At 43.3% G+C, this 72,089-nt stretch overlaps 1 protein-coding gene across 5 annotated transcripts; it reads right to left on the bottom strand.

The window, feature by feature from the left end:
* Window positions 1–29,243: 29,243 nt before the first annotated feature.
* LOC118376190 (transcription factor GATA-3-like) lies at window positions 29,244–46,887 on the bottom strand. Of its 5 annotated transcripts, none has more exons than XM_052460287.1 (6): window positions 46,739–46,887; window positions 40,614–40,968; window positions 38,699–39,232; window positions 36,013–36,158; window positions 33,899–34,024; window positions 29,244–30,748 (listed from the first exon to the last, which is right to left on the bottom strand). In XM_052460287.1, the coding sequence occupies exons 2-6, from the start codon at window positions 40,849–40,851 to the stop codon at window positions 30,467–30,469; spliced, it is 1,326 nt and encodes a 441-aa protein (XP_052316247.1). In that variant the 5' UTR covers window positions 40,852–40,968; window positions 46,739–46,887; the 3' UTR covers window positions 29,244–30,466. The 5 variants fall into 5 exon arrangements, with proteins under 5 accessions (XP_052316247.1, XP_052316246.1, XP_052316249.1 ...); XM_052460286.1 differs by lacking the exon at window positions 46,739–46,887 and adding an exon at window positions 41,120–41,538; XM_052460289.1 differs by lacking the exons at window positions 36,013–36,158; window positions 46,739–46,887 and adding an exon at window positions 35,913–35,953 and having other exon boundaries at window positions 40,614–41,541.
* Between the last annotated feature and the right edge of the window lie 25,202 nt (window positions 46,888–72,089).

Here is a 72,089-nt window from a genome sequence, read left to right as displayed (position 1 = left end):
GATGACTTAACACACAATAGGAAACCTACAGACACACACTATAAGGAGAAAGATGACATAACACACTATGAGGAGAAAGATGACATAACACACTATGAGGAGAAAGATGACATAACACACTATGGGAAACCTACAGACACACACTATGAGGAGAAAGATTACATAACCCACTATTGGAAACCTACAGACACACACTATGAGGAGAAAGATGACTTAACACACAATGGAAAACCTACAGACACACTATGAGGAGAAAGATGACATAACACACTATGAGGAGAAAGATGAGTTAACACACAATGGGAAACCTGCAGACACACACTGTGGGGAGAAATATGACATAACCCACTATGGGAAACCTACAGACACACTATGAGGAGAAAGATGACATAACACACTATGAGGAGAAAGATGACATAACACACTATGAGGAGAAAGATGACATAACACACTATGGGAAACCTACAGACACACACTATGAGGAGAAAGATGACATAACCCACTATTGGAAACCTACAGACACACACTATGAGGAGAAAGATGACTTAACACACAATGGGAAACCTACAGACACACTATGAGGAGAAAGATGACAAAACACACTATAATAATAATATATGCCATTTAGCAGACGCTTTTATACAAAGCGACTTACAGTCATGTGTGCATACATTCTACGTATGGGTGGTCCCGGGGATTGAACCCACTACCCTGGTGTTACAAGCGCCATGCTCTACCAACTGAGCTACAGAAGGACCATGAGGAGAAAGATGAGTTAACACACAATGGGAAACCTGCAGACACACACTGTGGGGAGAAATATGACATAACCCACTATGGGAAACCTACAGACACACTATGAGGAGAAAGATGACATAACACACAATGAGGAGAAAGATGACATAACACACTATGGGAAACCGACAGACACAAACTATGAGGAGAAATATGACATAACCCACTATGGGAAACCTACAGACACACTATGAGGAGAAAGATGACATAACACACTATGGGAAACCTACAGACACACGCTGTGAGGAGAAAGATGACATAACACACTATGAGGAGAAAGATGACATAACACACTATGGGAAACCTACAGACACACACTGTGAGGAGAAAGATGACATAACCCACTATGGGAAACCTACAGACACACTATGAGGAGAAAGATGACATAACACACTATGAGGAGAAATATGACATAACACACTATGAGGAGAAATATGACATAACACACTATGGGAAACCTACAGACACACACTATGAAGAGAAAGATGACACAACACACAATGAGGAGAAAGATGACTTAACACACAATGGGAAACCTACAGACACACTATGAGAAAGATGAAAATGACACAAACTTAACACACAATGGGAAACCTAATAACTATGAGGAGAAAGATGGCATTACACACTATGAGGAGAAAGATGACATAACACACTATGAGGAGAAAGATGACATAACACACTATGGGAAACCTACAGACACACACATGAGGAGAAAGATTACATAACCCACTATTGGAAACCTACAGACACACACTATGAGGAGAAAGATGACTTAACACACAATGGAAAACCTACAGACACACTATGAGGAGAAAGATGACATAACACCTATGAGGAGAAAGATGAGTTAACACACAATGGGAAACCTGCAGACACACACTGTGGGGAGAAATATGACATAACCCACTATGGGAAACCTACAGACACACTGATGACATAACACACTATGAGGAGAAAGATGACATAACACACTATGAGGAGAAAGATGACATAACACACTATGGGAAACCTACAGACACACACTATGAGGAGAAAGATGACATAACCCACTATTGGAAACCTACAGAACACACTATGAGGAGAAAGATGACATGGGAAAACAGACACACTATGAGGAGAAAGATGACAAAACACACTATAATAATAATATATGCCATTTAGCAGATGCTTTTATCCAAAGCGACTTACAGTCATGGTGCATACACTACGTATGGGTGGTCCCGGGGATTGAAAACCCTGGTGTTACAAGCACCATGCTCTACCAACTGAGCTACAGAAGGACCATGAGGAGAAAGATGAGTTAACACACAATGGGAAACAGACACACACTGTGGGGAGAAATATGACATAACCCACTATGGGAAACCTACAAACACACTGAGGAGAAAGATGACATAACACACAATGAGGAGAAAGATGACATAACACACTATGGGAAACTGACAGACACAAACTATGAGGAGAAAGATGACAAAAACACTATGGGACACACACTGTGAGGAGAAAGATGACATAACACACTATGGGAAACCTACAGACACACGCTGTGAGGAGAAAGATGACTATGAGGAGAAAGATGAATAACACACTATGGGAAACCTACAGACACACACTATGAGGAGAAAGATGACATAACACACTATGGGAAACCTACAGACACACTATGAGGAGAAAGATGACATAACACACTATGAGGAGAAATATGACATAACACACTATGGGAAACCTACAGACACACACTATGAGGAGAAAGATGACACAACACACAATGAGGAGAAAGATGACTTAACACACAATGGGAAACCTGCAGACACACACTATGAGAAGAAAGATGACACAACACACAATGAGGAGAAAGATTACTTAACACACAATGGGAAACCTGCAGACACACACTATGAGGAGAAAGATGGCATTACACACTATGAGGAGAAAGATGACATAACACACTATGAGGAGTAATATGACATAACACACTATGAGGAGAAAGATGACGTAACACACTATGAGGAGAAAGATGACATAACACACAATGGGAAACCTGCAGACACACTATGAGGAGAAAGATGACATAACAAACTATGAGGAGAAAGATGAGTTAACACACAATGGGAAACCTGCAGACACACACTGTGGGGAGAAATATGACATAACCCACTATGGGAAACCTACAGACACACTATGAGGAGAAAGATGACATAACCCACTATGGGAAACCTACAGACACACACTATGAGGAGAAAGATGACATAACACACTATGAGGAGAAAGATGGCATAACACACTATGAGGAGAAAGATGACATAACACACTATGGGAAACCTACAGACACACACTGTGAGGAGAAAGATGACATAACCCACTATGGGAAACCTACAGACACACTATGAGGAGAAAGATGAAATAACACACTATGAGGAGAAATATGACATAACACACTATGAGGAGAAAGATGACATAACACACTATGAGGAGAAATATGACATAACACACTATGGGAAACCTACAGACACACACTATGAAGAGAAAGATGACACAACACACAATGAGTGGAAAGATGACATAACACACTATGAGGGGAAAGATGACATAACACACTATAAGGAGAAAGATGACTTAACACACAATGGGAAACCTGCAGACACACACTATGAGTAGAAATATGACACAACACACAATGAGGAGAAAGATGACTTATCACACAATGGGAAACCTGCAGACACACACTATGAGGAGAAAGATGACACAATACACAATGAGTAGAAAGATGACTTAAGACACAATGGGAAACCTGCAGACACACACTATGAGGAGAAAGATGACAACACACAATGAGGAGAAAGATGACTTAAGACACAATGGGAAACCTACAGACACACACGATGAGGAGAAAGATGACTTAACACACAATGGGAAACCTACAGACACACACTATGAAGAGAACGATGACTTAACACACAATGGGAAACCTGAAGACACACACTATGAGGAGAAAGATGACACAATACACAATGAGTAGAAAGATGACTTAAGACACAATGGGAAACCTGCAGACACACTATGAGGAGAAAGATGACATACCACACAATGAGGAGAAAGATGACTTAAGACACAATGGGAAACCTGCAGACACACACTATGAGGAGAAAGATAACATAACACACTATGAGGAGAAATATGACATAACACACTATGGGAAACCTACAGACACACACTATGAGGGAGGAGAAAGATGGCATAACACACTATGAGGAGAAAGATGACATAACACACTATGAGGAGAAAGATGACATAACACACTATGAGGAGAAAGATGACATAACACACTATGGGAAACCTACAGACACACACTATGAGGAGAAATATGACATAACACACTATGGGAAACCTACAGACACACACTATGATTAGAAAGATGACTTAACATACAATGGGAAACCTACAGACACACACTATGAGGAGAAAGATGACATAACACACTATGAGGAGAAAGATGACATGACACACTATGGGAAACCTACAGACACACACTATGAGGAGAAAGATGACATAACACACTATGAGGAGAAAACTTACTTAAAACACTATGATGAGACAGCCTACAGGGAGGAGGTCAGTGACCTGGCAGTGTGGTGCCAGGACAACAGCCTCACCATCAACATCAGCAAGACCAAGGAGCTGATTGTGGACTGCAGGAAACGGGGGGGGTGTGTAGTGGAGCGGGTCGAGAGCTTTAATTTCCTCTGTGTCCAGATCACTAAGGACTTAAAATGGTCCACTCAGACGCAAACAGTCATTGAAAAGACTTGGCGTGGGTCCTCAGATCCTCAAAAAGTTCTACAGCTGCACCACTGAGAGCATCTTGACTGGCTGCATCACTGCTTGGTTTGGCAATAGCACCGCCCTCGATCACATGGCGCTGCAGAAAGTGGTGCGGACAACCCAGTACATCACTGGGGCTGAGCTCACCGCCATCCAGGACCTATATATCAGGCGGTGTGAAAGGACGTTCCGGAAAATCGTCTAAAGACTCCAGCAACCCAAGTCATAGACAGACTGTTCTCTCTGCTTCCACACAGCAAGCGGTACCGGTGTAAGTCTGACACCAACAGGCTCCTGAATAGCTTCTATCCCCAAGCTATAAGACTGATAAATAGCTAACAGAATAGCTACACGGATTATCTGAGTTGACACTTGCATTTTATTTTTAAAAATTGTCACTGTCTCTATGCACACAGAGGACTCTACACACTCACGCACACTGACACTCCAACACACACATAACATGCACACAAATGTATACGGATTCTACACACAGGCACACACTCACATACAGTGCAATCATAATTTACGCTGCTGCTACTCTGTTTATCATATCTCCTGATGCCTAGTCTCCTTACCCCTATACATATCTACCTCTATCGATTCAGCATCCCTGCACATTGTAAATATGGTATTGGAACTGACCCTAGAACTGACCCTGTACAAAGCTTTTTACTTTCTCGTGTTCTTCTTATTTCTTGTTCTTTTTTATTCCTTGTGTGTTTGTTCTACCTTATGTTCTTTCTTGGGTTACATTGGTATTGATTGGGTATGGAGCGAGCAAGAGATGCATTTCACTGTACTTGTGCACGTGACATTAAACCTTGAAACACATACAGAGCAATACACACACACACACACACACACACAACACAGTCAGGCCCTCCCACACACACATTCAACACATAGACAGATAACACACACACACCGAGCTATGACCTGGCCCTGCGGGTCTGACAAGTGTTGGAAACGAACAGAGTAACCTGTCGATGCAGGCAGAGGTGCATTCCACTTGGCCACACAGCCACACACACACACAGCCACACACACAGCCACACAGCCACACACACAACTACACGGCCACACACACACTCACACACACAGCCACACAGACACACACACACACAATCACACGGCCACACACACAGCCACACACACAGCCACAAACACACACAGCCCCACGGCAACACACAGCACACAGCCACACAGCCACACACACACAGCCACACGACCACACACACTGAAATGTGTTTTTTTACACAAGCAGACAAACAATGTTAAGGGATTCAAGATCTGATTACAGTGCACTGCAAATGCACTTGATTAATTCATCAAAATATAAAGGGTTTTGACCACAACACCAAACATTTCTATAAAGCCTGTTTCCCCTCCGTCTCTCCTACCACTTTGCAGAGCTGTCACAGAACAAAAAATGGCGAAACAACCAGCCACTCCACCAGCTAGTGCTGCCTGCCTTCAGACATGAACCCGTAATCGGAAATCTAATGTTAGTCTTGTTTGGAGATGAAATCTCCCTCATATTTATCAAACAGAGAACCATGTCTTGGCTTTTTTCTGTTCCCCAGGGCTATGGGGGCGTATCATCAGAAATGACTGGCACATCGGTAGATCTATCTACCGCCGTCACACACACATCTGGCCAACCAAGCCACAGGATACTACTGCTCCGCCCTGAGAAGGACAAACCGCGCTCAGGTACATTATCGCTTCTGACACATTACGCTGGCTGATAAGATCCCTGGAGCTGATAGCATCACCTTGCCACAGAAGAGGTCAGCTAAACAAGAGGGAAGACTAGCAAAGACTGCCGCTAAGCGACTTTCCTAAAACACACTAACGTGACATTCTGGAAGGAGGAGCATTGACTGATTGACTGGTTATATATATATATATATATATATATATATATATATATGTATTTTTTTGAAAAACTAAAATAACGTTGTGCTCAGAGGAGGATGATGGGAAATAGATTCTGAGACAGCAATGCTACGGAGTGTATAAAGTGTGTTTTGGCAGGAATCTCATCTCCACAAGCCCCCTTTGTGTGAAAATCAGTGGCACTGACGTGAAAGCCGCTATGGCGACGAGCTACAGCACAAACAAAATATATACGATGTAGTATAACAGTAATTATAAACTGGGTGGTTCGAGGACTGAATGCTGATTGGCTGAAAGCCGTGGTATATCAGACCGTATACCACAGCTACAACAAAACTTTTATTTTTACTGCTCTAATTACGTTGGTAACCAGTTTATAATAGCAATAAGACACCTCAGGGATTTGTGATATATGGCCAGTATACCATGGCTAAGGGCTGTGTCCGGGCACTCCGCATTGCATCGTGCATAAGAACAGCCCTTAGCCGTGGTATATTGGCCATATACCACACCCCCTCAGGCCTTATTGCTTAATTATACATAAACGTGTACAATCATTTGTCATTACTATTTAACAAGCTCTATTCAGTCACGATAAAATAAAGAATCTCAGCCCCAACACCCACTCCTTCCTGTCAGCGGTGTTGAGTCAGCGGAGTCAGTGGTGTTGAGTCAGCGGAGTCAGCGGTGTTGAGTCAACGGTGTTGAGTCAGCGGTGTTGAGTCAGCGGAGTCAGCAGTGTTGTGCTCTACAGCACCAGTTCCAGATACTGTAATTGGTATGTCTCTGTCTCACCTCTCCAATCACACCTGACTGACTCGTCTCAGTGAAGAGACAAGTGAAGAGGTGATGAGTTAAAGTGGCCCGGGGGCCCGAGTCTTTCTAAGAGTCTACCTACAGTTCCCCTTTAACATTTCTAAAGAAGAAAATAAAATAGGTTTGGATGAATTAGGGGGGAGCGTGTTGAGGAAGGGTCGGTTTGTGAGGTGAGCCTGTGACAGAGAGAAAAGTTCAACTGTTCTGTTCAGCGGTTACAGGACAAGGCTCTGTCTCAGCCTCGCTGCTGTTGTTCATGTCAAATCTTGCCTCATCGGTTACACCACTTATGGAATGTTTCTCACTGTGTGTGTGTGTGTGTGTGTGTGTGTGTGTGTGTGTGTGTGTGTGTGTGTGTGTGTGTGTGTGTGTGTGTGTGTGTGTGTGTGTGTGTGTGTGTGTGTGTGTGTGTGTGTGTGTGTGTGTGTGTGTGCCGTGATGGAGAGTGAATAAGTAGTGAAATATTTTTTTGTAACAATGATTCACACAGTGCAATAGTAAATCAAATCACAGTGTATTGGTCACTACACAGATTTGCAGATGTTAACGCAGAAATGCTTGTGTTTCTAGCTCAAACAGAGCAGTAATACCTAGCAATACAAACAATACACACATACTCCAAAAAAGTAAAAAGAGAAAGGAATTAAGAAATATCAGAATGAGTAATGTCAGAATCTGAGGAGCTGGAAGATAGAGTACATTACTTACTAAAGACATTCTAGAGAGTTTGTAGAGAAATGGGTATTGTTGCTTTAAAGCAGGGATGTCAAACTAATTCCATGAGGGCCTAGTGTCTGCTGGTTTTGGGATTTTCCTTTCAATTAAGACCTAGACAACCAGGTGAGGGGACTTCTTTACTAATCAGTGACCTTTATTCATCAACGAAGTCCAAGGGAGGAGCGAAAACCGCAGACACTCGACCCTTCAATGAGTTTGACACGTGCTTTGAAGTAAAAAGAACACACTCTATTTTTTTCCCTTCTGATTACAGTTTTTAACAATCACTTTGGTACTAATTTCAGAACCTTGTGTTCCTTTTTCAAAACTCTAGACACAAAACTCAAAACGGTCATGACTTGTAACACAGGCTGTCCAATGTTCAAAACATTGCATCGTGCATTCATATCTTTAAAGAAACCTTGCACTTGCAGAACCATTGGGTCAAATAACTAATCTATCATGAAATACCATAGGAACATTCATTTAGATCACCCACGCACAAGATACCGATAGTTTCACTGTGTAGTTGTTCATACAATCACTAAATATTGTCGTACAAAATATGTGATACATGTTTCATTATGCTACTACACGTAAATACATTACTGTAAAAGGACTAGTAGAGAGAATACAACAGATGCAGTGGAATCATTGAACAAAATATGACATTTTGATGAAATACAACAAAATCACAAAATAGGTTTCTTTGAATCAAAGCAAAAATAATTAGCTACAAAAACAGAAAATAGTTAAAGGTCAACTGCAGTGTTCCTCACCTGGCTTACTGTAAAACATCACTGCAGTGTTCCTCACCTGGCTTACTGTAAAACATCACTGCAGTGTTCCTCACCTGGCTTACTGTAAAACATCACTGCAGTGTTCCTCACCTGGCTTACTGTAAAACATCACTGCAGTGTTCCTCACCTGGCTTACTGTAAAACATCACTGCAGTGTTCCTCACCTGGCTTACTGTAAAACATCACTGAAGTGTTCCTCACCTGGCTTACTGTAAAACAACTGCACATCACTGCAGTGTTCCTCACCTGGCTTACTGTAAAACATCACTGAAGTGTTCCTCACCTGGCTTACTGTAAAACATCACTGCAGTGTTCCTCACCTGGCTTACCGTAAAACATCACTGCAGTGTTCCTCACCTGGCTTACTGTAAAACATCACTGCAGTGTTCCTCACCTGGCTTACCGTAAAACATCACTGCAGTGTTCCTCACCTGGCTTACCGTAAAACATCACTGCAGTGTTCCTCACCTGGCTTACTGTAAAACATCACTGCAGTGTTCCTCACCTGGCTTAATGTAAAACATCACTGCAGTGTTCCTCACCTGGCTTACCGTAAAACATCACTGCAGTGTTCCTCACCTGGCTTAATGTAAAACATCACTGCAGTGTTCCTCACCTGGCTCACCGTAAAACATCACTGCAGTGTTCCTCACCTGGCTTACCGTAAAACATCACTGCAGTGTTCCTCACCTGGCTTACTGTAAAACATCACTGCAGTGTTCCTCACCTGGCTTACTGTAAAAAGCAAAAAAAATGATGAATTCCTACTTCTATATTTCCATCAACCCTGTCTTGTGGATTTGGCCACAGGCTCTCATCCACATCACAATGGATGTTTTCATTAGCCAAACATCTTGGGAAGACTCTTCGGGGGAATCCAGGCCTGACACTGGTCTGCCGTGATGTCATTGCATGCGTCATCCATGGCCTGGAGAAGGGTGGCTTGTTCGTGAGGGCGCCTATCACATGCCTTCCACCTCCATGTGGAGAAAAATTCCTCAATCGGGTTAAGGAAAGGAGAGTAAGCACAGGGTGGTAAATTGTGGTTGGGCCTGAAACCATGCTTGCACCATTTGAGCACCTGACATTATCCCACACAGTGACATAGGTCATGTCATCAGCTCTACAGACCTGATTTAGCCCATCAAAGACAGTTACATTCGAACAGCGAATCATGTGGCTGCCTGCAACTCAACATATTGAGTATATAGAGTAGAGAGTTTTAGATGATGTTCGACCAAACATTAGAACGGACAAGATGCGTAATCTAAGCAACTTTGACCCTGGTATGATTGTTGATGCCACACATGGTGATTCCAGCATCTCAGAAACAGCTGCCTTCCTGGGATTTTTATGCACTACAGTCTCTAGAGTTTACAGAGAATGGTGCGATAAACAAAACACATTCAGTGAGCGGCAGTTCTGTGGGCAAAACACCTTGTTAATGAGAGAGGTCAGAGGAGAATGTCCAGACTCATTCAAGCTTACAGAAAGGCCACAATTGCTCAACTAACAGCTGTTTGCAGAAGGGGATCTCTTAACGTACAATACAGTAATGTCAAATCTGAAAACATGGTCTGAAAAAGTGGTTCATGGGACCATAGAAACAGTGTCTGATAAAGAATGATGATGAAATATTACATTCATAGATAATGTAGTCCAATTGGTTCATGTTCCACGGTAATTGGTGTCAATGGATCTCGTTATCCTGAAACTTTCATGATCTAAACATGGAATATTGTTTGTCAGTTTCCATAAAACGATGCATTAAGAGTAACGCAACAGTTTCTTATCATTTTGAGCAGTTGTATCGATTGATAGTTAGATCATTGTAATGAAATGAATAGACAGTCATCTCAGATGTAATGTGTGAATTGCATTTTGAAATGGTAACACTTTGATATCAAGTTGTGTCATTTTGAACAGGTGATTTTAGATCAATGAACAAATGATCTTAGCTTTATGTGTATTGTGTCCAAGCAATTGGAAAAAGTGTTAAGAGTTTTGAAAAATGTGCATTTTGATCATTGGTTGTGAGTTTTGTGTCTAGAGTTTTGAAAAATTACATCAAGGTTCCGAAATTAGTGTCAAAGTGATTGTAAAAAACTGTAATGGTAATTATAGATGTGATTCAAATCCTCTTGGCGGATGTATTAGCGCTCTACAGACATGGTCCCTATAGAAACTAGGCTGTCTACCATCATCTGTATGAAAATGATCCAAATATACACGGGCCAAAAATCTGTCCCCATACACTGCACAGCGTGTGTGTGTGTGTGTGTGTGTGTGTGTGTGTGTGTGTGTGTGTGTGTGTGTGTGTGTGTGTGTGTGTGTGTGTGTGTGTGTGTGTGTGTGTGTGTGTGTGTGTGTGTGTGTGTGTGTGTGTGTGTGTGTGTGTGTGTGTGTGTGTGTGTGTGTGCGCGCGCGCACCAGAGGACCTATAGAATGTGTATGTGAATGGATTGTCTGTGTGTGTGAGCGTGCATGTGCCTAAAACTGGAAGGGAATAGGTCATGCTAATGGTGCATTTACCCTCCAGCGAATGGGAAGCACATCAACCAATGACTCCTATTTTAGCATTCCAGTACGTACCAGTAGCTTAGTAGTCCCTTTTTTCCCTCCAGCACACCTGTCTTCTCTCGTGTGTGTGTGTGTGTGTGTGTGTGTGTGTGTGTGTGTGTGTGTGTGTGTGTGTGTGTGTGTGTGTGTGTGTGTGTGTGTGTGTGTGTGTGTGTGTGTGTGTGTGTGTGTGTGTGTGTGTGTGTGTGTGTGTGTGTGTGTGTGTGTGTGTGTGTGTGTGTGTGTGTGTGTGTGTGTGTGTGTGTGTGTGTGTGTGTGTGTGTGTGTGTGTGTGTGTCTATTCTTCCCTTTATCTTGCAAGTCACAAAGGGCCCGGATTCCTCCTTTTCTTTATGTTCCCTTATTCCCAACGCAGCAATGCAGATTGAATCAGGTTTGGTTTGCTTTGCTAAATATGAACAAGCGTCCCTCTATAGTGTCACTTCCCCTGCTGGTAACCTAAATCTGAGTCACAGACCACCAAACCCACTACCACCAACCACCACCTGCACTCCTCTCACCTGACCCTTGACCCCTCCCCTTTTACACCTGTCTCCACATTGACAGTGAACAGGTAGCAGGTTGAGTGATTGTGGTCATCGTTGTGGTAGAGATTTAACTACCGGCTGGTGTTCAGTGCCCGGCGACCCCCCATGATCCCAAAGCCTCAGTCCCCAGCTCCAACCTGTACCGTGAATGGGGCCTTAAATGGAACCATTATCCAGTTGCACAACCTCCAACTACAGGGTCCCAGAGGGGCTCCCCTAAGGGCTAGAGGGGGTGTCCATTATGGGTCCTCAGCCAGTGTGGAGGGTTGAGGGGGAGGCGTCCATTACGGCTCTGGGGGACCTAATGGGCAGATGGCCAGATGCTACAGGACCTGTCCCTCATATCCCATCAATTACACCTTTCATCCCTGGTCCCGCTAACCCTCACTAGCTCAAACCTCTTCGGTCACTCTTACACAGAGCCGATCAAGCAGAGGGAGATGAGTTGAAGAGGAGCGGGAGCGGGGAGGAGGGACCCCCCAATGCTACTGGCCAGTCAGCTGTCCAGGCTGGGCCTCTAACTCACCTGTCCAGGTAGATACTCCATCTCTCACAGGTACCCTTACAATGGCTGAAATGACATTCCGAGATACGATGCTGAGTTCAACCAGAGAGGCATATCAGGCCACAGGAATGTAAGACTAGATCACTGGGATGTCCCTGAGACAATTAATGAATCACTCTGTCATCCCATCTAACTGTGCCTTCTGCCTACCTATGTGATTTCTGACTGACAGAGCTTTAGAATAAGCTAGAATGTTCCTTGTTGATTTTACATCCTCAATACGACCATGACTCTCTTCCTGGAAGCAACAGGAATTACCCCAAGTCAAGGAGGTGTGGGAAAATCCACTATGTTTTTAGCTGTTGGTGTGTAGTTAACGTGTGTGCATGTAGACGCACACAGGCCCTGTTGCTCAACAGGTTAGCAAGGCTCAGACAGGCTGTTCACTCATATAACCATCCATGCGCACACACACGCACATACACAAACACAAACACATACTCATCCCACCCACACACACATCCCACCCCTGCACACACAGGCCTATTGTGAAGCCACAGAACAGAGACAACAAGCTGCTCAAAAACACCCAGGGGACACACAATTTACTAGTCAATCAATTTTACTCCCTGCAAAGAGACTGAGACCTGCCACACACACTCACTTCAACAGACATTATTCACACACACATACACACACACACACACACACACACACACACACACACACACACACACACACACACACACACACACACACACACACACACACACACACACACACACACACACACACACACACACACACACACACACACACACAGGCATATAAAACACAGATGCAAAAACACACTTTAAGACACACTTGAAAAAAACACACATGCATGGTAAACACACAAACACACAAGCCACACACGTACACATTAACGTATGGAGCTGTGAGTAGCATGGCCCCCAGGGGACAGGCCAGCCAGCGTAGATATAGGATTACTAGGATTGACGGTTCAGTCTTTCCATGGTGGATGTTAAAATCCAATGAGGGGCCCCTAAGTGGATGCACTCACATGGAGAACCTGCTCTGGGGCCACTAATTAAATCCAAACAGCCTCTGACATTGATTTGAGAGACCATTACAGTCCCCACATGGCCATAAGACTCCCATAACGTTCCACTGCCGCTTTGACATAGTAGAGTAGAGTAGGATACTACTATTTCAATGGAGGAGACACAACACCTTGAAAAAAAACTTTCAGCCAGCAACATCAAGGAATGGGTGAGGGGAATGAAGAACACGTTTATGACATTGTTTTATTTTATTTTATTTAATAACCCCACAACCCTAGTCAAATCTAGGCCTATAGGCAAGGCAGCTGTATTTCCATTGGAAAGGCATGATAGACAAGCAATAACAGGAGAGCCAATGGTGAGCAATGAGGCCCAGTCACAGAGGTCCACCCATTATCATGAAGTATGCTAACCATCCATTAGAGCACATCTCCACCTGTATTTAAAGAGGAGGGCGGAGACTAAACAGGCAGTCTTCCTTGAAGTGGAGTCACAGAGGTTCACAAGGTGGGGACTGCGGATTGAGTATCGTTTCACAGAAAGAAACTGTAACTACCTGGGTATATCCGGGATCAGGGGGGGTGGGCGTGAGATGGCGCAAGATACGTGTTAACACTACAGATAGTTGGTGGATTCCATAGAATTACCATGAGTGAGAGAGAGAGAGAGAGAGAGAGAGAGAGAGAGAGAGAGAGAGAGAGAGAGAGAGAGAGAGAGAGAGAGAGAGAGAGAGAGAGAGAGAGAGAGAGAGAGAGAGAACGAGAGTGAGAGATGGACAAAGTATCAGACTCTATAGTCTCCATAGCTTTCTCATCACTCAGAAGTAAATCAGAAGTAAGTGACTCCGGGGTTCCCGAGAGGCGCAGCGGTCTAAGACACTGCATCTCAGTGCAAGAGACGTCACTGTATTCCCTGGTTCAAATCCAGGCAGCATCACATCTGGCCCTGATTGGTAGTGCCATAGGGCGGCGCACGATTGGCCCAGGTTTGGCTGGGATAGGCCATCATTGTAAATAAGAATTTCTTCTTAACTGACTTGCCTAGTTAAATAAAGGATATATAAAAGCCTATTTCCTGTTGCATGGATGATTTTAAAAATGAGAAATCATCTGCCATTTGATCAGAATTGTGGCAAAATGACACTAATGCTAAGATGTTTTTTTACCTCGCTTGGCCACAGCAGGCATTTCATTACCAGATTCAATTTCAGGGCATTACAACAACAGTGGGAATGAGGGACAAAGGAAGGGAAGAGGGCGAGAGGGAGAAACGGTAGCACTGGAGGAAAAGCACCTTCCACAGTTTCCGTCTGAGGGCTATAATTACCTGTGCACTGACAGCCCCCTGTTAAACAATGTCACAGGAATGATTGCTCTTTAAACCACTGTTCCCCGAAAAAGAAAAAAAAGCCCTTATGGGTTCTGGTCAAAGTAGTGCACTATATAGGGAATATGTTGCCATTTGGGACGCATCCTGAGTATAGAGAGAGGGAAATCTAGGTACTCTACCTGTCCTGTAGAACATTTGCTAATAAGCCATAAATATCCCCCCACCCCACCCCCTTTCAGCAGAGCATCGCTGCCTGCAAGGCATCTTGGTCCGGGTGATGGAGAGTTCAGTTTCCCTGCCTGTCTGCCTGTCTGCCAGTGAGCTGAACCTTCGCTGTGCTGTTGAAGCATATAGCCTACAAGACCAACAGCATGGAATACCTGTGTGAAAGAGAAAATACGAAACTGGGAAGCCAGTAGCTAGTTTGCTGGGAGCGTTTTGAGAGAGTACTAATGCAAACGTTGTGTTGCTGTTGAGTGTTGACTCACAGGCGCCTATTGTCCATCTCATTGGAAATTCACCTTTAGATGTGATGTCATGAGCAAATATCAGTTCAAAGGAACTGGTCTTTATGCAAATCTGCGTCAAGGAAACTGTAATATGAAACGCTCGACCCATTCTCTCCCAGCCTCCAAGTTAAAGAAAACAAACATGTTTCAAACAATCACCTTCCTCCCCCGCAGCTAATAAACTGACTCTTGCCAAACATGTAGCTCAACTATAACGGGCTGTTTCACACGAACAATTATGAAGCTCTCTGTTTCAGAAAAACATGGTAGTCATACCTTTCAATAGATGGTAACATTTCAAACGAAATACCTTACTACACAGAATGCCTTTGTCTTAGTAAGTGGACACAAGGCCTAAAGACACGCAGGAAAAGAAGTTGAGAATCTTTAGCCGTTCAGATAAAGGAAGGAAAGGGGATACCTAGTCAGTCGTACAACTGAAATGTGTCTTTTGCATCTCTGATGCAGAGAGGTGCGGGGGGCTGCCTTAATCAACATCCACGTCACCGGCGCCCAGGGAGCAGTTGTTGATGCTTAACTGCCTTGTTCAAGGGCAAAACGGTTACTGGCCCAACGCTCTAACCGCTAGGCTACCTGCCGCCATCATCACACAGTGTATCCAAACAATGGGACAATGGGGCACCCCCTACGTTTGAGGACAGGTCTGTTTGGGTTGGACTGGGAGTGCTGTGTCTGCATTCTCCCCCTCCGTAACACCACTCAACTCTAACAGCTGCTTAATCCCCATGCGTACAAAATACTGACAATGGCAAACGGCCTGCCGTCACCGCCAGACGAAGCCAGTGAACGGAGAGAGCTGCAAAAACGTCTGGGCTGTCCGACTATATTTACCCAGCGTCTTTTTGGTATGTGGGACTTTTTCTGTTTTGCTTCTCAAGGCCAAAAATTACAGGAACAATTTAATCAGTATGGAATTTTTAAAAAGTGAAAGAGAAAGAAAGAGAGAGAAAGAAAGAGAGAGAAAGAGAGAGAGAGAGAGAGAGAGAGAGAGAGAGAGAGAGAGAGAGAGAGAGAGAGAGAGAGAGAGAGAGAGAGAGAGAGAGAGAGAGGGAGGGAGGGAGGGAGGTGATGGTTTAAAGAGGAGGAGAAGTAAACGATAGAGAGCGATGGAGAAGGAGACAAAGGGTGCGAGATGAGGAAAGGCCAAAGAGATCTCTGGGAAATTCTGTGGGAGCATTTTCTAGCTTTTTCCTCATCCACCTTTCTCTCTCTCTCTCTTTCCCTCAGGCTGTTCTAAGCAGCTCTCCCCTGCATGTCCGGACAGGCTCGAGTCAATCCCAAGTGAAACTTGTCACCTGAAACCGCCCCCCACCCCCCTCACTCTGCCTGTTCCCCTTCAGCTTTCCTGCCCCCAGGCACACCTCAGCCTCCACCTGGCTCGTAGAGTAAGAGCTAAGAGTGGGAGAAACCACCGAAGTGTTCCGCCACATTGTACAACTGAGCATAAACAAGAAACATTTCAGGTTTAAATAAGGTCAGTTATTAGCTTCCTAAGCTTAAGGCGATAGGTTACGTCATCTCCCATGGTTTGAGGGTGGTGCTGTCCCAGGACGAACTAGAAATAATGAATTGAGATCCTTCAAGAGTGGGAAGAGGGAAATGTTATTTGGTTTTATGGCGGAGCTCAGGAAAGAATGATTGAGGATATTTGGGGATAAAGCCGTGACAGATCATCCTTAATGGCTTGGCCACAGGAGCGTTAATGTAAAGGCAATGTGATTTTGCCTTTCAGACATTGAACAACAAAAACAAAAAAGAAAGAGAGGGAGAACCAAAGAGGAGGAATGGAAGAAAGGGAACAATAGAAGGAAAAAGCTCATTTATCCTGTTATGGCGGGATGTGTACGGGACAGAGTGCCAGGGCAGTGGAGAGCAACAGAGCCACAAGGGAGACTTGAGCCCAAACTGCACCCAACAAAGGACCCCTCTCTCCCCCTCTCCTCCTCCCCTGACTGTTCCCCTATCCACCCTCAGGCCTGCCAACACCACCAGCGCCCAGCCTTCTCAAAGCAGCCAAAATATAACAACAACCAACACCAGCAACAAAAACAACAAACGACTTACACATTTGACAGTAAACTAGTCAGGGAGGCCTAATTCCTCTTCCAAAGGGTGATTGTTTTGGTGAAAATAAGCTTTCCCCCTATCCCTCTCCCCTTACCCTCCATCCTCACCCTATCCCAACCTGTTTATCCACTGTGAACTGTACTGTTTCTGACTGCCTTTAGACCGAGGCACCTGCTGCTTCCTGGTTCACTGCTAGCGATTGGGAGTCTTTTAAATAAACAAAAGCTCTCTCGATTGGCTCGGGTGTTGACAGGAGTGCATTCCCGCTTTTCAACCGCTCCTCTCTTACACAACCCAGGGTGCAAATCTAAATCTAGAGAAATACTACAGTTAAGTGGTCTTCTAGTGTCCATTTCTAGTTTCCTTGAGTAGACCTATGAGAGTGCAGTCAGGGGTCAAGAAGCTAAAGATAGAGGGTACTGCCTTGTGCTGTGATGTAGATTATAGGTCAAAGTCTGGTATAGGTCGCTCCTTGACATTTAGGGAAGCACTTTAGCAAATTAGAGCCTAAAGTCTTTCCTCTCTGAGTTCAACCCCCAATTTGCCACTAACTTCCTATGGAGAGGGTCACTGCAGTGTCCCCGCCAAGCACTTTGGATAGTTCATTTACCTCCACTCTGTCAAATCACTCACTACGTTGATAAATACTCAACCCACCTGATATCTGGTACTTCTCTGGTACTTAACAAGGTACTGAGGCCAAATTGCATTGGACCATGTACCCTGTATTTTATGGCTGATGATTGTTTGTGCTTATAGTACCCTTTCCTTAGTATTAGTTGTAGGATTATGTCCCACCCTTCATTACTGTCCATATCACCATAGCAACCTCTCTCCCCCTAATGTCTCATCACTGTACTGTTGCCCACTGCCCACCTGAGCTCAGCAGGTAAGTCAAGAGATGCGGCTCCTTTAACAACTGGTCCAGGATCAGAGGTTACTGAATACCTGTAATGGAACGTTACAATTCAAGTAAAGGAGATCTGATCTGAGGCCAGCCTTAATCCATCGCAAGGGAGCTGCTGCAGGCAGCTGTAGCAGGCAGCGGTCAACCCAGGCCACCATTACCTCAGGAAAGAGCTTTTTCTATGAAAACACGAGCAGTCTCTGCTCCCCGCCTCCAGTCCAAACACTCACTGGGATTCCAGAGGGACATGGGGGGGCGTTTTTGGGCAGGACACATTCAGACAGCAAGTCCACTAAGCAACCCCGACAAAACTGTTCTAGAACAAACACAGAGACTCACAAAGCTAAATATGTACACAAACACACACTTCCTCAGCTAATATTGAAGAAACACAATGTACAGTATCAATATATCTATACGGGTGTGTGTGTGTGTGTGTGTGTGTGTGTGTGTGTGTGTGTGTGTGTGTGTGTGTGTGTGTGTGTGTGTGTGTGTGTGTGTGTGTGTGTGTGTGTGTGTGTGTGTGTGTGTGGGTGGGGGTAGGGAAGGAGGGAGGTATGAGGGTTGCACTAATGTGTTTAGTCACTTCCCTGATCACTCCTGTGACTTCCTCAGGTGCTGTAGTGTAGATAACTACTCAAGATCCCAGCATGGTAGTAAACCGAGGTCCACAGCAGGATTACCATATTTATTTAATAAGGCTTGTCTGATTGGCTGCTGGGAGTCAATGACATGTGACATCTCAGACTGAGTTAGAACTATGGCAGAGTTCTATGTAAACAGCCGCAGGCTCTGGGCAGTCAATGAACACACACAGAGGTTACCCTGTTAGTTACACTTTCTGTTGGGAGTATATACACACATGCACACAGATAGTAAGAAAGTCTTGATTTAATGTCTGCTCTGAAAGGCCAGTTTATTGAAAAACACACTGATTACCTCATCATATATTAACATAAGACCAAACTATATGATCAACTTAAAATAGGTAAGATATAATACATTGACTACACACAAGTTAATACACATCCACCTGTGCACACAAAAATCCAGTCTAATTTATCTAGCCTTCGTTCACTCACAGAGTACGTGGTAATTAATGCATACCTAAATGTTGATAAAGAGAGGCGCTGCCAGACACTCCACACACATCAAACACCCCCTCCCAGGTTGGCCGTCCCATGCTAAGATCCTATCCCTATCAAACACAACTTAATGGGTGTCCCTGAACAACGCTGCCAACCAACACACAACTAATTAAGAAAACATCAACATCAATGTCTGTTTGCTCTGTCTGCCTGTGGGGTTGTGACTGGCTTGAAGGTGTCATGTGACTGGCTTGAAGGTTTCATGTGACTGGCTTGAAGGTGTCATGTGACTGGCTTGAAGGTTTCATGTGACTGGCTTGAAGGTGTCATGTGACTGGCTTGAAGGTGTCATGTGACTGGCTTGAAGGTTTCATGTGACTGGCTTGAAGGTTTCATGTGACTGGCTTGAAGGTGTCATGTGACTGGCTTGAAGGTGTCATGTGACTGGCTTGAAGGTGTCATGTGACTGGCTTGAAGGTGTCATGTGACTGGCTTGAAGTTGTCATACAGGTGAGCATTGAATACACCACAATATGAAGGACCTGGTTTATGTTGGGAAATTCTGGAGGCGGGCCCATGCAAGTGATGTTTCTGGTTTTTACAGGTGAGGATGTGTTTGAGGAAGACTCTCAGAGACGGTTGTCCTTTGGGGTATATTATGCCGGTACTGTGAGGAATAGATGGGCTATGCAATCCTACACAGGCATTGACAACATGAAGGGAGTTGAGCAGGAAGGATGAGTTCAAAATGGCACTTTAGGTGCCAATGCTAATAGGAAGATGCATCAGGATTTGTGATGTATGTCATGGGATTAAATGGATCTAACGTGTGTGGGGGGAAGGGGCTATTGTTGTCAGGGGTTTGCCAGTGTGTGTGGTTTTACAGCTGTCGTGTATTCCTGTTTGAGATGTTCTCAGGGACAATGGAACTCATGTTCCTCTTTTCTGGCCTGTTTGGAGCCGTAGGCAATCCTCTCCACCTGACAGAGATGGGATGGAAAGAGAGAGAGAGAGAGAGAGAGAGAGAGAGAGAGAGAGAGAGAGAGAGAGAGAGAGAGAGAGAGAGAGAGAGAGAGAGAGAGAGAGAGAGAGAGAGAGAGAGAGAGAGAGGGAGAGGGAGAGAGAGAGAGAGAGAAGCACTGGAGGGAGTTAGACACATCTCACCTCAGCCCACATTCTCCCCTACAATACTGACTTATACCCCCAGGCCCCCACCATCTCTTTCCCTCTCTCGCCTACATGCCTAACTCTCTGTTTTTCCTCCCCTCACCTCTCCAGTCGTCACTCACTCCCCCTAGCACACCTGTCAAAGACCAGGGTGCATTCCTCTTAGGTGCTCACCAGGTGAACTTGTGAACTTTAACATGATGCCACCTCCAGTGTTCCACAAGACGCCGTTCCCCTCAGGCTACCCTCTCCCCTCTCTCTCTCTCTCTCTGTCACTCACATGTGGGCCTGCTGCTCCTCCATCTTTAACCCTAGTCTACAGCCAGGTCTCAACTTCAACAGCCTGGGGTAGCACTGTGGTGTAGCCGGAGGACAGCTAGCTTCTGTCCTCCTCTGGTTACATTGACCTCAATACAAAACCTAGGAGGTTTGTAGGCCTCACCCCCTTCCATAGACATACATGGTAATTATGACAACTTCTAGACGATGTCCTCCAACCAATCAAAGCTTTTGCAGTATGAACTGACATGTGGTCCATCCAATCATAGAATTAGGATCAGAGAATGAACCTAGTGTGTTGTATTGGGATTGTGTCACAGAGCACTGTGGGGGTTCTATGTGTTGAGAAGCTTGCTGACATTGTTGGATAGAGATTAAGAGTGATAGTTGAGCATATATATTTTTCAATTCAAATTAGTTTTTTCAAATTACAGGAGTCGGAAAAGGTATATTATCAATTGTTTTCTTAGTTTTAGAACTTTATTTTTGTGTCCAGTTAGTGCAATTTATTTAAAAATTTTAAAAGTTAGCCCTGCTAACTTCAGTAGCTTGCTAGCTACCAGCGTGAGTGTGCAGTTTTCTCCACCAGAATGGTAGAATGGCCAACGCTGCCGGAAATGTTGTTGACTTTTTGTTGAAGAACCCCTTTCATCCTCTGGGGTACACGGAAAAGGTGTGAATTTAAACAGAGGGTCGACCTCTGCCTGAGATCAGTTTCATGAAGAAGGATGAAAAGGTGAGGGTATTCAATGCCAATTGGTATCAAAAGTATAGCTGGTTCACAGGGAGCCTTTCATCAAGCTGCCTGTATTTGGGGCAAAAGGTAGCCTAGTGGTTAGAGCATTGGGCCAGTAAGCGAAAGGTTGCTGGATTGAATCCCTGACCCAACAAGGTAAGAATCTGTCATTCTGCCCCTGAACAAGGCTGTCATTGTAAATAAGAATTTGATCTTAACTAACATGCCTGGTTAAATAAAATCAAATATTGCTGGCCTTGCCCGTTTTTTGGAAAGCCTGAGCCTTGGTCGAAAGGTGGGTACAGTGACCTGAAAAACATTGATCGTTCAGCTAAACAGCAAAACAAAAGCAGGGAGCATATAAATACCCACATATCGAACGTTCAACTGTCTTTTCCGAATGATTTGATAGATTACATCGTATCATCCATTCAAATTTAGATTAAAGAGAGAGGTTGACGCAGCGCTTTTTTTTTGCGTGCGCTCAAGGAGGCTTTCCACTTTCCTCCGGTATTTATTTAGCAAAGATGACAACACACAATCACTCCGGACAGACCCAAGCAAAAACACACCTAAACAATAGAAATCTGACATGCTGTATGGGATGAAAATGAGACTATTTTTTCAATCTGATCAACTGTAGGCTACTAATAAGAACAGCCTCATAAGGTTACATCCTGTGCGCCCTGTCCATCTGCTCAGGGTAAACCAATTGTTATTGTCATGTATTTATAGTCCATGTATGTTTCAGCAGAAAATGTGAATGTGATCAAATTTAGTCTATATTCCAAATGGGGCGGGCTAGGCTGCCTACCCGTTTTTAATCCAAAATGATTCACTGGAATTAATCAGTCAACATAATAGTGATGACAGATGTGAGTAAATGTTTTGTAAGGCCTACAGTTGCATAGGCCTGCATGACGCAAACATGCATAAAGCAAGCTCAGCTCTATGAGTTCTGTTGTCTATGTTTCTGGGTAGAGGAAATCCCTCTCCTAATCCAGTCTAAATATAATCTATATGAATAAATATAAGTTAGCTGCAGTTTGACAGGGGTTTCATCATACCTTATAGGGAGGGTCCAGAGTTTTCCTAGTTAGGTTAACATATAAGGAAAAACTCCAGGTCCTAAGGTGCCGACATTCTGCTTGCAGTTGTCAGTTATCGTCAGGTATGTAGATCATCAGGGCTTTCTTCAGGAACGTTTTTTGGGCTACCTTGATGTGTCAAGTGGGCAAGACACTCCGTGTGTGTTTGACTTCATAGAGAAACTCGTTGCCCAAACCTACGGTGGCACAGCTGTGATGGAATGTCTCTGCTATTTGTATTTACAGCTAAGGTCCTCCTGTTCCCAGATTAAGAGGTGATGACCACTCCACTCCACTACCAGTGTCAACTCTCTCATGACATGAACTGAAGCCATGTCTCATGTGTCCGCTCATCCACTGGCACATTGAATGTTTCCTCTCCAAGCACTGTGTACCCCTATCAATTTTCTCTCATTACTGTATGTAGAGTCAATCACATACACAAACACACATCAATAATTGTACTCCTTGCTTGGACTAACTCATTGTTAGCTCTTTTGTTTAACTGTGTGGTGGGTTGTGTTATTGATTTTTGTCTTCCCAGTCAAATCCTGTCCTGCACTGGTCAAGCCTCTGAACACCTCAACTCATGCCTCATACCCTCATTCAATCCCTGCTGTTATCTCTTTCCAACATGGTGGAAGTAGCCCTCTCATTCCCATTCCCCATAATATTGTACTATAAATGTCTTCATTAAACGCTTTAGGTTCAAATAATATTTGAAACACGCTTTGTTGTCTCCGTGCGTTCCGCGATTGTACCGTGGGTCTGCCATCTTCCTCTGTTTTTTTACGTCACCAGCCTCCACTGCCTTGCACACACACCCACACGTACACACATAGCCTCACACACACACCCACACGTACACACACAGCCTCACACACAAACACACACCCTTACACACACAAACATCTAGAGCTTTTTACTTGGTAGGTTGGCGTTTCTCTCATCGAGCAGGCAAGCTGACTCACTGCAGTCATCAGTTGTGTGTGGGATGATGAGGGTTTAGGCATGTTGTCTGCTAGGCCGGCCAAGGGAGCCTGAAGGCACCTCACAAAAGGAGATAATTATCTTTTATCTGCAATGTTGTGACGGGAGATTATGGTTCAAATTTACGATTGTTAAGAAGACAATGAAGCACATGGCAGCCCTTTACAAAGTGGTGAAGGGGACTTGTACAAAGCTTGTAGGAGTGAGAGAACTCCCACAGTAAGACATGCAGTCATCACATGTCTTGGATAAAGTGAAAAAAATCATTTTGGAGGGGCTAACTCGAAAAGCGCTGCGTCATCTTTATAAGACATGTGAACTCACTGCCACCTGCATTATCAGTTTGTTACAAACAAGTATCCTCACGCATGTTTTCTTCGCTATTCATAAATCACATTCTGTTGGAGTGATCGGGAGGTGACATGGTTGAACTGATACCAGTGTGATGGGGTGAAGAAACATTTTTAAACCAAAGCCTTTACGTTTTCCCTGAGGTCATGCCTTGGTGATGTGGGCAACACAATGGTATGATGTGAGGAACCATCAAAAACAGTACCTGACTCAATGTAGCCTATTGAATAACTTGGTTCCCATAGGAATTTCAGGTTTGGCAGTGGCACTTGATATTACAGAACAGAATATTTCTACATAGCAGTAACACAATTCCAATATCTGCATATCTACCATCTACTGCTGGCATCAACAAAAAACATGTTATGGTATGGCTTTCATAGGCCTATAGTAGCCCTTAGGCCTACATCCATGTTCATGGGCATGGCCTAAACTAGATTGATGTATAGGAAAACTATTTGTTTACTTTCATCTGGTAGTAGATAATTCAGCAACTATACAACATCTACGCTGTTATACTATAATTTCTTAACTCTGGATTTGAATTAATTCAATTGACCTCAAATGTGCTCAAATATGCAGTTCAATCGCAGGAAAAGCCAGCCAGCTGAGGCCTTTTGCGCCTTTTACACCGGCCGTGCACGTGCTTGGAACCAGCTCCCGAAAACTCAAGGTGCCATTCTGTCTTCTCCCTACAGTTCTCGGTCATTAGCTTTGCCCACGACTGCATCATGTGAACTACAATCCCTGCGCTGTGTTTTAAAGGTTTCGAGACGTCAATAACCTTCGCTTGCGATATGGCTTTCGAAAACGTTATCTTCAATCCTTCAAATAAAAAAAGAAACACCGACTGTAGCGGTTTTGCACAGATCCATAAAGCTATGGGTGCAGCTAATAGCTCTGGATAAGAGCGTCTGCTAAATGACTTAAATGTAAATGTAAATGTAAATTACTCACTTTAGGAATGTTAATTGCCAGCTCGTTCAAAAATTGAGCTTGTTTGAGTAGTGAGGCTGAAACAACCGACTGCTGACGAAGGTCGAGGAGTGATGTCGGGGGAGGTGCATCTTCTGCCGCTGAAAGTTGCACATTCATGTGGTTTTCCAACAGCAATGCTCAGTGTAACATGGCAGTGTTGTGTTGTTTATAACAGTAATAAACGTGTCTCCAACCCCCATATCACACACTCACACCCTGTAAGTATATGTGTGTACACTGTACTATAAATTGGGGAGAGAGAGCCTCAAATATCACATTAATTTGTACATATCCACGGTATATTCGACAATGCAGGCAATGGCTGCAAGTTGCACCTGGTGAGGAGCAACTGCAGAAAAGTTGACTGCAGTAGAATTTTTATGACCTTTGATCACGTGGTCGTTGTAAAGTTCATGCAGTTGACATGTAGGCACAAGTCAGACACTTGTTATCCCCATAATGCAACACACTTTGAAAGACGGTTGGAAATGATGGTGCGCTTCCTTGTGCTAGGGGGAGGGGAGGGGACGAGCCTTGATTGGGTGCCAATCCATACCTCGTTTATAGGGCGCAAATGTTGGCACAGTTTCTCCCTCTCTTGAGAAATGAGTTGCTACGACCCAATCCAGGTATGACCCGGGGGGCTACTCGGGAGGAGCTTACAAAGACTGGGTACCCAGATCTGTCTAATGAGAGTAGAAGACTACCAACTGGTAGTATGTTTCAGACCTTCAGAACTAGAGGAATGGGGTAGACTGCTACTTACCTGCCTGTCTGTCAGCCAATAGTACACAAGATTGTTGTTGTGAGGCATTCTTAAAAGCAGCTGGAGCTGTATTGCACTACACTGTGAAGTGTTTGCTAGGTAGTTTATACTAGCTTTTCTGTCGGCTGCTGAACTCTGAGCACCTTGCATTAAGTAAAACACCGAACATCAGCTGAAAGAATATCCAGTGCCTTCCTACCGTGAGACAAGTTACATTCTCTCACCATTGTTTTTTTTATTTTTAAATCTAGCCAATTCAGGAAAAGTTTGACTGAGAATTCAAAAGTACACATGAATAGTATTGCACATGGATAAATGCAGTGTGTAACAGGTTGACACACCCATAGGTTCAGGTAAACAGCATGCATCGGGCAATAATAGGTTAAACACGAAATATCAAGCCTATAATGGAGCACTGGAGGCTGCTGAGGGGAGGACGGCTCATGATAATGGCCGTAACGGAGCGAATGGAATGGCATCAGACACCTGGGAACCATGTGTCTGATGTATTTGATACCATTTCACTTGTTCTGCTCCGGCCATTACCACGAGCTCGTCCTCCCCAAATAAGGTGCCACCAACCTCCTGTGATTATGGAGTCAAAATTAAGAATGATGCAAAAGGTTTGCCCTGGTGGAAAAACAGCTGAAACACCAATAGCATAACTGCAAGACCACATGCCATTTGGCTAAACAAAAAGCTGGTAGGCTATAAAAGAAAAAACATGCCAACTGTATGATTTGAAACTGCTAAAGAAAACCCCTATACTGAAAACAGGTTATACCACAATATACACAGTACAAAAACATGAGAGAGAGGTTTAGAACCACTAATACCAACTAGTGTGAATATAATGTCACTCAATACCCACACACACTAACTCACTCAGTCATTCACTCAGTACACACACACACCTCACCAAGAGCTTCCTCTGACCTCCAGTGGACCCCGGTTCACCCTCTGTGTACCCCATAGATGGTCACACCTGGATGCAGAGCACTGGAGCATGGCATGGGGCATATGTCAGATTCATCCCTAAGAGGAGCTCATTAGTGAACATCAACACCTGCCACGACACATCTGCCTCCGTCCCTAATCTACCGGAAAGTCATCCCTAACTGCACAGAGAGAGAGGGAGAGAGAAAGAGGAGAGAGAGAGAGAGAGAGAGAGAGAGAGAGAGAGAGAGAGAGAGAGAGAGAGAGAGAGAGAGAGAGAGAGAGAGAGAGAGAGAGAGAGAGATGAAGAGAGATAAAGGGAGTAATAAGAGAGTGCTAGTGGAGGAAAATAAATGAGGGAGGAAAAGGAGAGTTGTGGCCTATAAGACAGAAGAACCATCATGTGAGAGTGGAGAATAGGAAGGAGAGGGGTGGGAGTAAATCTGTTTATATTACTACCCTGTGTCTGTCAGTGGACTTTCAGTCACCCTTGGCAGACACTCATAGCACGGCGCCAAGGTGAAAGGTTGGCCAGGGTACATGGGGTCCCGCCACAGGCCAAGGGTTCACCTCAATCCCCTTAATACACACATACACACACAGAAACACACACACACACACACACACAATTCCCATCCTCATCCTACATTCCCTCCTTCAATTTCGCTGTTAAAACACAGGAGCAAATCTCCTGATTGGACACAGTGGCTCAGAAACAAATTGTGGCCAATGGCTGGTAGACTTCTGTTTGACCTCACTGAAGTGTAGTCAAAGAAAAGGTCAGTACAGGGGGTGGAGCTGGACTAAAGACTGGAACGTGTGCTTGTATTCTCTGAATTGCCACTGCATATGTCTGTTTGCATAACATGTCTGTTTTTACGAATGAGTTGATCCAGGGAAAGGATCTACCTCTAGATGATCCCATTGATGCTATTTGGTTTCACTTCCAAGTCAGAAAAAAATGTTTATGTGTGACTTACAATATATCATTACTATTTGAACATTTTGACAGTGACCGAGGACTACAGTACTCAGTATTAGATAGTGGTAAGTGGAATCCAGTTGGGTGAGCATAATGCTAGCAAGCTTGGCTGGAAGGATGCTAAATCCTGTCTTAAAAGGTCAAACACGGAACAGATGGTGTGCTGTTTGAATTACGTTGAACTCCAAATCGAACCCAATGCCCTCTTCAATAGAAATCATATGATTTTCATACTTTTTTAAATAAAGAAAATAATGATTTTGAAGGCCATTAACCCTATTTAAGAATAAGGGCATGTTTTTGCTCTGGATATTCAATGTACCTAAACCGATACTATAACATGCTTGTTCCTCAATCACATAGCTCTCGTTCCCTCTGGCAGAGTACAGTGGGATTAAAGTCAATACAGTAGCAGTAGCAGCCACTAATAACACTGTTGAGATGATGGCTTCTTCTTACCATGGTTCATGCACTCTCAATTCCTTGTTTCTCAATCAATGTAGTCTTCTTTTTCCCCATAAGGCACTGTATGTACAGTATATTAATATGTGTATTTGAATATGCTTTACACTTGATGGGGAAGGAGGGGATGTAGAGGAACTTCAGCCACAATGCGGTCAATTCTGCGTTCGAAACCGACGCCTTTGAGTTCCTCTTCAGAATTCCAATTCGAAAACAGTCATCGTTTTCAAAAGAAAGGGAGGAAATGATTCATTGCTCTTCAGCACCTACAGGTATGCGGCGGACTAGCGGAATTGCTTGTGACAAAATAAAATCTGACTGATGTTGCTGTGTAGGCTACACGTGGGTTTGGTGTGTTGATGATAAAATGTACTGAAATAGTTGTTCCAACCAAATATATTGTTTAAGTCTCTGTGATTGATGTGTTTTCTATTGCTGTATCATGGCTGTGTCTGGTAATATTGACATCATGTAGTCGACTTCCATAAAAGGACATGGGCGCTAAGAAACTACAAATGTGTCATGTAAGAGTTTGAGAATTCTTATTCTACATGACGATCTGAATTCTCCAGATTGGATATTCAATGATTTAAATGAATTCCCTAAATTGTCTGAGACAACTCATCACCCTCACCAATCAGCTCCATACTGTAGAACTGTGGAATTCTGAAGGCACATTCTAACTTCACATGCTCTCTCCAGAAACATGACTAATTCCTAATAATGAGCGGATACCTACAGGAGAATTTCTGCCAAGCTTTCTGTTCCATTATGACCCGATTTAAAGTGCAGGTCAGTTGTGATGGTGAGAATGACTGTGAGAGTTAGCCTGCCTAGCCATAAAACGGCATGTGAGCCCTCCTACAGCCACAGTGCCACTGTTTATTTCTGCACTTCCTGTTTGTCCTTTACCACAAGAGCTGTCAGTTGCTGCTGTGAATGCTGGGTAAAAATGGCCGGGGGTGTTGCAGACATGGTCTGGGTGGGGTGACGATGTGTCAAACATCACACGATAACATCGCACCAGAGAACTAAATAAGTATCGCAACCACAGGCTAACATGTCAACAGAGATTAAACTAGTTTATTCTTTTCAAAGAAAAAATAATAATTACGAAACAAAAAAGCAGTCATTTTTTACACTAGTGATTATTATTCAACTTTTACAACCATTCAGTCTGCATAACATAAAGAAATAATTCTACATCTTTGTTTCTTTCGTATTTTTGGTACTCTGAATTATACATACAAATAACAAATACAGGAACTTTTTTCACAATGCATATAATCTGTGGACCGGAAGAAAGTCTTTCAGGTGATCCAATGTGGCAGTGTGTGTTTGTGTGTGTATGTGAAAGTATGATATGTCAATATGTGTGTGTATGTGCTAGCATGTGAACACAAACCAACAGCCCGAGACCTATAGCACATCCAAAAAAGAGACGCCTGCAGTCAGAACAATAGACTCTCTAGAAGCTTAATGCGTCAAACATGTTTTCCAGCAGGCGAAAGTGAAGGCCTGTCCTTTTCTCTGTCCTTTCCTCTCCTCCCTCTCTTCCTCTACTCTCCAGGAAGCAGAGGCGTCCTCTCTTCCTCTACTCTCCAGCGGCAGTGTCTCTTCTTGCCTTGACTCGTACCCTTCTGTCGTTAGCTGCCCAGGGGCATTTTACTTAATTAAAAAGTCTTCATTAAATGTACTGTATTTCATACAATTTGTACAAATATATTCAAAGTTCATCTCCTCTCGTCTTCTCACGGCTCAGGGGTAGGGGGGGCTGTCATACAGGTGTGTGAAGTAGGGTGGGAAGGTTTGTTTATCATCTTTCCTTTTCCATGAAAAATTGCATTTTTGCACACAAATGGAATTCCGGATTGGGGGTTATCAGCTGGGAGGATACAGTCAGTGAGTGGGTGAAGCTTCAGGATTTTTTTCTCCCAGGCCGGAGAACAACAACGGTCTTCCCAGGAGTCGGAAAACCACAGTCAGTGAGTCAGTCTGCCAGGCTTTGAGGATCCCAGTAGATACACTTGATAAAGATTAAAAAAGAGACAACTGAACAAATGCAAGGACCCATAAAGCCTGTCTCCCTCACACCGAGGTCAGATCATAGGAGGCTTGGTGATGGAGCAGAGCGGTTGGTTATGGGTAGCAGGGAGCAGTTTGGTTGTCTTTCAGCTTGGGATTCAGGTAAGCGAAGAGAACTGGGGGTAAGAGGATGGTGGGGGGGGGTAGTTGTTGATTGAGGGGTTTTGGGAGGTGGGTGGTACCGTTGGGCTCTTCTAGCCCATGGCAGAGACCATACTGGAGTGGGGGTGAGGGGCGAAGGAGGAGGGGTGCATGGGCGTGGGGGTGGACAGCATGTGGCCGGAGTGTGAGAAGGGGGGAAAGGAGGACATGTGGCGGGACAGAGCGGCGGGGCTGAACGAGCTGCTCTTCTCCATCAGGCTCTTGGAGAAGTCGTCCATGCTGTCGTGGGACTTTTTGCTCTTCTTCGACTTGCTGGACATCTTCCTGTTCCTGGTCTGAATGCCCTCCTTCTTCATGGTGAGAGGTCGGTTGATCTGGGGGAAATGGGGTTAATGCACCAGGGTTAAAACAAGCACGTTATTCAATATTCATATTTTATAGGTAAGTGACGTCAAGGAGTTACTTAAGTTGAAGGAGCAGAAATAGGAATGTGAGTCAGTGTAGAACTGAGCCGAAATATCAAAGAGCAGCATTCGTGCTTTTTGATGGACTTTGATGAAAAAACGCTGACAAACAAAGAAAGTAAATACAAATCCAAGCATTGAGCTTGGTTTATCACTCGTATCTTGGAAAGCGCATTTCGAATTGTGTCAATGCGTTTGGACCAACAAACAAAAAACAAAACAAATAAAATTGGAGAGGGGTGACACAAATAGGTTTCTAATTTCAAAAGAGATCGAGCTCAGGGTTTGGGGGACACTGTGATATGTAATGGAGTCCCATTATAGAATAAATGTGTCTGTCCCATTGTTAGCGGGGGGAGTAGTGTGTGTGTGTGTGTGTGTGTGTGTGTGTGTGTGTGTGTGTGTGTGTGTGTGTGTGTGTGTGTGTGTGTGTGTGTGTGTGTGTCAGGGTGAGTCCACTTTTGGCTGGATTTAAATGCTGATTCCCTTAAGCTGGGCTGGATCTTAGGCTACTGCCATGCCAGGGAGAGGGAGACAGAGGGAAAGACATAGAGAGAGTTAGATAGATGGAATGAGGGAAAGCGCGAGAGAGAGAGAGAGAGAGAGAGAGAGAGAGAGAGAGAGAGAGAGAGACAGAGAGAGAGAGAAAGAGAGAGAAAGAGAGAGAGAGAGAGAGAGAGAGAGAGAGAGAGAGAGAGAGAGAGAGAGAGAGAGAGAGAGAGAGAGAGAGAGAGAGAGAAAGAAAGAGAAAGAGAAATAGAGCCTGGCAGCCACCGTCCTAACCAGCCAACCAATGAGACACATGGCCATGACGACTATCGTCGCCGGCCAAGTCCGCCTCTCTACCCTCAACCCTCCATCGCAGCCTTCTGCATGGGCATCTGCTGGCCAAAATAGCCCGAGCTGCCATATTCCTGCACAGGTTTTAGCTGGGAATGAGAGCCGGATGATGGAATTCCAGCTCAGGGCAGGATTATGAAGGAGAGGTGGATGAGGCCGGCTGCCTCCCTGATCTTTAGGACGGCTTTCCCGAGAAATGGGAACAGGGATCACACCGCCTCACTTCTGCCACTTTCTCTGAGACGTTAATGGCATTTTTCGCTGACTATATTTGAGGACAGAGTGGCCCAGATGATTAGCAAAGGGCAAAGATCTACGGCGCATGAGTGATGTGGTTTCACTGTCTCTACACGACGTCGGGGAAAAGCGAAGGGCTTCTTTGTGTTTCTAGCTGCTAGCTAGGCGTTGAATTGCAGCTCGCCCAACTAAAGCTGGCCAGGCAGGCTATGCTCTTTGATGCTCAAATGTATGCCATGCATCTCACATAGGAAGCCTGGGCCTTTCGGGCTTCCGCCCCATTGCATCAAACAAAACACAACACACTCAGAGCTTTACTCAGTGACCACCACAGAGCATTCAATACATAACCTCATATCCTCTCCCCATACCTATAGTAACCTGAAAACAACCACAAACCTTATGCAATGGTCTTAGATTGACCACACTGCAAACATCCTGACTCACACATCAGTGAACGTTGAGGAACATTGATTCACATTGTCAAGGAGGGGAAAAACTGATTTGGGTGTCAACACTGTCTGTCACATCTTTGTGGCAACAAAAACAAGTCACAAGAATCCAATAAATATGTCCATACACGTTTACTGTAGCCTACAGCCATATCCAACTGGAAAGGCTATCAAGGTCTCTGAGGTTAGCGTTAGGTTGCTGTCACCTGCAGCCACTGTGGCCACTGTGCAGGTTAGGAGTCATTGTGCACGAGGGGAGAGAGGCTTCATATAATGTTCCATGTAAAATGTGGAATTTGTTTCAAAGTGAGTAGTCCCCCAACAGAAATCTGAATTAACCAAAACAAACAAATGTTGCAATTAAACAGGGGTCGGGTCATTTCAAAAGATAATATGTAACTGGGAAATATTATTATTCTCCCTGACAACCTGAGTAAAAATCGTTTTCTTCAGTCTTAAAGAATCTGCCAAAACCAACATAGGGAAAATATTTAATAGGGAGCACTTGCGTGACAAGCGAGTGTAGTAGGATAGGCTATTATACACCCTTAGCGCTACACCCTTAGCGCTACACCCTTAGCGCTACACCCTTAGCGCTACACCCTTAGCGCTACACCCTTAGCGCGAGGATAAGGGATACCCTATCAGACAAACTCTGGAGGGTTTTTGTGGGGCAAGCTCTCTCATGTGAAGGTTGAATAGGCTATAAGTAAACTTTAATAATAATAATATTATTATGTTCAGCTAGATAAATTACGCGGCAGATCTTCGTCTTGCTGCAGTGTGTGTGTGTGTGTGTGTGTGTGTGTGTGTGTGTGTGTGTGTGTGTGTGTGTGTGTGTGTGTGTGTGTGTGTGTGTGTGTGTGTGTGTGTGTGTGTGTGTGTGTGTGTGTGTGTGTGTGGAAAGTCATCCCTAACTGCACAGAGAGAGAGGGAGAGAGAGAGAGAGAGAGAGAGAGAGAGAGAGAGAGAGAGAGAGAGAGAGAGAGAGAGAGAGAGAGAGAGAGAGAGAGAGAGAACTGGTCCTGGGGGTCCTCAGATTGAGGAAGTGAAATTATGTGATGAGACAGTAACCAGCACGCCCCAAAACGAATCAGGCGGATTGGTGGTCAGAGGGGGACTCCAAGTCCCTGGCGCGGATGTAACCAAAAGGCCTGAAATAAGATCGGTCTGAAAATTAATCGAATTTTAATTAAGCTCTTAATATTCAAAAGCCAAGCTGTAAGCACGCGGCTTAATTCGTCTCTCTCATATATTCATATATTCGTACATGTGACTTACTGCGAATAAATCATATGAATTATATTTCTTATCGCTTGTGCCCCCACAATTCTCGATAGGGACGACTGCGATAAATATTTCAAGAACTATAGAAATTACAAATAAGCTTTGAATGTACAGAAAAAAGGGAGGAGAGAATAAATGAAAAGAAAGAAAAATGAGGAAGAAAAGCAAGGATATGAAAGACGACACATGCTTAGATAAGTTAGTAGATATCTTACTATAATGTAAAGGCTGTTGTTTTGCTTACATTGTGCAGTTTGTAGTATAGACCGCAAGCGTTACACACCGGGTCCCCGTTTGCGTTTCTCCGCCACAGTGTTGTCGTGCTTGTTTGACAGTTTGCACATGATGTTCCTGCCCGTCTTGCTGCAGACTGGTGAAAAGGAGATTTTAAAAAATGCATATCAGTCATAAGGCCTTTTCCTAGGTTATCAAACCAAATGTTGCATTTATAATGCTATTATAATACATTACTAACATATAGCTTTCTGCAAAGTTCTGTCTATCAACTTTCTGCAACTAGTTTTAAAATAAAGACAACATTCCAAAACAGCGCTGCTTTGACTCGAGACTAAAAATAGCATCATGCGCACAAGCGCATCTCAAGAGTAAATATTTACAGATTACATAAAAGCAGTGGCATGAAATGGGACCTATTAAATCTGATTACATTTCCCCGTTAAAACGACTAAGTGCTTAAGTAACAGTAAGATAGTGTCTGCTCATTGTGTTTAAATATGAAACTCAACAGTTTATACAAATAAACTACAATTCGTTTTACGGTGAGAGCATGATGGCGGACAGAATTATGTATTTTTAAAACAAATCTCCAGCCTCCCATGGGAGGAAAAATATATGTTAAATCATCAATGTGTGCATAGCAAGATCAAATAATCATTATTCTGTTGTTTTTACATAGCCAATCATGTTGAGCTGTCAAGGGGGATTCACAATTTGACATGGCTAATGAATAAAATGGACAAAATTATATGCTTGTGGATGAAGATGGTAAACTTAAATATCGCAATATAAGCTTGAATATCGCCATACCGACCACATTGCCTATTAGCCAATTACAGAAAATTGTTTTTAAAAATTGGGACGGCTAATGCCCTGATTTACATTAGAGATACGTTTCGACTTGCATGGGGAGAGGACTCTACATTCCCATGGGTTGAAATGCCTGCCTCAGACGCCAGTTAGCTGACATTGATGTTATAATCTATAAAACCAATCGATAGACGAGATGGCTGAATAGGACACAGTACCCGTTAACACCGAATGGGCTAAACAAAAGGCACTACACTATCTTTCGGAGGGATTTCCAATTATCTACATCTGGTGGTCTAATAACCCATGTTCATGCGTGACTTAAATAATGTAATTGCTTTGCACACCAATCTTGAGTTCCATTAACGCGAAAATAAACTGCTTGTGTACTGGAAAATGGAGCTCACTGTATCCATCTCCTGCCAGACTTCTTCTTCACACTTCCCTCTCTCTTTTCTCTTTTCCTTTTCTTAATATTTTCCCTCAGTATTTGAACATTCTGCAGAGATTCCCTGAGTTCTGAGAAGAACAATCTTGAGTCGTGACTCCTGCGTGCCCTGGGCCGCTCCTTGCGCTGATTCGGTCCCCGGTCCCCTTCATGTTTAGACTGGGGAAGCGGGCTATGTTGTTAAAAGCGACTTATCTGCGCTGCTCAGATATCCGGCAGCTTTTTCCTGGGAAGTCGGGTTTTCACATTAGAGAGAGAAGGGGGATATAGGCTAGAGCAGAAAGAAGCTGGCTGGCTGCTAAACGAGTAGTCCACGCGAGGCGTCCCCTGCCTAGAAAGTGTTCGCTTTTATCTAACCATGCAGGGAGATAGGGGAACTGCTCTATAGAGCTCTATAGCTTTCTGGTGTTCAAAAGTTCAGGGGGTTCCTCTCCAAATACTGCAGGGTGCATGGTAGCCCATATCTCTCATCTAAACCATATAAACGTCCAATTCTAAGTATGCCATTTACAGTATGTCAACTGCAGATATTATTTCTATGCGGGCAGTGAGGACTTGGATGGAATATTTTCGAGTTGCCTCAATGCAGAATAAGAGGAATATATTTTCTCCTATTTTTGTCCCTCTAAGAAATATCAAACAGTAGGGCAATTAAAGCGGGAAAAATAATAATTGATGAAGCAAATAATTTTAAAAAATGCAAAACAATAGTAATAATAAATCTGCAGTTTGCTATTACTGTATATCTAAAAGAATTCGAGACCTGCACTTGGCGAGTCAATTTCCTGCAGCTAACACTTCTTCCTGGGTAGAGAAAGAGAGAAAGACGGAAGTGTCATCAATACAAAGTGGCAGGGACATACCAGTCGTCTCTTGGGTTTGATGAGGGGCCGATTCTGCCCGTTCATCTTGTGATAGAGTCCGCAGGCGTTACACAAATAGTGACCAGTGCCATCCCGCCTCCAGAGCGGGGTCGACGTAGCTCCACAGTTAACGCACTCTCTACCTTCTGAAAGCAGAAACGATACACAACATGGAGAGAGCGCCGAGATCAGTTCGCCCCTTTTAAACTAAACATAGCATCTCACATCTGAAACACTTGATCCCTAAGGTCAAGAGGGAGAAAGGCTGTTATAAACATCGTAGAAAATGTCATCACACAAAATAATTAATTATAATAGTAGCATAACATTCATAGTACACAGTAATAATAATACAAAGTATACCAAGTATACCAGTAAACATACTACTACTACTACTGCTACTACTAGTACTATTAATAATGGTAATAATAATACAGTGGGCCTATAACAATGCATTGAATATTCGAAGTGCAAAAAAGCCCAGCCTCTGTTAGGCTACAACTGATATCAACAGTTGACCCTGGAGTTAGAAGGCATTTTCCAATTCATAGTGTTTCGAAAATGACCTCAGACAAGACGTCTGACATCATACAAACATCTGACTATCATTGAATAAAGCAGGTCTATTATGGTCGATTACTGTCACAATGAGGTCACGCATCATTTCATCAAATATATACATAATATAAATACATAATATACATAATATACATAATATATTAATACAAACTGATAGCCTATCTTTAGAAAAGGGCGTGCATAATCTATGGACTCAATCATGTTTTTGCGATGAAAATGTGCCCTCTTCTTTCTCCCACACACACAACCTCTCATTTCACAGTGGTGTATAGCAACAATAATAATATGTTATTGTAAAACAGGCGAATTCATTCATATGTAGGCCTGTTTATTTGATTGGAATGACCACTGTCTTTCCAAAACAGCATTTGAGTTTGACTGGCACTTCTCTAGTGACACCGACAGGTGAGAGGCGCGTTAACAGTTTCATTAAGGGGGTCTCCTGATCCCCAGGCATATTTGGCCTCGCCACTGAAACTAAAACAACCGAGCATCGCGGCAGGATTATTTGAAAGCATAGACGCGTATAGAGAGGAGGCCTTGCGCTGTGCCGTGCCTATGTGCCTCTCCTCACCCGCACTTCCCCGTTCGACTGCAAAAATCGCTCCACTTCTCCAGAGACTTATATGCGTCACTTCTGGTTCTGCCTTGTTAGATGTGATAGACATTCCATATACCTCAGCAGACACCGAGGACGTTGTGAATCAATAGTGTTTTTATAGTGGAGTCTGGCTAACACAGCTAAACAAATGTATCCACTCCACAATAGGGCTCTGAGAAATAGCAAGGCGTGTACCGGGGTTTATGTTTAGAAGACCACAGAGTCGACCTTTCTCCAATACTTATTTTCAACTATAAATTTGCAATGTAGACACATTCTATTATATGACCTCATTAATAGATAGCCTCTTTAAGATTCATTTTAGAGGATGTATCTTTACGCATATTACAGCACACACATACTTAATCCACAATTTTTTTTTTTTTGTAGTAATAAGTGAATATTATTCAGCATTGAATAAGCCTGATGATATGCATCGTCTAATCCACTGTTTTCTATATTTCTCCAAATGCTATGTGGCACTGATATTAATCTCATTACAGTTAACTGGTTCTAGCAGAGCCTGAATAACCTTTTATTTTAATTACCCCCACTTGCTTGGATAACATTCCGCCTCGCCAGTCGTGCCCCTCTGCCACGGAGAGTGCTCATTCGTGATTACCCCCTCTCAATGCAGCCCCGCATCCGGACTCTATCAAAGTTATTACTGGCTCTGCGTAAACAATACAACTGTCGCGTGCACCAGTCTGACAGTAATGGGATTATCTTAAACATATAAACTGGCGCGAGACAGCCATTCCGGCATGGAGGCCGCGGTCACAGATTTAGCCTCTCTGTCTTTCCCTATGTGAAACATAGAACAACTGAAAACAGATCTGGTTAAGGCACAGCTTAAAACTATTCTGAACTCATTTGATTTAAGGGTACGAAGGCTGTTTAATCGTTCACAGGACTCGTTTCCTTTGCTTTGGAAAGTGGAAAATCGTTCAATCTCATAATTTGCTTTCTATGAAAAGCAATGTGTTCTAACAAATAAGGGTGTTGATTGAATGCGATTAAAGATGTTTGTGTAGCCTAATAACATATAGAAACGTTATAACGTCCCCAATTAAAAGCGTTACTCAGTCAAATTGATGTAGCGATAGAAACCTGGACTCTATCCATGCAATATTTGTTTATCATTATTTAGAATGTATTATTATTGTTATTATTATTGTTGTTGTTGTTATTGCTATTATTATTCATTTGCATTATTATTACCGCCAAGTGCTTTCCTTGGCACTGCTATTGTATTTTCCCCTCAAACGAATCTTGTGCATGAGCCCCTTTGAGACGCATTTGACTTTCTATGATCCTGGAGAAAGGCCTTGGCTGTCACTCAAAGCTACATGGCATGCCAATATCCCCAAATAATCGTTTTTTTGTGTGAAGAACGAAAATAGGTCCTGATTCTGAAACGGGTACATTGGGATTACACCTGGATGTCATCAATGCCATATATTCTAAGGTGAAATCAAATGGTAATATAATAAAATGCACGCCTACCTGAACATGACCTTGTTTTTGGTCTTGTTTTGGAACCATAACTAGAAGATGACCCACCTATCAGGCTACTTGGTGGGAAGAGGCCTGGGCCGTATTCGGGGACATAGGATGGGTATGTGGCGATGGGGTGATGATGGTGTGCGGAGGCTTGAGCTCCGATTGATGCCATGCTCCGGCTGTGAGACTCCAGTTTCATGCTCTCGGCCAGGGACACCTGGTACTTTATGCACTCTTTCTCCTCCTGTTGCCGACTGTTGCTGCTTGAGCCCGGAGTGGAGATGCCTGGGTCCGGGGACACGTCTTTCGGAGGAGTGGGGGGAAAGGTGAAGAGGTGCGGGCTGGAGTGGCCCCCGGACAGGGAGGAGGAGGACGCCGAAGGGTAGACAGAGAGACCTGCCGGGGAACCGTGGTGCAGTGAGCTCTTCTGGAAAGGACTCAGGTTCCACGGGGAAGTGCTGTGGTGCTGCATCGCTTTGCTCCCGTCCAGCCACGGCAGAGAGCCGTGCAGTAGAGAGGGGCGACACACCTGACTACCTGTAATAGAAAATAGGATGATAGAACTGTGTCAGTATTTTTCTCGATGAAGAAAATTACAATAAGCCTACATTCAATTAGCCTACTCTCACGATTTGATCACTTTCCCTTATGATCATTTTGTTGACTTTAAACAATATCTCACATGTTTGCTGGTTTAAGTTTGACATCGCCATGGAGATCTAGGCCTGCTATGAAAATTACACAATAATATCACTTCGTGACAAATTAAAGGTGCACCTCAGTCACTGTCAATTAAAAACGTTTAGTCACACGTTCTATTGAAACAACACATTATAAATATTACAAGGTCTTGTTTATATGAGTGAATTCAGATGTGCTTTACCAGTGGAGGAACTGAAACTACAATGACTTAGACTTTTGATTATTTCCATTAGGAAAGCCGATCATGGAAAACATTTTTTTTTAAACATACGCTATTTTAGTAAAACCTCACTCGCGATTCAATCTTCGGGGACACAAGATGAAACTGCACACCAGGCCTACACACCTGACAACATATTATCTGACCCAAATTGCCCCTCTTGACTCCAGCCTGCTGTATTTTTTTGGTCGAGCCGAAACCCAGGGCCTGAATGACTGTGTCAGTGCAGAGGGTTTGAACAGTGGTGTTTTAGCATAGGAAGCATCGCTACAGAAAACGGGTCATGATTCACTATTCCGTTCAGGAAGTCATGTCAATACATTAAACCAATTGCTCTTCCGCAGTTATTTTCTCTCCAAGAATATCTATAATTAAATGATAACTCATAGTTTACCTGCCATGAAATGTACACGGTTGTGTGGTGAAGTAGGTCTACACATTCATTCGTTAGGTAACATATTTTAATGATATTAACCATGACACAAAATGACATGTCATATTTGACAATAGTAACGTGTGGTTCATCTGTAATTCACGTTAATTGGTTTAATATAAACATTTGTCATTGATTTCAAATTGCTCGACTGATATTTAGCACCTTCCCTTCTTATATCTGATGTCGCTGTTCTAAAATAGCACTGAACATAGAAGTAGAACAATGAAACAGAGTGGTCTTACTCACTGTTATAACACAGACCTATACTCACAACGGGAAACATATGAAACCAAAGGCACACCGCCAGAGAGGTAAGCCACACATAACAGAGGACTGCATGGTTTCATATGGCCCTCGCATTTTTTTAATTAGCAGGATCCGCTGAGGCTTAAACCTATTAGACAAATACTTCGGTTCAGACATTTTAAAATGCACAACCATCTGAAGACGAATTAGTTAGCTCTATCTGAGTTAAAACTGACCACACCACAATGAAATAAGAGGTCGATGTCTCTAATTTAATAGTAGCCTAAAAAGACCCGTAATGAAGCAGTACTCACTATGAGGAGGAGGTGGATACCTCTGGACGGCTCTGACTGAGTTCCCATAGTATGGAGATACGTGGTTGCCCTGTGAGTCGATATTAAACAGTACATCCACATCGTCGGCGAGGGGATACTGCGAGGGGTCCATGTACGAGTGGCCGAGGCCCGGGTGGTGCGAGCCGGGATGCTGTTCGTTTAGCACCGATGGGTGGTGATGGCTCATCCATCGGGGTTGGTCCGCGGATACTTCCATAGCTTTTTAGCAAACGTTCATATACACCGGGGTGAACAGATTCAAGTCAAGTAAGAAAAAATCTGTCCGAATTCCTGCTTTGTTTAATCCACAGTTTTCTTCGTTAACTTCGTTCACCTGGAGATGAAAAATAAACATGTATTTAAAAATGACGTTGTTCCCCCTATGCTGTTATTTTCAGTCTATTCAAATGCGATTATTTGGCAGGGATTCACATTAATGTGAATTTGCCCATATAATAAATCAAATAAAATTGTTCAAAACATACATTCAAAAAATAATGTTTCACTTGAATGATGTCATAAATAGTTCCAAGGTCGTATCCAGTCCCACTCAAAAGTTCCTAAACTTTTCCCTGACAAAGTTTCTATATTATAAAGCCGATTCAACAAGTTGCAGAGGTATATGTTTAGACGCAGCCTTGTTTGCAGTAGGTGGCTTAGTGCAAACTGACTAGCACCGAACTCACAGATCAAATCTCTGTTTGTGCGCAGCGGCAACCCTCTCCGCTTACTTCGCTTCCCTCTCTCTCTCTCTCTCTCTCTAGCTCTCTCACCCACTCTCTCTAGCTCTCTCTGAACTCTCTCCGTCCCAGTGTGTGTATGTCTCTCTCTCTCTCGCTCTCTCTCTGTTTTTTTTTTTTTACAGTGAAGGCATTCTTTCAGGATGGCGCCAGGCAGCTCAATGCTTGCAGACAGCTGGGGCGCGACGCAACTTAAGGAGGGTCTGTCAGTGTCATCAGTGGGGGAGGGGCCTGCCCTGCTCGCCCTAATTGAATATTGTGGGCCAGGAGAGATGACCAAGAACTGCTGCAAGGGTTTTTCTTTCACAGACCCTGCAAGAGTCTCACCAATAGTAAATACATTTAATTTCATATTCAGATGATCTTTCTTGAAAGCAAATACCGGTACACAAACGCCTTCATGCCCATTATACACAATGCATTGTGCATTATAACTAAATTATAACACATAATAAAGTCATTTTTTATAACGAAATATGAACATATAGACTGTACTAAATATGTAAATATGAACATCTTAAATGCACATCTCATTGAGAACATTAAAAACAACACATCTATTTAAATATGTATTATTTTCTATTCTAAAGTAGACTGCTTTTTAATGCAGTATCTGAATCAATTAATCCTGCTGGCCACAATAATATTTCCGGGCTTGTCATTAAAAATATATATAAATAGAAAGAGACAGCAAGTGAAGCCTGTTGCTCAATAACGAGGAACCAGTGGCAACCTGGCAGGTTGTGGGACGCCCATTTCCTTAAAATTGTGACAGTGCGTCCTCTCGCGGTGACAGGCGCGTTATTATAACGGCAGGCTACGACTTAACTCCCCAAATTGGGCTGATTTCCTCGCTTCACAGAGCAAGGGCGGGCGAGGACGCCAGAGCGGCTGAACTGCAGTCTGAAAACACTCCACTGCATTACTGCCTGGCTCCTCAGTTGACTTTAACAGACTGAGCGAGAGAGAGTATTTTCCCAGTGTATTAGACCTCTAGTCTCTCCCCCAACACACAGACAGACAAACAGCAAATGCCCTGACATGTCATTATTAATTAAAAAAGACTGCATCAAATGTGACTGGATGCAGTCATTGGTTCTATAGTGTGTGATCTTGAATTGACTAATTCAATAAATTCATACTGACACCATAGACCAGATCATCTAATTACTCCATATGCCAATGTCAGGTATCAATGCTGCAGTGTACTCTCGCCTTGTTCCACTTGATTGCACAGTAATAGGTGGGAGGGGTGGGCTGCCCCGTGGGGAGGTATTTTGTATCTAATTCCCGGTTTGGCTACCCCATACTCTCCGATTGGCAGCATGTCGTTGTATAATAGGGGGCTGTTCTTTTAGGTGCTGCACAAAGTACTGACACAGGCAGCCTCTGCGACGCCACTGGACGTGACGTCATCTCCAGAGTAAACAGCCAGGAAATGAACCCTTTCAGCAAGCAGAGCAGAGCGCGCAGGCTGTTCTGGAGAGGAAATGCGCGCGCCCTTTTCCAGTGAGTAAAATTATAATCATTTATAAGCACAATTCTGTAACCAGGTATGCTGGGCGTTAATTACGCATAAAAAAAAAGAAATCGTATAGTGAGTTGTATGCACACAGACATTACAAGGGGAGAAAAAGAAGATTATATTAATAGCCTTGCATTGGCATAAAAATCGATACCATATCATTTTCCAAAGTGCACTATCACGAATGCAAACTGACACGAAGGAAATGATACATAAAAAAAGTCAGGGTCTCCATGGGAGCACTTGATATTCAGAGCATGACCACAACAATAACTGCCACATCCATCTTATGCAACGAGGTAGGCCTATTTTACAGAATAGGGTAGCTACATTTGTGATATTTGTAGATGGCCTTTTAGTCTTTTGGAGGTTGTGCATTTTACCACAGCCGTTCTCAGTCGGGTGCATGGAGTTCATGTGTGAGAAACAGAAATATTGCTGATTTGGCAAAGCACGCTTTTATCCCTCTCCAGGATACCCAGAGAGCATGTCTCACTCAAGCGAACCTGAGACTGAACCTGGATGGAAACTGCTGTACCGCCTCACATCGAACAATCTCACCGCCATTGTCGAGCTGTCAACGGACTCGTGTAATTATCCTCTTGAAAAGTATCGCGCTCCATTATCCACCAAGTAGGCTGGCTATGCGTTATAGGTGCTCCGAGGCAACACATGACGGTAAATGTAAAAATCCTGATACTGTTTTTTTGTTTCTTGTCTGGATGCCTGGAAGCTTACAGAGTGGGACATCTCTCAAGGCGTGATTTCCCAAGCTTCAGTGTCAAGAGGGAAGGAGAGTGGAATAAAAACTGGTCCCCTTTAAAAGTTGTCATTTGTAAATCCCCATCACTGTCACAGCAGAAGGGGAGGGGGGGGGGATGTGTGTGTGTGAGTGCGCGTGCGTGTCTGTGTGTGCGTGATAAAATAACCAAAACAAACCAAATAAAAAGCAGATGTCTAGTCTACTACACGGCGTCTGATTCATAAATGTTGGTGGTAGTATGATGGCTGGTAGTTTTGCCTGGTGGCGGGCACAGCAGAAGACTGGGGAGATCATTTGTGAGCGATTATGTCAGGGAACGCTGATTAAAATCAGAAGACGCCACACATTTCACCGAGGGTGAGAATTTAAGACAGCGCTGGATTATTTCATTGTCAGAGTGAGATGAACTTTATAGATAGCACCTCTTTGTTTACTGTGTCCACATTTTGCCCCCCCTCCCCCCCAGGCTAACTGTAATTATGACAAATGTATTTCCCAAGGTTGTAATTATTAGGTGGTAGTTATAGTCTTATAATAATAATACATGTTATTACAATAACAACAATAATAGCAGTAATAATAGTTATAATAATCATAATAACACTACTACTAGGCCCCCACTGCTACTGCTACTGCTACTACCACTACTACTAATAATAATAATAATAATAATATGCATATTGATAATACCATATAGGCTATTCAATTTATTACTATAAATTGTATCTATTACATTTTTTAAAATATATTTTTGGTTGATCATATATGTGTGTCCAACCATTGAAGCATCATCATTAAAACAGGGAGATAAGCACATTCCAAAGCAAGCTTCCCTGACGCTCTTTGCACTGTAACCCAGTTTTGGGGCAGATGAAAAACAGGGAAGGCCCAGAAATGAAATTTAATTAAAGTGCCGGCATCTGGCTTAGGAGACTTTTGATGGGTTTAGATTTTACAGTTTCATTCTAATGTTGCAGGTAAAGCTGTCCAAACAGCCGCGAGGCGCGGATCCAGGGTGAACCAGAGGACACCGCCTCCGGCAGCGGGCCTCGCCCGGCACTCTCTCTACCCGCTGGAGCTACTTCACTCCAGTCACCACTGGAATACATTATTATCATCTTGATGAAGACGGAGACATTTTTTTTTTAAAGCGAAGGAGAGAGAAACGCAGTCGGACTTTCATGTGTGTGTTACAGGATAATTTAAATGTAATCAACGAACAGCTATTTATTATTATTAATAATGATAATAATAACAATGCTTTTCATATATGCTGAAATATATATTTTTAAATAGACCGAAAACAGGCATTTTCAAATAATTCAAAACGATATCATGCATGACAAAATGTTAAACCTCGAGTTGGGGCGTGTGGCATATAGCCTATAAATATAGGCTACAGGTATAAGATGACAAATGCCACAATATTCTCTGATCTTTTCAAGAACAACGCTTCTTGTTGTACTCAATTAACTATGTGAACCAGTTCAGATTCTTAGAACCAAAACGAGGGCGTGAAATTATTCTCGGTGTGAATGAAACTTGAAAAATTAGGTGTATTTCTTAGAATGATTCAAATGAGAAACGTTTTTGGAACATTTTACCTCGAGTACAGATTATGTTTTCGGTAATGCTTTAGCTTCAGTAACAAGAAAAAGATATGAAGGTACTCTGTCAATTGAGTGAGAGAGATGCTTATCCGTGTGATCGCTGTTCACCTCCTCTCTCTAACGGCGGCATCGCCAGGCCCACACCGTCTCCATTTGGATGCTACTGTTTTCGGTTACTCTGCTTTAAACAACATCAAATGTAGTGCTCTTATGGCGTATTTTACCAAATAAATCCATTGACAGTTGTTGAATTTGTTCACCCCTTTTTTACATAACAAAGTGTTATTGCTAATCAGCATACATATCAAACACGTCTAAATAAATCCGACAGGTAGCTAAGATCATTTGAGAACTTCATAAACACACAAACAAAGAACATTTCAAGCCACACTCAGTGTGCTGTCCATCTCTGTCGTGGTCTGATTTGGAGATTGGAGGCAGATTGTATCCTTATTTAAAAGGTAACCCACCTCGTGATTATGTGAGTGGCCAGCCTCCCTATCTCCAAAACACAGCTGTTGGGGAAGCATTCAGCATAAATCAATAGAACGGCGCGCGATTTCCCAGCCCGTTCTGAGCTCTGTATGCAAATAACCGCTCGAGCTCTGCCCATGATAGCGCGACTGTGATGCCCTTAATTTCGTATCCTATTCATTCTATGTAAACAGCTCATCTCCAAATCAAGCCATATCGACCACAGACGTGATGGGAAAGGGGGAATGCAGCCTCAGCAAATCCAACTCCTTTCTTTTATGACCCATTGGCGAGGTAAATCAGATCAATTTCATGGGTTAAGGGATTCTGCCTGTCACCAACTCAGGTGGTAATAGATCATTAAAATCCTTCATCTCTGTATTTCGGGAGGCGCGAGGTAGGTAAAATACTCTCAGAATCTAGTGCGTTAACTGCAATAAATTCCAAAGCAATTTGGAAACGTGAAAAACGAAAAAAGGAACGATTTGTTAAAACGATTATTGAAGACCACCTAAAGCCTATTTACAGTATGTCTATTTTTACTACTTTAGACTGAATATCCACTAACCAAACGCCTGTTACAAACGCAGCCAAACACATATAGGCTACAGTAAAAACATAAGAGACAACAATGGCGTCGCGTGTGTCTTTTTAACCACTTTTCTGTTTGACAGACATGCAGAAAAGCTCTACACATGTTTAGAAAACGGAGCTGTTTAACCGGCCTCTGCAATTCACTAAACAAAAAGCATGTGTGCCTTTTTCCTAAAGATGCACTACAAAAACGCTATATTCGAAAATTGTTTTTAAAGTCATGGAACAAACTTGCTCATCAATTCATTTCTGGACATACGCCTGGCTGGACAGAAAACACAGAGGGAGGCTGGAAGGGACTAACTAGTATGTACCTTTAAGAGCTACACTTTGTGTTCTTCGCTGAAGGACAGCCAGACAGACAGACTTGCTTTATAGAAATCTAAATATTTACTGACCTGTGGAATAGAGGTTCGCGGTCGTTTTTTTCTGATCGGCTGCAGATGTGAGGAAAGAGTGACATGGAGATCGAAGCGCCGATGGCATTTAGAGAGAGCGAGATGCGTAGGGGAAAAAACCGAGGCGCGCGCGCCCTCAGCCCAGAGTCACTCACACACACACACACACACACACACACACACACACACACACACACACACACACACACACACACACACACACACACACACACACGCACACACGCACGCACACACACACACACACACACACACACACACACACACGCACATACACTCCTACAGGCCAACCAAAGCATCTGTACATTCAGATCAGAGCTCTTCCGGGTCGGTGGAGTCTAAGGAGGAAAAACATAGTTATTCTAACCGATTGCCCATAGACCACTATTAGGACATTTTTCCACTTTATGAGTTCAGAGAGGTGGACTGCTGTTTATGGCGCATGTAGCTGTTGTAGTATTTGGTCGGCTCGTATTTTTAGCATCGGTAGGTAACACTGTCAAAGTAGCCCATAGCTTAGCCTTGTAGCTAACTAATCATGGGATGGTATAGTGGGCGTTAGAAATCACGGAGCACGGCATGTTTTAAATTGCTTATTATTTCTATCTGTGTCTAGTATGCGTGAATTTCGAAAAATAAAAATCGTATTTGATTGCAGCTCCCAGTAATCAATATTTGCGTGTCATCGACCATTTCAATATATGTGTAAAGAGGTACTCAAGTAAGCGCGTCCACACACATATATACACAAACACACTTCTGAATATTCTTTTGTTAGGATGACATAGGCTCAGTAAGCCTATATTTTACTATGGTATAGGCCTATACTACTATAGGCATCGTCACCAATGGATATTAGGATTATGGTATTCATGATGAAGCTAATGGACATTGTTTCTTTTAAAATATTCAGAAATAAAGTACCTTCGTTAATCTATTCATTTCGATCTTCTAACACTGATATTTAACACATTTTCTAAAATAAAGTTGCAGAAGTGCACATCCATAATATTTGTAGCCTACTGAATTTCCCCATTAAATGTGTCAAATGGTGTAAAAAAAATGTCATTCAGGCCTATAGATGTACAGTATCTTAATAATATAATTTAAAGTATTAATAAAAGGCCTACATCTTTTTTGTGAAAACTAAAAAATGTCATAGGCTATCCACCAACATACACCCACATATCTGCTTACACAGATACCATGTTTGAAATAGACACCAAATAAAACTGATCCATCTTCCGTCTACCTCCTCTAAAATGAATGAATAAAGAAAGAGAGAGAAAGTAAGAGAGAGCGAGAACGAGAAAGAGAGAGAAAGAGAGAGAGCGCGAGACAATTCTGCTGATGCTGGAGGCTTGATATCTCACGTTGCGACTTGACTGTGAAGGAAAATGTAAACTGATCACACCAAAATCTATCTTTGGAGAAGAAATTCAATTAAGGTAATAAATTAAAGATAATTGGCACAAGCGTCGATGTATAAACTTACGGAAGCAACCAGCCAAAAATGAGTCTTCGAAAACAATGACTAATTAAATGTTTTCAGGGCAACAAGAGCTTTCATTTATAGAATTAGTATGTCAATATTTTAATAGAATTACAAAATAACACATCCAGATGTAAATGATTTAATATGCTTGCATTGTACGTAAATAAAGTGCTTATTAAAAAATAAATGACTTCAAATTTCAATATAAAGGTGTTGGTAATTATGTTTCGATGATAAATGATGTCTTCGATATAGTAAAAACAAAGGTCAAATCGCTGTATATTCCGTAGATGATTATGACTTATTGTAAGTGCAATACAAATATGATTAACGTTTGAAGAAATAACATCTCTGAAGAATTAATTAGCTTCATTCATTGTAGGGATATAATTAAATGTGACAGGAAAAAAATGAATCCCCCTTTCTCCTATCAACCATTTGCAAACAGAACAGAAATATTTGACACGCAAAATAAATTAAGAATTCTAAATTAAGCATCCATGATCATGTTTGTGGGGTGTTTCTCCGATTTTCTGAGGCACGCAGCTTCACGAGGCTCCATTTTGATTCTGGGGACATTGTTGGTCCAGTGATGTCTGTGAGAGCGAGCACGGCCAAGTCCAAAGTCACACTCCTCTTCTCTCCCGCGTGCACTCTAGTAATGGCATGAAATCGGGTGATTAATGTTGAATTTGACGTGAGCTCCTGCGTGCCAGCGTGTGCTGACAACAGCTGAGCGTAAACCTTCCGGTATAATGCAAGTAGGGTACACATTCGTGTTTTTGCGCATTGTTTATTTATTTATGCCCCTTTTTGGTATTTATAACGATGAATCTTATCAGCAGATAGAATGAGGGATTATGATATCATGTTCATAACCCGATTAATGTTGGCAGCATAGACCAAGCTGGCCTGTTTAAACACTTGCAGCCTACATGTCGTCCAAGTTAATTGTTTGGATACCTTTTCAGCTAGATTTTCATTTGCGCGTTGCCACTGGAATGTATCATGCTTTTGCAATCAACTATTACATTTAGTGATTATATATATGCACATATTGGTCTTATCTGCATTGGGCTACACATCGCATTGTTGTGTTATTGTCGTTGTTGAACCTACACACAATAGCATGTATGTATAGCCTACTAAACCCAGATAAGGCTAATGTCCGTACCTGATCAGTCTAAATAGATACACTCAAAGCTATCCCAATTAAAGGCACCTTGTAACTTAAGGTTTCAGCCAACCATAGCCAATTGCTGCTTATGTGCAAATGTCAAGGGTGACGTTAATGTGAGACAAAACGCCTCCTAAATCCATAGGCCACGGTGTTTCGTGCATTTCCTTATTTATTTTCTCCATGTGTTTTATTATTCTCCTCCTGTGCGCCTTCCAAATGTAAACCAGTGTTGTTGTTCTTTTTAATATACGGCGGATTCTTCTTCCCTGCGATTTTATTTTAAAATATTAGGCCGAGGTGGGGAGAATTATAAACGACTCCTCTCTTATCTGCTCCCTTCACGTATCCAGGATCACAGAAGCTGATTAAGAAAGAAGTCACAGCCAACGCCGGATTCATAATGATTTGGAATAATGAATCCTTATCTCTCCTCTGCAGATTACCAGCCTTTCAGCTCGCCATGTTTTGTTACATGGGATAATTTATTGCATCTAATACATCACAATGAATCTGATGGGGGAAAGTGATGGCCAATGTTAGGAGAGGAGCTGCTTTTTTATCCCGGGGCAATGAAATGCCTTTACGATTTTTAATTGGTAAAATATAAGGGGGATCTGATAAAAAAAAATAGAACTGCAGAGGTATAATCTTGCCTCCTAGTGTTCCAGCGCCACTCTGCAGCATAATTAGTGTGTCAGTTTCAACCTGGAATTAACAGCATCGACCTGCCATCGCAGCTCTAGCCAGTGGAGCCAGCGAGATCCTAATTTTGCATGATTTATTTTTCACCAAGAAGAGATAATTAATCATAAACAGTGAAAACAGTGCAGTAAAGTGGAGATAACAAAATATTTGCATCTAAAAAGATTCGATGAAGCTAATTTGTTTTCACACAGCCCCCCGCCCTCTCTCTCACGAATCTCCCCCACAACCACCTCCCTCCCTCCACCTCTCCATCTAACCACCTCCGAGAGATTTTTAATTTTCTATGATTAATCCTAGGCGAAATATCATTCATCATTATAAGTTGGAAAACGGGGCATGTAGCAGGGTGTAAACATTGAATGTGTTGGGACTGTAATTGCTGGATGGGGATTATCTTGGGCACGGTGGTGTCATTGTTCTTGGGTAGTATGCCACCCTATTGAAATTATGACGGTGGGGTGGGGGGTGGGGGGGGGGGGCTGCATGGGCAAAGTTGGCTGTACACAGTGTATAGGACTAGCTATAGTAGCTAGCAGCTAATTTTCTAATAAGAATATGATGGTAGCCTAATACCTAACTATAATAATGATAACTAGCAATTGACCGTGGTTTGGGTTATCTTTGTTGAATTCAAATAATAATAATAATCATGTGAAAGAAATTTGTTTTGTAGCCATTTGGCACTTTGCCCGCATCGGATATCTGGATGGTGCATGTTTTAACGGGAACGCTCACTGCCTTGCCAGGACACATTTGCATCATATTTGCAGCTGTAATTAGCTGATGAGCATCTCTCTCTCTCTCTCTCTCTCTCTCTCTCTCTCTCTCTCTCTCTCTCTCTCTCTCTCTCTCTCTCTCTCTCTCTCTCTCTCTCTCTCTCTCTCTCTCTCTCTCTCTCTCTCTCTCTCTGTCTCTCTCATTTAATTTATATTCTCATTACGCGTTTGTATTTTTCCGGGCCTCTGAATGTCTCTCTGATCCCTCATTTTCTAATGTCCTGGCAAAGCCCCCCAGATGTTTATCAGTCTTATATTCAGACAGGCCGCCATCGCAAACAAACCCACCCGCCATAGGGGATAGATGGGCAGCCTGACACTCAAGCAGACAGGCAGGCACCCGGGCCCTGGCTAATAACGCGGCAGTAATCCTGCATGGATCTACCCAGGCCAAATCGAAGGGCTGCAACGGTGAGGTGTTTGGGGACAAAGCGAACAAAATTAAGCGTATTATTGCATAGAACGCTATGGGAAATCACCTCACGCATTGTGTGAGAAAATTGTATTTTAAATGTTGTGTTTGTTTTGAAATAAGAAGGGTGTTGTGAATGAAAGAGATGAACAGAGATGAGAAAGAGGGAGGCGAGGTGGGTAGATAATATAGATGGGTGGATTAGTTAATGAGATTGAGGACAGGGGAGTTGGAGACAAACAGCCTGTTAGGAGGAATATTCCCGCGAGGGAACGAGCACAATGCAAAACGGCCCTTTATCTGCAGGGGAATGTACTCATCCTTTAATAAGGGCTCGTTTATTAAAAGCCAGTCGCTTAACCTCCTCGCGCAAAATGGCTTTTCATTCTGAGCATCCTTCCCATCCCGACCCCCCACATTGACGCCGCCGGATCCTCCTGCTCCAATACAGAGAGCCACATATCTTGATGTAGATCACCTGTTTATTGTAACAATCAAAACAATGCGTTATAGGATTTCACTGGCCCCCAGTTCCTCTATGATATACCAATATTTATCCACAGGATGATAAGGAAACGCAAGGATAGCAAGACAACCTCGGGATTCCTCCGCGTCAGGAGCCTTTGTCTATACCATCTCAACGATTACAAATATTTCCATCCCGTTTCCTATTTATTCTTCCATTCTCCCTTTTTAAAAACTTATCCATTGCTTAATTGTGGGAGATTCGTTTAAGCGTTATTACGGGGCTACCTACGCCGCTTAGTCAATGGCTGTTTGTGTGGTTCTGAGGAGTCTGAAAGAGAAGACAGAGGGAGAGAGAGGGAGAAAAAAGAATGAATGAAAGACTGACTTTTCCCCCCTCACAATCCATGGAACAAATAGCTAACATTTAACGTTTACACCCTGCATGGCGACTCACTGGCGCTCCAGGGCCGAGCGAGCCAGGCTAAAGTGTCCCGAAAGCCTTTGGAGGGTGTAAGTCCCCAGCTATCGGGTTCTCCAGATCCCCCGCGCGCACACGGCTTCGGTTTCAGGCCGGACTTGTCCGCGTTCTGCTTTGCTGCCGCGCGCCTTTAAATGACTGTCAAATAGGAAAATATCAAATAGCATGAGGTCAAGCCAATTTGGGAACGTTTTTTTTCTTCAGCCCCCCCTCGCTCTGCTTATCACTCTGCCCTCATTCTTACTGGCTGGGTAATGTGTGCATGGCACGGTGGAATGCGGGTAGTCGAACAGTAGGCTGGGGAGGAGAGCATTCACTCAGTGTGCTAGACTCATAACCTTTCCATTTGTGAATATGAGCCATGCAGAAGAAGAACAAGCTGTTATGTCCCCCATTTCAGGTAAAGGTGAGCGGCATCATTGGTAAATATAACTACTCGCGATGTATCTGATATTCGATATATCGAAATGGAGAACCGGTATAAGAGCATTATATCTCTCATTATCTTAACTACTTAGGCTACACATTGAATTTGGAAATGTACACATGTGATTAGGATCTACATTGCTCTGTCCACAATAGCCTTCTGGAGAAGCACTGCATGACGCACTGGAATACAACATGATGAACAACCCCTTTAATCTGGAGAGAAATGTGTCTAATCTAAAATATCCATTGCATTTAATCTGGGTAATTGAATACATCCATCGCCTTAAATAATTAAAATATAAACTCGACCACCATTAAATGCTCTAAGAAAATGGAATCGTTTTTAAACCTAAAGTTCCTCTTCTTTAGCCTATTGGTTTATTAAAGCACCAATTCATTATCAAGCTCCTAAAAATATAAAAAGGTCGGTGGCACCTTTGCCTGTCTAAATATATGCTGCTTTTCATAACACAATTTTGTAATAGAAAAAAAGAGTGAGATTTGTGAGTTGGTTTTTGATTGACACAGTCCCCGGGATCATGTTTAATCCCTGCTTCACTCTAGCCTTTTCATAACTCATTTCTCTCCGCGAGATGGGGACTCAGATGGTTACCAGGGCGACGGCGATAGCGGCTAAGCCATTTCCATGTCTGTGAGGGAGGCCGCTATTCCGCATGCATAGCCCATTTGCAACAGAGGTCGTCACAAAGTCATCCACAACCCAACGCACATTTATGATGACACTTTCTTCCCCCCACGTCTCCCTTTCTCTCTTCAGAGGGGAACCGGTGCACGCGCGCACCAACATCAGCATCTGATGAAGTCCCCGAGAAGGGTGAAGATGAACTGGCCTTTCTGATCAAAGCACCCTCTAATGCTCGAGGCTGGCCCCGCATAGGTAGGTGCCTTTATGCACCTACCTCCCCCTTCGCCCCTCCCAATACCGCTGCAGAGAGAAATTCCTTCACTTTCAATCAAAAATACTGCATAGAGTGTGCGCGCACACACACACCCGCAGTCGGTATTTTGACATTTTAAATCGACTTTCTACTTCCCCTCTGGAATTATGCACTCTGCAGGATTCTGGGGTTACTGCTGAAATAGAACAAGCTATAGGCTCCAGCGAGTGCTGCGGTGTCATGCAGGAGAGCATGATAATGCGCGCTATCCGTCTCGCAGGGAAGTTTTTACGCCTAATGTTGCAGGCGATGATTAAGTCGATGTATTTATTTATCGATGTAATCAGCAGACAGAAGTCCAATGGGAACCTCGCCAAGCTCCAATGCTGTAAAGGCTGAACAGGAGCGCCACAGTTCATCTTGTTCCCTCCCCTCTTCTCTCTTCCCAATCAACTCATCATATCACCTGCCTGCTAGTTCACCTGGCCTTCCTCTTAGCTGACACCATCCCTGAATGGACATCCACTGATGTAGCCTTCCCCCAAAGTCTTTATAAGAGAAAATGTGACAGTTTTATATGCTAGCATCACTATTCTATGTCAAGTGCACGCTTTGGAGAAATCAGTGGCCAACCTGAAAAAGTTAAGATAACATATACGTAAAGACCATTAACACCCAAAAGCGCATTTAGGATCTGTTCAAATGAAGAAAACAAACGTTATTGCAAATAATTCGGCTTTGAGCGAATAAACTACGAGGACATGTTCATATGCCCTTGGTTAAATAGTAATGGGTTAATAAAGTATCTCTCTCCTGCACATTCTTGAAGAAAGTTTGCATGTCGCCTATGAGGGAGCTTATATTAAACCACACACATCCGGCAGGTTTTATTGGATATGCAAACATTCCTTAACTAGCAAATATTGTAATTGCAGATGGTGCTTTAGGCTGGATATAAAAAAACGCTAAATAATTAAATGCATTTAAAATAGATATTCCAAATGCAACTGCCCCGGTTTCACATCACTTCTAATTGCTTTTGAAAGCCTGTCTTTAAAACAATTGGTGAAGTGGAAGTACACAGACGATACGCCCAAGTGTGGTTTACAGTACCACTCCACACTGCGGATAAAACACAAACTGACGGAATATTTTAAATAACTGTTGTTGAACAATTTTGTGGTGCACATTTTTGCGATCTCTAAAAAGCAAAGAAGCTTTAGATAAGTGAAAAGCAGACCTACGTTGTTAGTGTATCAACATTGACATTTTCAGACATAAAAATCAATCAATCAAATCTTCACATAGATCAGAGAGATTAAAGACAGATTCATCCCTGTTGGATGTAGTTTCTGTTTTTATTAGGCTATCCAATAGATGCAAACGATTTATTTCTTATTACAGTAGGGTCGTGTGTAAATATTGGATTCCTACAGGGGGCGTGTTGTTGTCTAAATATGCTACAGAATATTATACAGACGGGATGGAAATGGCATGTAAACTAATTAGTCATATTTGTGAATGTGTCTGCGTATTTGCTTTGTGTAGAAATGTTGAGCTACAACTACAGGTTACCAACGGATAATGGCTTCTGCTACTGAAATAGACCATTGTCCCTCTAAATAAAAGACCAATACTGTCTCATTTGAATTTAGTAAAACAATCAAAAAGTCAAGAGTGCAGTAAGAGAATTAACGACATTTATCGACAAAGCAAAGTCATATCCAGTTTATCTATCTCTCCCAAATAAAAGTATATCATTTCAATAAAAAGGCAATCAAATTATGTTCAAGTATTATATTTTAATTTAGCTATGGGCTTTTTAAGTGCAATAATTATGTAAAGTGTGTTACGTAGGCTTATTAGACATTTCAATCGGTTTCAGAAATGCCATGCCAGTTGTAGAGTAATAAGATTTCATAACTAGAAATATTCCGTGAGATTGAATTTAGGGCTATTTAAAACATCATTATACATTCAAAACGTCCTTCTGATATTTTCACAGAACAAACCGTATTTCATGATTCATGGGATAGGGCAAGACAGCCATACTTTCAGTCATATTCTTCAAAACTCAAGGGGTATATTTCAGTGAATAAAAAATCAGAGGAATGAGAGAGGTATCAACTCAAAGAGAAGATATTCTACTATTGAATATTGACTCAAGAGGTCTACTCATTACCACATTGCTCTGCTCTTATCTTCTCTAATTTCAATCAGAATTGCCTTGTATTTCTTCCAATGAAAACAACAGGTGTTCGATAAAACAGAATATTAGCTTTTTTTTTTGTCCGAGGCTGGGACAGGATGAGAAGTGAACTTTAAAGCCGAGCCAGCATCATATAGCTCTGTTGTTAGAGTTGAGGATTAAGTCTGCCTTTAGGCGGGACTGCTAACCCAAACTGCTGCTGTCAACGTGGCCAGATATAGGACCTGGATGGCATACTGATCTGTTCTTTAAAATAAAGGCCTATAACCACAACCACTATCACTATTTTTACTATTACTACGACTTCTGCTGTCATTATTGCAATCGGAATACTGTAAGAGCGTAGGTGAGAGGAGGGACAGGTAAAGTGCCTGTAAAAATGTACCCGATACATGAGAGAGACTACATCTAACACGATAACATTCTCTGTTGGTGCTTACCTCATCCACTACCTCATCCTATGATTTCCACCAGCACAGCACTCACCACCACACCTTGCAATGAGGGAGACTAACACTTTTATGAGAGGGATGAAAGCCTGATATCTTAGTGAGAGGAGACCTGGGAACCAGAGAAAGTGAACAAGAGAGAGAGAGGGGACAGATTAAGACTGGAACAATGTAGATATATCCCCCAAAACCTTATTCCTTCTCTTAACCAGAAATGTCAATTTTCTGTTCTAACTTTATGGTGTCGTTTCCACTCATATAAAATACCAGGAACAAACTGTGATACGAAAGCCTGATAAAGTGTTTCTTTAAATCTGCTAAAACACCATCTTTAATGATGAGAAGCCCTGCAAGGGCCCTTGGTTCCGGGTGCCAGTGCTGTGCCTTAATCACCTACTGTACCCAACTCATGTGGAAAACATTTCTAATCACTCCTCTTACGTACAAGGCCAAACTGCTACCTTCTGTCTGGACCGGTCAAAGTGGTCCCTTTGAAATAACCAAACAAACATCAGAAAAATAAAAGGCAACAATTCTCCTTTGATTTCTGTTATCCTATTGCAAAAATCTCACAGCTTTCAGGCCTGGTTTTGTCCGAATCTCTTTGTGATTACGTAATAACCAGTAGAACAGAGGGGCATTAGAACCACATGTGAATGGGGTATGGACAGGGGTTACTATGGGGACATGATGTCATGCCATGGGGGTGATGTTACTGTGCTAAATTCATGACTGGGGAACGACTGAACAACAGACACATATGAAGCTCATACTGTGCATCAAAACAGCAACAAAGAGAACAGAAAGTCTGCCTGTCCTTTCTCACGTGTAGAAGTAAGGCACCTTCCCCAAACAAATACAATTTCTCTTTTCAAAGTTGGATAAACAAGAAACCCTACAGACATCCACCACTTGAATGCCACTCAACCTACTTACCAGATGCAGATTCATTTAGATTTTAACCCCTGAATGCTTTACTGCATCATTTATAAGTAATGAAAATATAAAAAGTGTTTCTGTCTAAAGTATCAAATTGTCACTCAGCACAGCCCAAGTGAAGATATGCTAAAAGGTTTTTCTGTGTGTCTCGGGTAGACTGGGAGATACAGAGCAGATTATGTTTTATTAGCTGTTCATGGAGACTTCATTGTGAGATGAACGTTAGCAATGTTCAATTGGCGCAGGACGGAACAGATTTCATTGTGTTGAGAAATATCAATGCAACGACAGTGTCATTTCTACAGAGCAGAGTGGGTTGAGATGGGGGGTTGTGTGCTCGCATGTCTGGTGAGAGGAGAGGAGGGTCAGTCTGTCCTGGGTTTCAACACAAAATCTAAATAATAGTCAGGTTCTTATACATTTGAGTAAATATGTTTCAAATATGTTTTTACTATCTATTATTTATTACAATAAATAATACAAATAGGAAGAAAATAAATAAATATATATTTTATATATTTCTGTTTACCAGCTCAAAAACTTCACACACAGACAGACACATGTACACACGCTAAAATAGGAACCTATCAAAGATCTAAAATAGAAACCTATCAAAGATCTAAAATAGGAACCTATCAAAGATCTAAAATAGGAACCTATCAAAGATCTATAATAGGAACCTATCAAAGATCTATAATAGGAACCTATCAAAGATCTAAAATAGGAACCTATCAAAGATCTATAATAGGAACCTATCAAAGATCTATAATAGGAACGTATCAAATATCTAAAATATGAACCTATCAAATATCTAAATTAGAATCCTATCAAAGATCTAAAATAGGAATCTATCAAATATCTAAAATAGAAACATATCAAAGATCTATAATAGCAACATGTGAAAGGCACAAAGTAAACACACAAGCAAATGTAATATGACAAACGTGCAGGAATATAAGAAGAGCACAAGCAGGTGTGTGATGTGACATGTGTGTGGGTACAGGTGTTACAGGTGATACAGATGACAGAGGTGACAAGTATAAGTGTGTGAGGGGGGGGTGACAGGTGTGTGTTATAGAGCACGTCTGGATAGCCTATCACAGTGTACCGTGAGGTCTGATAGCAGGACTGGTGGTGCGAGGGGTGCGAGGGGTCCCATGGGCACGGCTGGGACCGTCTGCTCCAGATTTGGATACAGCAATAGATCACCTACAAGATCAACCCCTCAAGCTTAGTGCTACATCACCCACAGTTGTTATGACACCACCATGACACAATGCCTTAAAAACTTAAATACACTTGAAGACGGAAGTTTGCATACACCTTAGCCAAATACATTTAAACTCCGTTTTTCACTATTCCTGACATGTAATCCTAGTAAAAATCATAGTCTTAGGTCAGTTAGGATCACACCTTCATTTTAAGAATGTGAAATGTCAGAATAATAGTAGAGAGAATGATTTATTTCAGCTTTTATTTCTTTCATCATATTCCCAGTGGGTCAGAATTTTACATGCACTCAATTAGTATTTGGTAGCATTACCTTTAAATTGTTTAACTTGGGTCAAACGTTTCAGGTAGCCTTCCACAAGCGTCCCACAATAAGTTGGGTGAATTTTGGCCCATTCCTCCTGACAGAGCAGGTGTAACTGAGTCAGGTTTGTAGGCCTCCTTGCTTGCACACACTTTTTCATTTCTGCCTGCAAATTTTCTATGGGATTGAGGTCATGGCTTTGTGATGGCCACTCCAATACCTTGACTTTGTTGTCCTTAAGCCATTTTGCCACGACTTTGGAAGTATGCTTTGGGTCATTGTCCATTTGGAAGACCCATTTGCGACCAAGCTTTAACTTCCTGATTGATGTCTTGAGATGTTGCTTCAATATATCCACATAATTGTCCTTCCTCATGACGGCATCTATTTTGTGAAGTGCACCAGTCCCTCCTGCAGCAAAGCACCCCCACAACATGATGCTGCCATCCCCGTGCTTCACGGTTGGGATGGTGGTCTTTGGCTTGCAAGACTCCCCCTCGTTCCTCTAAACATAACTATGGTCATTATGGCCAAACAGTTCTATTTTTGTTTTATCAGACCAGAGGACAGTTCTCTAAAAAGTACAATCTTTGTCCCCATGTGCAGTTGCAAACCGTAGTCTGTCTTTTTTTATGGCAGTTTTGGAGCAGTGGCTTCTTCCTTGTTGAGCGGCCTTTCAGGTTATGTCAATATAGGACTCATTTTACTGTGAATATAGATACTTTTGTACCTGTTTTCTCCATCATCTTCACAAGGTCCTTTGCCGTTGTTCTGGGATTGATTTGCACTTTTCACACCAAAGTACATTCATCTCTAGGAGACAGAACGCTTCTCCTTCCTGAGCGGTATGATGGCTGCGTGGTCCTATGGTGTTAATACTAGCATACTATTGTTTGTACAGATGAATGTGGTACCTTCAGGCGTTTGGAAATTGCTTCCAAGAATGAACAGAACTTGTAGAGGTCTACAATTTATTTTCTGAGGTCTTGGCTGATTTAGTTGGATTTTCCCATGATGTCAAGCAAAGAGGCACTGAGTTTGAAGGTAGGCCTTGAAATACATCCACAGGTACACCTCCAATTGACTCAAATGATGTCAATTAGCCTATCAGAAGCTTCTAAAGCCATGACATTTTTTTCTGGAATTTTCCAAGCTGTTTAAAGGCACAGTCAACTTAGTGCATGTAAACTTCTGAAACACTGGAATTGTGATACAGTGAAATAATCTGTCTGTCAACAATTGTTGGAAAAATTACTTGTGTCATGCACCAAGTAGATGTCCTAACCGACTTGCCACAACTATAGTTTGTTAAGAAGAAATGTGTGGAGTGGTTGAAAAACAAGTTTTAATGATTCCAACCTAAGTGTATGTAGGCTTCCGACTTCAACTGTATATGAGATCAAATTGACAACGGTTAAAACACATTTGGCACTTTATCGTTAGCAATTTGTGAAAATAAATTTTTCTACAATTGCAGTGGATGTAACAAACGATGTCATGACATCATATGATTGTGGTAGTCAAAACTTAAGTCGGCTCTTGTATGTGCAGCATCCCCTGTGTGGTTGCTGAGTAACCACAGGTGATTGACAGGTCAGGTACAGTCGGAGCCCTTGTCCCAGAGATGTGATGGACAGCTGCCGTAGCCGTAGCGCTGACTCCCGGTGACCCCTCAAGTGACGGTTTGGCTCAGATGACTGGTCGGCTCTTTTTATGTCTTATCTGAGCGACGTCTCTGAGCGACGTCGTCCTGCCAGACCACCTTTACCCCTCCCCCCTCCTCCCCCTCTTCCTCCCCCTCCTTTCCCCCTCCCTCATGTCCTGTCAGCTTTCCAACAGGCGCTCCCAGATAACGGTCCGTCCAGCATGGGGGGCAGGGGGGTCGGCCTGTTCAGGAAGCAACTCAGTGACCCTTTGGGACCAGAGGTTAGAGGTCAGGCTGGGTGGCAGAGCAGGGCAGTCTGGGCCGGTGGAGGTGGTGGAGGACATCAATAGAGGAGTTGTTCTGAAGTGTAAAAAAGGGAAAGGCTAGTCTCACTGGGGTCAGTAGCCTCATATTCACCATGACAGGGCCACACGCTGCCTCTCCTCCTACACCTCTTTTCTGTCCCTTCTTTCCTAAAAACCTTCTGTCTTTATCTCAATAATAGCTTGTCTTTCCGTATCATCTACTACTAACATCTACTACAATCATCTAATACAATCACCTACTACAATCATCTACTACTATCATGTACCAATATCATCTACTAACATCACCTACCACTATCACATACGACTGTCACTAACTACTGTCATCTACGACTCTCATCTAATACTATCATCTACTACGATCACCTACTACTATCGCCTACTACTATCATCTACTACTATCATCTACTACTATCATCTACTACCATCATGTATTACAATCATCTACTACTATCATCTACTACTATCACCTACTGCTATCAATTACCACTGTCATCACCTACTGTCATCTACTTCTATCACCTACTACTATTACCGACTACTATCATCTGCAATATCCACTACTATTATCACCTACTTTTTTCAACTACTACTATCACCAACTAATATCACCTACAACTATTGCCTACTACTGTCACCATCAACTGTCATCTACTACAATCACCTACTACTTTAATCTATTACTATCACAAACTACTATCACCTACAACTGTCATCTACTACTACCACCTACTACTATCATATACCATTATCACCTACTACAATCACCTACTATTTTCACCTACAACTATCACCTACTACTACCATCTACTATTATCACCTACTACTGACAGCTACAACTATCACCTACTACTGTCACCTGCTACTATCACCTACTACAATCACCTACTACCTTCACCTACAACTATCACCTACTACTATCACCTACAACTATCACCTACTACTGACAGCTACAACTATCACCTACTACTATCACCTGCTACTATCACCTACTACAATCATCTACTACTGACAGCTACAACTATCACCTACTACAATCACCTGCTACTATCACCTACAACTATCACCGACTACTATCACCTACAACTATCAACTACTACAATCACCTACTACAATCATCTACTACTTTCACCTACAACTATCACCTACTACTACCATCTACTACTATCACCTACTACTTTCACGTACAACTATCACCTACTACTATCATCGACTATCACCTACTAATATCACGTAGTACTATCACCTACTACAATCACGTACTACTATCGCCTACAACTATCAACTACTACTATCACCTGCTACTATCACCTACTACCTTCACCTACAACCATCACCTACCACTACCATCTACTACTATCACCTACTACTGACAGCTACAACTATCACCTACTACTATCACCTGCTACTATCAACTCCTACTATCAACTGCTACAACTATCACCTACAACTGTCATCAGCTACAATCACCTATTACTAACTACTACTACTATAATATATGCAATTTAGCTGACGCTTTTATCCAAAGCGACTTACAGTCATGTGTGCATACATTCTACTACTATTACATACTACTATCATTTACTACTATCAGCTACTTCTATCATCTACTACTCTCACCTACTACTATCACCTACAACTATCATCTGCTACTGTCACCTACTACTATCACCTACTACTTTCATCTATTACTACCACCTACTACTATCACCTACTACTTTAACCTACCATTTTCACGTATAACTATCACCTACTACTATCATCTACTAGTATCATCTACTACTTTTACCAACAACTGCTTCTATTACCTGCTACAATCACCTACAACCTTCATCTACTACTATCACCTACTACTATCATCTACTACTATCATCTACTACTATAATCTACTACTGTCATCTACTCCTCTCATCTACTTCTATCATCTGCTACTATCATCAACTTCTATCAACTACTACTATCACATACTACTATCACCTACAATTATCATCTGCTTCTATCACCTACTACTATCATCTACTACTATCACCTACTACTGTCATTTACTAGTGTCTTCTACTACTATAACCTACTACTATAACCTACTACTATCACCTACTACTATCAGCTACTACAATCACGTTCTACTATCATCTACTACTATCATCTACTACAGTCACCTACTACTCTCATCTACTACAGTCACCTACATCTATCACCTACTACTATCACCTACATCTATCACCTCCCACTAACATCTAAGACTATCACCTACTACTATCACTGACATCTATCACCTACTACTATAATCTACTACTATCATCTACTACTATCACCGACTACTGTCATTTACTAGTGTCTTCTACTACTATAACCTACAACTATCACCTACTACTATCATCTTCTAGAATAATCTACTATATTCATCTACTAAAATCACCTTCTACTATCATCTACGACTATCATCTACTACAGTCACCTACTACTATCATCTACTACAGTCACCTACTAATCTCATCTACTACTATCAGCTACTACAGTCACCTACAACTATCATCTACACCTATCACAACTTCTATCATCTACTACTATCACATACTTCTATCACCTTTTACATTTACCTACAATTATCATCTAATTCTATCACCTAACACTATCATCTACTACTCTCATCTACTACTATCACCTGCTACTTTCTCCTTCTGCTTTTACCTACAACTATCATCTACTACTATAACCTACTCCTCTCACCTACTCCTATCATCTACTACAATCACCTCCTACAATCATCTACCACAATCACCTTCTACTATCACCTACTAATATCTCGTAGGACTATCACTTTCCACTGTCATCTACTACTATCATCTAATTCTATCATCTACTACTATCATCTACTACTATCATCTACTACTATCATCTACTACTATCATCTATTTCCATCACCTACTACTATCATCTACTAGTGTCAACTACTACTTTAACCTACTACTATCATATACTATTATCACCTACTACTATCACCTACCATTTTCATGTACAACTATCACCTACTATTATCATCTACTATCACCTACTAATATCACGTAGTACTATCACTTACCACTGTCATCTACTACTTTCATCTACAAATAGTATCTACTACTATCACCTACTACTGTTATCTACTACTATCATCTACTTCTATCAGCTTCTTCTATCATCTACTTCTCTCACCTACTACTATCACCTACCACTATCAACCACTACTTTCACCTACTGCTATCACCTACTACTATCACCTACTACTGTCACCTACAACTATCATCTGCTACAATCACCTACTACTATCATCTACTACTATCACATTCTACTATAATCTACTACTTTTACCAACTACTATCACCTACTACTATCACCTACTACTATCATCTACTACTGTCATCTACTACTGTCATCTACTACTCTCATCTACTTCTATCACCTACTACTATCACCTACCACTATCAACCACTACTTTCACCTACTGCTATCACCTACATCTATCACCTACTACTATCACCAACATCTATCACCTACTACTATCACCTACTACTGTCACCTACAATTATCATCTGCTTCTATCACCTGCTACAATCACCTACTACTATCATCTACTACTATCACCTACTACTATCACCAACATCTATCACCTACTACTATCACCTACTACTATCACCTACTACTATCATCTACTACTATCACCTACTACTATCACCTTCATCTATTACCTACTACTATCACCTACAACTATCATCTACGACTATCACCTACTACTATCACTGACATCTATCACCTACTACTGTTACCTACTACTACCATCTACTACTATTAGCTACTTCTATCATCTACTTCTCTCACCTACTACTATCACCAACATCTATCACCTTCTACTGTCACCTACAACTATCATCTGCTTCTATCACCTGCTACAATCACCTACAACTTTCATCTACTACTATCACCTACTACTATCATCTACTACTATCACCTACATCTATCACCTTCTACTATCTACTACTATCACCTACATCTATTACCTACTACTCTCACCTACATCTATCAGCTACTTCTATCACCTACTACTGTCATCTACTGCTATCACCTACATCTATCACCTACTACGATCATCTACTACTAGCATCTACTACTATCACCTACATCTATCACCTTCTACTATCTACTACTATCACCTACATCTATTACCTACTACTCTCACCTACATCTATCAGCTACTTCTATCACCTACTACTGTCATCTACTGCTATCACCTACATCTATCACCTACTACGATCATCTACTACTAGCATCTACTACTATCACCTACATCTAACACCTACTACTATCATCTACCACTATCATCTACTACTATCACCTACTACTATCATCTACTACTATCACCTACATCTATCATCTACTACTATCACCTGCTACTGTCATCTACTACTATCATCTACTACTATTACCTACTACTATTACCTACTACTATCATCTACTACACTCTCTACTGTTAAACCCCCCGTTTTCTCTAATCAATTCATCACTAAGCATTAAATATATTGTATTGTGCTCATCTGAATGCCAGTCTGTACCCCCTGCACCAGAACACACACTGTTCACTTACACACACATATTCTATACACACACATGCACAGACATGCATAATTCACACACACACTGTAACTCAATGGCACAGGTGATTATGTTCTGCATGAGCGCATGCAACAGGTGTCTGAATAAGGTGAATGAAGATAGGATTCTGTGAATAAGAGAGAGGAGGAGAGAGACGGAGGCAGTAATGGACAGAAGAAAAGACAGGAGAAGAGAGAGGTGTGGTGTTGTGTCGATTAGTGGTTTAGAGGGGCAGGATACAGCACTGAGAGAATCAAACACTTCCTGACATTAAAGAGAAAGAAACAAGGAGACTTCCTCCCTCATATGCAGGTGGACTGATCAGGGAGGAACAAAAGACCAGGGAGACTAAACATGGAGCTCAAGAAAGTCCAAGGTTGAGTGTTTGCGTGTGTGTGTGGCTCCTCGCCCTCTCCAGAGGGGGTAACACACACCACTGCTGTGTGGCGGGGGGTGAGAGGCTCAGTGGCGCTGCTACCATGGTGCCCAGGCTGACTCCGGTCAGGAGGTTAAGTGCTGGAGTCACACACACACACACACACACACACACACACACACACACACACACACACACACACACACACACACACACACACACACACACACACACACACACACACACACACACACACACACACACACACACACACACACACACACACACAAACGTGTACACATTAAACACTGGAACCATTGACGGGAGTCTACAGACAAGGGGCCACCAAAGCGGGTCCCCTGACACACACACACATGCACACACACATGAACGCATTCGCTCAGTCAATCGCTCACCCACTCAATCAAGCATGCACACACACACACAAACACACACACACTGTCAACAGGAGCTCAAAGTGGAGCGCGGTACCCCAGAGTCTGACCACACAGGGCGGTGGGATTACCATAGCACCCTGAAACACACACACCAGGTAGCCCAGAGAGTGTCTGTGTGTGTCACACTCAATTTGTCTTGGCCCTCAGGGGCATTCACTATGTGAGAGACAGAAAGACGTAATATCATACACTGAGATCCAGACATACACATATCTCAAAATGGCTATGCATATACTACTATACGCTGTAAAAATACATCCTGGATTTGTTTTACAGTGTACACTTACACCTACACTACTCAATTTCTGGGCTGTAGTAGAGAGCTGGGCTGTAGTATTGTATAGAGCTATAGTACTGTAGAATAGAGTGGGGCTATAATATACTGTAGCTGGGCTGTAGTATTGTAATACTGTGTCTGGGCTGTAGTATAAGGCTGTAGTATTGCAGTACTGTATCTGGTCTGTAGTAGAGATGGGCAGGGTTGTTGTATAAAGCTGTAGTATTGTAGTACTGCAATAGAGATGGGCAAGGCTGTAGTATAAAGCTGTAGTATTGTGGTACTGTATCTGGTCTGTAGTATAGGTGGGCTGAGCTGTAGTATAAAGCTGTAGTATTGTGGTACTGTATCTGGTCTGTAGTATAAAGCTGTAGTATAAAGCTGTAGTATTGTAGTACTGTAATAGAGATGGGCAAGGCTGTAGTATAAAGCTGTAGTATTGTGGTACTGTATCTGGTCTGTAGCAGAGATGGCCAGGGTTTAGGTATAACGCTGTAGTATTGTAGTACTGTATCTGGTCTGTAGTAGAGATGGCCAGGGTTTAGGTATAACGCTGTAGTATTGTAGTACTGTATCTGGTCTGTAGTAGAGCCAGGCAGGGCAGTAATATAAAGCTGTAGTATTGTGGTACTGTATCTGGTCTGTAGTAGAGATGGCCAGGGTTGAGGTATAAAGCTGTAGTATTGTAGTACTGTATCTGGTCTGTAGTAGAGATGGCCAGGGTTGAGGTATAACGCTGTAGTATTGTAGTACTGTATCTGGTCTGTAGCAGAGATGGCCAGGGTTTAGGTATAACGCTGTAGTATTGTAGTACTGTATCTGGTCTGTAGTAGAGCCAGGCGAGGCAGTAATATAAAGCTGTAGTATTGTGGTACTGTATCTGGTCTGTAGTAGAGATGGCCAGGGTTGAGGTATAACGCTGTAGTATTGTAGTACTGTATCTGGTCTGTAGTAGAGATGGCCAGGGTTGAGGTATAACGCTGTAGTATTGTAGTACTGTATCTGGTCTGTAGTAGAGATGGCCAGGGTTGAGGTATAACGCTGTAGTATTGTAGTACTGTATCTGGTCTGTAGCAGAGATGGCCAGGGTTGAGGTATAACGCTGTAGTATTGTAGTACTGTATCTGGTCTGTAGCAGAGATGGCCAGGGTTTAGGTATAACGCTGTAGTATTGTAGTACTGTATCTGGTCTGTAGTAGAGCCAGGCGAGGCAGTAATATAAAGCTGTAGTATTGTGGTACTGTATCTGGTCTGTAGTAGAGATGGCCAGGGCTGTAATATAAAGCTGTAGTATTGTAGTACTGTATCTGGTCTGTAGTAGAGATGGCCAGGGCTGTAATATAAAGCTGTAGTATTGTAGTACTGTATCTGGTCTGTAGCAGAGATGGCCAGGGTTTAGGTATAACGCTGTAGTATTGTAGTACTGTATCTGGTCTGTAGTAGAGCCAGGCGAGGCAGTAATATAACGCTGTAGTATTGTAGTACTGTATCTGGTCTGTAGTAGAGATGGCCAGGGTTTAGGTATAACGCTGTAGTATTGTGGTACTGTATCTGGTCTGTAGTAGAGCCAGGCGAGGCAGTAATATAAAGCTGTAGTATTGTGGTACTGTATCTGGTCTGTAGTAGAGCCAGGCAGGGCTGTAATATAAAGCTGTAGTTTTGTGGTACTGTATCTGGTCTGTAGTAGAGCCAGGCGGGGCTGTAATATAAAGCTGTAGTTTTGTGGTACTGTATCTGGTCTGTAGTAGAGCCAGGCAGGGCTGTAATATAAAGCTGTAGTATTGTTGTTGTCACGGTTTTCATAGGGTGAAGGAGAGTCGGACCAAACTGCAGCGTGTCGATTGCGATCCATGTTTATTGAAACAAACGTAAAGACGAATAAACACAAACACTACAAAACAATAAACGTAACGAAAACCGAAGACAGCCTATACTTGTGTAAACTAACACCGAACAAGGACATCAGGACACTAAGGACAATCACCCACAATACAACCAAAGAATATGGCTGCCTAAATATGGTTCCCAATCAGAGACAACGATAACCACCTGCCTCTGATTGAGAACCACTTCATACAGCCATAGACTTTCCTAGAACACCCCACTAAGCTACAACCCCACTAAGCTACACACCACATACAAAAACCCATGTCACACCCTGGCCTGACCAAATACATGAAGAAAAACACAAAATACTTCGACCAGGGCGTGACAGAACCCCCCACCTAAGGTGCGGACTCCCGAACGCACCTCAAATCAATAGGGAGGGTCCGGGTGGGCGTCTGTCCATGGTGGCGGCTCCGGCGCGGGACATGGACCCCACTCAGTTAATGTCTTAGTCCCTTCTCCTTGCGTCCCTGGATAGTCCAACCTCGCCTCCAACCATGGCCTAGTAGTCCTCACCCAGAACCCCACTAGACTGAGGAGCAGATCGGGACTGAGGTGAAGCTCGGGACTGAGGTGAAGCTCGGGACTGAGGGGAAGCTCAGGAGTGAAAGGAAGCTCAGGAGTGAAAGGAAGCTCAGGAGTGAAAGGAAGCTCAGGAGTGAAAGGAAGCTCAGGAGTGAAAGGAAGCTCAGGAGTGAAAGGAAGCTCAGAAGTGAAAAGGAGCTCAGGAGCGAAAGGAAGCTCAGGAGTGAAAAGAAGCTCAGGAGTAAGAGGAAGCTCAGGCAGGTTGATGGATCTACCAGATCCTGGATGACTGGCAGATCCTGGCTGACTGGCGGATCCTGGCCGACTGACAGATCCTGGCTGACTGGCAGTTCTGGCAGATCCCGGCTGACTGGCAGATCTGGAAGAGTCTGGCTGACTGGCAGATCTGGAAGAGCCTGGTTGACTGACAGTTCTGGCAGATCCCGGCTGACTGGCAGATCTGGAAGAGCTTGGTTGACTGGCAGATCTGGAAGATTCTGGCTGACTGGCAGATCTGGAAGAATCTGGCTGACTGGCAGATCTGGAAGAGCCTGGTTGACTGGCAGATCTGGAAGAGTCTGGCTGACTGGCAGATCCTGGCTGACTGGCAGATCTTGGCTGACTGGCAGTTCTGGCGAATCCTGGCAGACTGGCGGATCCTGGCCGACTGGCGGATCCTGGCCGACTGGCGGATCCTGGCCGACTGGCGGATCCTGGCCAACTGGCAGTTCTGGTGGATCCTGGCTGACTGGCGGATCCTGGCTGACTGGCGGATCCTGGCAGACTGGCGAATTCTGGCAGACTGGCGAATTCTGGCAGACTGGCGAATTCTGGCAGACTGGCGGATCCTGGCCGACTGGCGGATCCTGGCCGACTGGCAGTTCTGGAGGATCCTGGCAGACTGGCGGATCCTGGCCGACTGGCAGTTCTGGCGGATCTTGGCTGACTGGTGGATCTTGGCAGACCTGCGGATCCTGGCTGACTGGCGGATCCTGGCCGACTGGCAGTTCTGGCGGCACTGGGCAGACTGGCGGCACTGGCGGCGCTCGGCAGACTGGCGGCACTGGTGGCGCTGGGCAGACTGGTGGCGCTGGGCAGACTGGCGGCGCTGGGCAGACTGGCGCCACTGGCGGTGCTGGGCAGACTGGGGGCACTGGCGGCGCTGGGCAGACTGGCGGCACTGGTGGCGCTGGGCAGACTGGCGGCGCTGGGCATACTGGCGGCGCTGGGCAGACTGGCGGCGCTGGGCAGACTGGTGGCGCTGGGCAGACTGAAAGATCTGGCTGCTCCATGCTGACTGTCGGCTCTGGCTGCTCCACGCTGACTGGCGGCTCTGGCTGCTCCACGCTGACTGGCGGCTCTGGCTGCTCCATGTGGGCTGACAGCTCTGGCGGCTTCTTACAGACTGGCAGCTCCTTGCAGACTGACAGCTCCTTACAGACTGACAGCTCCTTGCAGACTGACAGCTCCTTGCAGACTGACAGCTCCTTGCAGACTGACAGCTCCTTGCAGACTGGCAGCTCCTTGCAGACTGGCAGCTCCTTGCAGACTGGCAGCTCCTTGCAGACTGACAGCTCCTTGCAGACTGACAGCTCCTTGCAGACTGGCAGCTCCTTGCAGACTGGCAGCTCTAGCTGCTCCATGTAGACTGGCAGCTCTGGCTGCTCCATACAGGCTGACAGCTCTTGCTGCTCCATGCAGGCTGACAGCTCCTTGCAGACTGACAGCTCCTTGCAGACTGACAGCTCTGGCTGCTTCATGCAGACTGACAACTCTGGCTGCTCCATGTAGACTGGCAGCTCTGGCTGCTCTATGCAGGCTGACAGCTCTGACTGCTCCATGCAGACAGGAGACTCCGGTAGCGCAGGAGAGGAGAAAGGCTCCGACAGCGCAGGAGAATCCGGCAGCAGCGCCGGACAGGCGGGAGACTCCGGCAGCAGCGCCGGACAGGCGGGAGACTCCGGTAGCGCAGGAGAGGAGAAAGGCTCCGACAGCACAGGAGAATCCGGCAGCAGCGCCGGACAGGCGGGAGACTCCGGCAGCAGCGCCGGACAGGCGGGAGACTCCGGTAGCGCAGGAGAGGAGAAAGGCTCTGATAGCACTGAACAGGCGGGAGGCTCCGGCAGCATAGGAGAGGCGAGGCGCACTGTAGGCCTGATGCGTGGTGCTGGCACTGGTGGTACTGGGCCGAGGACACGCACAGGAAGCCTGGTGCGGGGAGCTGCTACCGGAGGGCTGGGGTGTGGAGGTGGTACTGGATAGACCGGACTGTGCAGGCGCACTGGAGCTCTTGAGCACCGAGCCTGCCCAACCTTACCTGGCTCGATGCCCACTCTAGCCCGGCCGATACGAGGAGTAGGAATATACCGCACCGGGCTATGCACCCGCACCGGGGACACCGTGCGCACCACTGCATAACACGGTGCCTGCCCAGTCTCTCTAGCCCCCCGGTAACCACAGGAAGTTGGCTCAGGTTTCCTACCTGGCGTAGCCATACTCCCTGTGAGCCCCTCCCCCAAGAAACTTTTGGGTCTGAATCTCGGGCTTCCATCCGCTCTGCCGTGCTAGCTCCTCATAATGTCGCCTCTCTGCTTTTGCTGCCTCCAGCTCAGCTTTGGGGCGACAATAATCTCCAGGCTGTTCCCAGGGTCCTTTCCCGTCTAGAATCTCCTCCCAAGTCCATTTCTCCAGGTAGTGCAGCCTCTCCCACTGCAGCTGCTGCTGCTCCTGCTGCTGCTGCCTCTGTTGCCTCTCCTGTGGCTCCTGCCTGTTGACACGCTGCTTGGTCCGTTTGTGGTGGGTGATTCTGTCACGGTTTTCATAGGGTGAAGGAGAGTCGCACCAAACTGCAGCGTGTCGATTGCGATCCATGTTTATTGAAACAAACGTAAAGACGAATAAACACAAACACTACAAAACAATAAACGTAACAAAAACCGAAGACAGCCTATACTTGTGTAAACTAACACCGAACAAGGACATCAGGACACTAAGGACAATCACCCACAATACAACCAAAGAATATGGCTGCCTAAATATGGTTCCCAATCAGAGACAACGATAACCACCTGCCTCTGATTGAGAACCACTTCAGACAGCCATAGACTTTCCTAGAACACCCCACTAAGCTACAACCCCACTAAGCTACACACCACATACAAAAACCCATGTCACACCCTGGCCTGACCAAATACATGAAGAAAAACACAAAATACTTCGACCAGGGCGTGACAGTAG

The sequence above is a fragment of the Oncorhynchus keta genome, chromosome 13 (genome assembly GCF_023373465.1).
Source record: "Oncorhynchus keta strain PuntledgeMale-10-30-2019 chromosome 13, Oket_V2, whole genome shotgun sequence".
Lineage (NCBI taxonomy): Eukaryota > Metazoa > Chordata > Actinopteri > Salmoniformes > Salmonidae > Oncorhynchus > Oncorhynchus keta.
The sequence above is the reverse complement of the archived record's forward strand: the minus strand, read 5'-3'. Positions and strand labels throughout refer to the sequence as shown.

Coding starts and splice junctions, on each gene's coding strand:
- LOC118376190 (XM_052460287.1), bottom strand. CDS start 40,851: ATGGAAGTATCCGCGGACCAACCCCGATGGATGAGCCATCACCACCCA. Junction 36,159..38,698: donor AAAAACAAGGTCATGTTCAG/GTAGGCGTGCAT, acceptor TTCTGCTTTCAG/AAGGTAGAGAGTGCGTTAAC. Junction 34,025..36,012: donor TCAAACCCAAGAGACGACTG/GTATGTCCCTGC, acceptor CCTTTTCACCAG/TCTGCAGCAAGACGGGCAGG.